Source organism: Sceloporus occidentalis, unplaced genomic scaffold (genome assembly GCF_023333645.1).
Source record: "Sceloporus occidentalis isolate IW3139 unplaced genomic scaffold, rSceOcc1.0.p SCAF_45, whole genome shotgun sequence".
Lineage (NCBI taxonomy): Eukaryota > Metazoa > Chordata > Lepidosauria > Squamata > Phrynosomatidae > Sceloporus > Sceloporus occidentalis.
Genome location: NW_028317025.1, coordinates 2,595,539 through 2,667,627, shown reverse-complemented (window position 1 = coordinate 2,667,627; position 72,089 = coordinate 2,595,539). Strand labels below are relative to the sequence as shown.

Genomic DNA, 72,089 nt, shown 5'->3' with positions numbered 1-72,089 from the left:
ATGTCTGAGTGTTAATGTCTGTGTGTTAGCATGAGGGTCTGTCTCCTTTCAGTTTACTCTAATCTGTTTTTCTCTATTCTCATCTTTTTTTTTTCTTTTGTCCTACCCTTGCCATTTTTCTCTTTTCTTCCCTTTCCTTTTTTTGTTGTCTCTCTACCATCTACTCACATTTTTCCTTTATCTTATCTCTTGCTTTTCTCATCACTCACTTCTTCTTTCTCTTCTATCCTTTCCTGTCTCTTCTGTATTTTTTTCTTTTTTTTTTAATTCACCTTTATTAAAAGATATAAAAGTACACAAATATATGTAGGAAGGATAGTATAAACAATACAAACATAATTTAAGCACAGCGAGTGAGTAACTTTTTAAGTACAATGCTTCAAATAGTACATTGTTTAGTGGAGCTTGCATGTCAGTTTATGAGGTAGCCCTTACGAAAAATTACTGCAGTTTTTCTGAAGTAATACTGCTGTTTTTTGGACATGAAAAAACTGCAATACTGTGCAGTATTACTGCACATTTACTGCAGTTGTACTGCATTTGTACTTCACTGTACTGCAGTTTTACTGCACATTTACTGCACTTTTTTTTTTATATTGAAAACCTACAGTTGTACTTCAATGTACTGCAGCTTTATTGCATTTGTACTTCCGTACAAAAAGAACTGCAGTACAACTGCAGTACAGTGAAGTACAAATGCAGTACAACTGCAGTAAATGTGCAGTAATACTGCAGTAAAAGTGCAGTATTGCAGTTTTTTCATGTCCAAAAAACTGCAGTATTACTTCAGAAAAACTGTAGTAATTTTTTCGTAAGGGAAGTATGTGAGGTAGGTATCTCACAGGGAAGATATGCTCGAGTAGTTAACCCAAGATGACAAAATTTCTTTATATCGAGCAATTTCTCTTGGAAGATCTTTATACTGTATAAGCTTTCTTCAGCATTGAGTTGAAAACCAATATGATATTTGATTCCTGTCCAAGATGGAATATCATTGCTCTTCCAGTATCTAGCTATACTTTTTTTAAAGGCAAGGATAATATTTATAGCAAAATTTAAATTGTGTTAGATTTCTTGGAGAATGGAAGATTAATATGATAAATAATATAAAGCTAAATATTTCTCTTATCATATTAAGCAAAGGTTCGATGTTCTTGCATGTCCACTAAATAAGTGATTGTCATCTGGATTTCTACAACCATGTTAACTTTGCTCAGTCTAGCTGGGACCATCTGTAAATTACTTTGTAGAAGAGTGCGGGGAGATTTATACAGTGCACTACTTTTCTTGTATAATCCGAGGAAGTAAGCCTTTCCTGCTTTTTCATCTCTTCTTTTCTCTTGTCTCCCTCCCTCTTATCACACCCTTCAAAATTGTCCAGGAAATGGCTTGGCACAACTCTAGTAACATTTAGTATCTATACATCAGTAAATTCAGAGTAACATAGTCCTATGTGTAGCGTGTGTGGGTGGGTAATTTATACTCATATGGGCCATGTGAATTGGAACTAATAACATCTACTTCCAATGATTTATGAAATTATTTGTTACCAATTGTTACCTTTGCGTGTCAAGAGTTAAGCAGTAAAAGTAACTAAAAGTCTACATAAATTGTTTTTTTTTCTTCAAAACTCTCACAAAACCTTAGCAAATATCTAGTGGTACATACACATAGACTGTATATGAAGCCCATGTAGGTTATGATATATAATATACCGATCAGCCATAACATTATGACCACCTGCCTAATATTGTGTAGAAACGTAGAAAGTGACAGCAGATAAGAACCATTCGGCGCATCCAGTCTGCCCAACCTCTGAATTTCCTTAGTCCCTGGCCCTATCCTATATCTGATTTAGGCTTATGTTTATCACGTGCTTGCTTAAATGTCTTAAAGGTATTAACATCTACCACTTCTGCTGGAAGGCTATTCCATGCATCCACTACCCTTTCAGTAAAGTAATATTTCCTTTAATCCTTTGCCCCTCTATCTTAAGACTATGCCCTCTTGTTGTGGTAGTATTTCTCCTTTTAACCCCTTCAGGACCGGGATGTACCTGGTACTTCCTGGTTACTGGTCACTGGTAGACAGGGACGTACCAGGTACGTCTCCTCCAAAAAACGCCCCCCACATCACCACAATCGCGGTGATCGTGGGGCCGCTGCTGCTGCTGTCTGCCCAGGAGTCTGGGCAGACCAGCACAGCCTCTCTAAACCCAGGCAGACCAGCAACAGCAAAAACGAGCCCCCAGAAGTCCTCTGATCAGTCCTGTAGGACTGATCAGAGACACTCCTCCCCTACAATCTCCAGTCTGTTGGAGATTGTGCCCCAGCTGCCAGAGGGTTAACCCCTACCCCCCTCTTCCTCAATTAACCCCTTCAATGCTGCGATTGTGTATGACCCCCATCGCAGCATTGCAGGGGTTAATATTAGTCCCCACAAGATTGTGGGGACTAAATATCAGTCAATGTTGTGCTTCAATGGAGCATCAGCATTGAAAGAGTTAAAAAAAAAATGTTAAAAATAATAATAATTAAAAAAAAAAAAAATTAATAAAATAATAATAATAAAAAAAAATAACAGCACTGACCTGAAAGTCCAGGGTGCTTCCAGGTCAAATGCTGGGCTGGGCTGATCAGATCGCTCCTGGCCAATAGGAGTGATCGGATCATTATGGCAGCCCACGGATGACCCTGCTCTACAAAGAGAGAGGGGTCATCCAGGGTAATTATGAAAAAACACAAATTATTAATAAATGAAAAAATCATAATTATTACCTGATCACTTGGTGACATTTTAAGTCACTGATTATTGATCGGTCTCCCTGATTGATGTCAGCGGCCTAAACCTGTCACTTACAAGCAATCTGATGAAAAAAAATATTTAAAAAAATTTAAATGCGCATGTTCCAGTTTTGCCCTCATAGCTTCCTCAAAAAATGCATAAACCATGCATGTGAGGCCTTGTTGGAATCATGGGATGTTGGTGAACAAAATGTGGTGTTTTCTTCCACTGTTGCACTTATGGTGTGCAAGAAATTCAGTGCAACATTGAAATGTATGCGTTAAAAACGCAATAAAATTATTTCCCTGTGAAGTTTGGCAGACATCAGTGAAGAAATGGCTGGCTGAAAACTGTCAAAACTACCCTAGTTGAACACCTTGACTTGTCTACTGTTCATAAATATATACTTTTATGGGGTAATTTACAGTGGGGGGCTTCCAAAATGTCCCAAATGGGATATGGGCCCAGGAAACCAATTTCTGAAAATTCCAAATGTGAAAACGAAAATGCGCATGTTCCAGTTTTGCCCTCATAGCTTCCTCAAAAAATGCATGAACCATGCATGTGAGGCCTTGTTGGAACCGAGGGATGTTGGTGAACACAATTTGGTGTTTTTTTATATCTATACAAAATATAATATAAAATCTAAAGCAACATTGCAACATATGCAAAAAAAAATATAAAAATACCTCAAAATTTGGCAGCAATTGGCGATAAAATCCCTGCTTGAAAAGTGTCAAAATGACCCTAGTTGTACACCTTGACTTATCTACTGTTCATAAACATATAATTTTGGGGGGATAATCAGTATCTGTGACAACTATTGCAGTTATTAGACTACCATGCCAAATTTGAAAAAAATTACATTTCAAAAACGTGGTGCATGCCTTGCAATATTTGCCCTATACTGGTCAAAATAGATAAAAATCCTGGCCATGTTGGGTGGTTTCCAAATCAGGACAAGTTAATGAATATATCTGGGATAATTTTTTCCCATTGGTTCAATGTGTGTACAATTTGTATGTATACAAAACTGTAAAAAAATTCGTTTTTTTCATTTTTTCCCCACTTTTTCCAGTTTATTTCAAATAAAACAATGTACTACCCAGCTTAATATGGTTTCAAATGAAAGCCCTACTTGTGCTGAAAAAAACAATATATGATTTGTGTGGGTGCACCAATTGATAAGAGAGAAATTACAGTTGAAGAAAGACATGGCAAAAACACAAAAACAGCTCCGGTCCTTTAGCGACACCCTAGCTTAAAAATGCCGGTCCTGAAGGGGTTAAATAAACTCCCTTCCTTTATCGTGTTGATTCCCTTTAAGTATTTAAATGTTTCTATCATATCCCCCCTGTCACGTCTTTCTTCCAGGCTATATATATGTTAAGATCCTTTAACCTTTTGTGGTAAGTTTTATCCTGTAATCCATGAACCATTTTATTAGCCCTTCTCTGAATGTTCTCCAACATATCTATATCCTTCTGGAGATACGGTCTCCAGTACTGTACACAATACTCCAAGTGAGATCTCACCAGTGCTCTGTACAGTGGAATGAGCACTTCCCTCGTTCTACTGCTGATACTTCTGCCTGTACAACCAAGCATTCTGCTAGCATTTCCTGCTGCTCTATTGCAGGGCAGGATTAAGAGCATCATGGGCCTGGTGCTGAGAATTTCGGTGCCTTTTTATGGAAATAAATAAATTAGACACCTCAGCATCCATGTGTACTGGATAAAGATATCAGTGCTAAGCAGATAATATAGAATAGAATGTTATGTGATGGGATTGGGAGGACTTCCGTACACTAGTCATCATACACTGAAGACGCCTGTAAAATATACAAATTGAAATAGAATAAGTAACACAAAACCTTTACTTTTCCTCTCACTGATTTCTGGGCCAAGAAAGTTTTGCCCTCTGATGTGACTACAAATTCAGGGGGATGTTTTATCTCTGGATAAGTAAAAATTAAATAGTTAAATGTATTCCAACAGTAAGTGACACTACAGACACCCAAACACACACACCAGGACAGGCTCTGCCACATTGACACCCAAACACACACACACCAGGACAGGCTCTGCCACACCGACACCCAAACACACCAGGACAGGCTCTGCCACACCAACACCCAAATACACGTACCAGGCCAGGCTCTGCCACACCGATACCCAAACACCAGCCCCTACGTATATTTGTGCCTTCCATCAAGCCCCACAATGTGTAGCCACCCAGCCACCACCCCCTAGTCTTGATTTATATGATGCCCCAGCCTGCCCCTCTTGTGTATGGTTGCCCCTACCACCTTATGCCACCCAGCCCCCCACCCCTTTAGTATCATGTCATGTCATCATCATCATTTTTTTTTTTGGTTACTTTATTTTTTCCGGACTTTCCTGTCGTGCTCTCCTCCACGGGACCGACTGCTACACGAGGAACTCTGTTGAACTCCGCCCCCTTGATCATCACCTCGCGTCTCTAAGGGGCGGGACAAAGAGCCTCACTGATGCATTATGCGCCATGGCGTCTACAAGCTTTAGGTGGCCGTCCGAGGTGGTTGTGAGGCCGAATCGGCAGTATTGAATCACGAAGTCTCTTGGTTTCCCACTGGGCCTATTTTCGGTTAGGGGCCTGGAGCTGCAGCTCCATCAGCCCCTTTGTTAATCTGGTCCTGCTCTATTACATTACCTTTAAATCCTCTGAAATAATTACCCCTAGATCCCTTTCCTCACACGTTGAGGTTAGGACATATTCTATACTCTACCCTTAGGTTTGTATGCCCTAGATGCATTACTTTGCATTTATCCACATTAAATGCCAGTAGCCACAGCTTATCTAAATAATTTCCCATTTGGCGTATCCCTCCAGGAACATCAACCCTGTTGCAATTTTTTGTGTTGTCAGCAAAAAGACAAACCTTTCCATCAAGACCTTCTGCAATATCACTAATAAAAATATTTAAGAGAATGGGTCCAAGTACAGATCCCTAAAGTACCCAACTGGTAACAAGACCTTGCTCCTGAATATACGCCATTGACTACAACCCTCTGTTTTCTGTCACTCAGCCATTGCCTAATCCATTCAACAATATTGGGATTTAAACTCAGAGATTGCAGTTTATTGATAAATCTTCTATGTGGGACAGTGTCAAAAACCTTACTGAAATCTAGATACGCAATGTCTACTGTACCACCTTGATCAGATGTTCAACAATCCTTTAACATTGTTTCCATTAATTTCCCCACTACCGATGTAAGACTTACTGGCCTATAGTTGCCAGACTCCTCCCTACTGCCTTTTTTGTGAATGGGCACAACATTTGATAATTTCCAATCCCTTGGGACAACTCCTGTTAACAATTCGTTAAATAAATCTGTTAATGGTTTTGCTAGTACACCACCAAGCTCTTTTAATAACTTGGGGTCTATCCCATCAGGCCCCATCGACTTATTTGTCTTTACCTAAGACAACTGAAGTAGAACCTCCGACTCTATAAGCTCACATGTATCAAACGACTCATTCTTTTTTCCTAACTGAGGTCCCTTTCTTTTATTTCCATTTGTAAAAACGGAACAGAAACATTTATTGAGGCAGTCAGCTAGACCTTTATCCTCATCTACATACCTTCCTTCCTTTGTTTTTAATCTTACCACTCCTTGTTTTACTTTCCTTTTCTCATTTATATAAGTAAAATTTGGCAGCTCTTATAACTTACTTTGCTTCTTTCTGCCTAATTTTATAGATTTGTCTATCCTCTACACTGGCCACTTCTGCTGAGTACTATAGCGGTTTCTTTAGTTTTTTACTCTTACTGACCAGCCTAATAAAATTTCCTATTATCTTCAATAATTCAACTTTTAAATAATCCCATTTCTCCTGGACACCATTTAAATGGCCCCAGTCTGATAGTGACCCCTCTACACATATTCTCATTTTAGAAAACTTTTGCTTTTGTGTGGTATCACTGTTCGTATATTAAACCGATACAGACTGATGATCACTAGATCCCAAATTTTCACCTACAGAAATATCCGTTAACAAATCTCCATTTGTGAACACTAAATCCAATATGGCCTCCTTACGAGTTGGCTCCTCAACTACTTGTTTTAAAGATAATCCCAGTAGAAGATCTGCACTCCTGGCACAACCAGCTACCTTGGTTTTCCAATTCACATCAGGAAGTTAAAGTCACCCATGATTATAACTTCCCCCTTTACTGTCATTTAGGTATTTCCCCAACTAGTAGATTATATACAGTAGTTCTTCTACTTGACCTGGGGGTCTATAAATGACTCCTACATGAGTTACTTTACTTTTACCAAATTGTAATGTAACCCAAACTGACTCTGTGTTCTCCTCACCAACTTGCGTTAGGTTAGATTTTATGTTATTTTTCAAATATAGGACCACCCCTCCCCCTTTCTTGCCTTTTCTGTCTTTTCTATATAAAGAGTACCCTGGTATTGCTATCAGGGCCGGCCTTAGGGGTGTGCGACCTGTGCGACCGCACAGGGCGCCATGGTAGCGGCGCCTGCCCGGGACTTAACTTAAAAAAAAAGCATCATTCATGTTAAATAAAGTTTAAAAAAACACACGATTCTTTAATCTGTCCCGGGCAGGGGCGCCGAGCGGTTGCTCGTGAAGTTCTCAGCAACCGCTCGGCACCTCTTACTCTCCGTGACTCCGTCGCGGTGCTGGCATCTCAACATGAAATGCCGGCACCGCGGCAGAGCGAGAAGACGGATGCCTCCCGCTCTCACTGCAGGACTCCGGCAACAAGGTAAGTGGGGGGGGGTGTAGTTTGAAGGGGCAGAGGGGGGGTGTAGTTTGAAGGGGCAGAGGGGGGGTAGTTTGAAGGGGCAGAGGGGGGTAGTTTGAAAGGGCAGAGGGGAGGGGTAGTTTGAAGGGGCAGAGGGGAGGGGTAGTTTGAAGGGGCAGAGGGGGGGTATAGTTTGAAGGGGCAGAGGGGAGGGGTAGTTTGAAGGGGCAGAGGGGGGGTAGTTTGAAGGGGGAGGGGTAGTTTGAAAGGGCAGAGGGGAGGGGTAGTTTGAAGGGGCAGAGGGGAGGGGTAGTTTGAAGGGGCAGAGGGGGGATAGTTTGAAGGGGCAGGGGGGGGCGTCAGAGGAGTAGTCCGCACAGGGCGCCACAACGCCTAAGGCCGGCTCTGATTGCTATGTCCCAGTCATTTTTCTCACTATACCATGTCTCAGTAACAACATTCTCAGTTGCCACTACTTTTACAAGTTCATGGATCTTATTCCCTAAACTGCGAACATTTGTAGACATGACCTTTAGCATGTCATTTAACACACGTGCTGCAATCGCTTTCTGTCCGTGTTTTGGGGGGCAAGATATATGCTTCTCCCTATTATCTGTACAGACCAAGCCCCCAGATCCACCCACCTGGTTCCTAACTAAAGCACCTTCCTTTTCTATACTGTGAAGCTCAGTATTTATCCCCCCCATTCCTAGTTTCAAATCTTCTTCAACCGTCTAGCCATTCTCTCCCCAAGCACATTGGACCCTCTTGCATTCAGGTGCAATCCATCACCACTATAGAGATCGTACCCCAAAGCAAAATCAGCCCAGTGCTCTAAAACCCAAAGCCCTCCTTCTTACACCAAGACTTCAGCCATGCATTTAGCTGCCTAATCTCCTGCTGTCTTTCTGGTGAAGTGCGTAGCACAGGTAGTATCTCTGAGAATACTACCTTGGAGGCCTTTTCTTAATCTTACTCCCCAAATCCCTAAAATTACCTTTTACCTTCCTATGTCATTGGTGCCAATGTGCACCAATACAGCTGGATCCTCAGTAGCCCCTCCCAATAATCTATCCACTCAGTCTGCAACATGCCGAACCCGGCTTCAAAGCCACAGATTACCCTGTCTGTTCTCTTAATTATAGAATCCCCTATCACCACAACTTGCCTGGGCTTCCCTTCCTTCCGCATCCCCTGCACACTGGATGAGCTGCTTTCCCGGCTGTTAGGGAGAACAGCTTTCTCCCCAACATACTCACTTAAATGGGGAAATTCAGGACTAGCTTTCCTCCCCCACTGCAACCACGTCTGTCACCCAGCTATGTGCCTGGCTCCCTTTGGGGTGATCTCCTCCCTCATTGCTAGGGGCCCCATCTAGACTCTACTCAGTGAGCAAGAGACTCCTCTCAAGATTGTCAAGTGTTTCAATGTGCCTCTTCAGAGCTCCAACCTCAGTTTCCAGAGAGGCCAATTGTTCACACTTGCCACAGCGATATGGACCCAGGAACTGCTGTTCGAAGCATGCATACATATGGCATAATGTGCACTGAGTCAGATCTCCAAGCTTGCTCATACTTTATAGTATACTTATAGATGGACATGAGTGTTTACAGAATTGAAACAATATCTAGCTTACCTTGGTTTCTCTTACAACTCCTTTGTGGCACAAACTGCTGTGGTGCACAAACTGGCCACTAACAGAAAGTAAGTCACTTAAACAATGCAAGCCCCTACTATGAGTAGGTCCCTCTTTTGCCACCAAAACAGCCACGACCAGTCGAGACATGGACTCCACTGGACCACTGAAGGTGTGCTGTGGTATCTGGCACCAAAATGTTAGCAGCATATCCTTTCAGTCCTGTAAAGGGCCTCTATGTATGCATCCTGGTGCAGCCCCACACACAACAAACTGCAATCAGAACTAGCATTAACTTTTTCAGCAATTGAGCTAGTTGGATTTGATCACACGGGCCAGGCCTTCACCTCCTACGTGCATCAATCAGCCTTGGCCACCCATGACCCTGTTGCCGGTTTTCCTTCTGTGGACCACTTTTGATAGGTACTGACCACTGCAGACCAGGAACACACCACAGGAGCTGTAGTTTTCGAGATGCTCTGACCCAGTTGTCTAGCCATCACAATTGGCCCTTCTTAAAGTCGTTCAGATCCTCACACATTTCTCCTGTTTCTGACACATCAACTTTGAGGACGAAATGTTCACTTGCTGCCTATTATATCACACCCACTGACAGGTGCCATGATAACACGATTATCAGTGTTATTCACTTTACCTGTCAGGAGTCATAATGTTATGGCTGATTTGGTGTATATTCCAGGCAAAACATATCCAATGCCATAATTTGCTAAAGGAAGAAAATATGGGTAGAAACTAGACTTGGGCACCAGGGGGCTCTTCGTGTTCGTCTTCGTGCTCGTCTTCGGGGGAAAAAAAATCTTCGTATTCCGCGAATATTCGCCCGTTCCTGTCTTCTCTTCGGGCGAATATTCGCGGACATTCTTCGTGCTCGTTTAATCTTCGTTTTCCTCCTGGTTGCCTAGCAGGGGTTAATACGGGGTTAATAACACATCACAGCAGCAGCAGCTGCCGTGAAGGTACGTGTGTGCAGCTCTATTGGTCGTTTCGGCAGGGGGCTGGTCTGGCATCAACGAGTGAATTGCAGAACTGCAGAATGCACTTCATTCGTTGATGGCAGGCGAGCCCCCTGCCGAAACGACCAATAGAGTTGCACACACATACCGAGGTGTACTGTCCATAGATGTTTAATAAAAGAATAGGGAATATTTTACATTTTTAAATTGATTTTGGACCACTTTACATGCCTAACATTTGCTACCTATTTACAATGGCATACTTTGCAACAACCCAACTTACTTATTGGACAGGACTGGAAAATAGCAGGACTGTCCACCAAAATCTTGGGTGTGTTGGCAGGTATGCTGATGGAAAAATGTTGGACAAGAACTAAAAAATAGCTTAGGGTTAATGTACGGTTATGTTTAAGATTAGTAGCAGTGCACTGGTTTGGTTAAAGATGGATTATGTCTAAATAATAATAATTTAATTTTAATGTTTTTTTTTAAAAAAAAATAGGGGTTTATTTAAATGTATTTTAAAGTTAGATTTATTATTTAGTACTTGATTATATTTATTAAATGTTTATAGTAGCGTTACCTACCGAGCTATAACTACCTATGTGTATTTGCATTTTGCATACCTAGTTTAGCTAAATTAGATGGGACAGGACTGGAAAAAAGCAGGACTGTCCCTGAAAAAGTTGGGTCTGTTGGCAGGTATGTGGATGGAAAAATGTTATAGGGTGAAGTGTGAGTTATAGTGTTAATGTAATGCTATTAGTGAGTGAAGGCCAGGGCAAATAACAAGGAAAAGGTCCTTGTGTTTTGTGCATTGTAAGTGTGTGTGTATGTGTGTTATGTGTGATGTCACTGTGTGTTATATGTGTTATATGTGTTATTGTGTGTGTTATGTTTGGTTGGTTGTGTATCAGAAGGAAAATAATGAAATGGAAAAGGAAATGGGAAAGGCAAATGAGTGGGCAATTGGCGACCCGCTCACCTGTTTCACCCCAGGGCAAAGCACCCAAACACTGTCAGTCTTAGACGTTTGGCAGCAGACTTCCAGAGCTCAGACACAAGGCCCTAGCGTAAGCTGGCCACTCCGGCGGAGGTAGCAGGCGTTGCCACACCGCAAACAGAGGCAGCCAGGGGGGAGAAACTGCCCTTACCATTAGGGACATTTTGGGCATGACTCTAGCCAGGAAGCGAACTGGCAGAGAAGAGATGCTGGCACCACCACCAGCAGCAGCATTGAAAAGGCGAATGAGTGGGCAATTGGCGACCCACTCACCTGTTTCACCCCAGGGCAAAGCACCCAAACACTGTCAGTCTTAGACGTTTGGCAGCAGACTTCCAGAGCTCAGACACAAGGCCCTAGCGTAAGCTGGCCACTCCGGCGGAGGTAGCAGGCGTTGCCACACCGCAGACAGAGGCAGCCAGGGGGGAGAAACTGCCCTTACAATTAGGGACATTTTGGGCATGACTCTAGCCAGGAAGCGAACTGGCAGAGAAGAGATGCTGGCACCACCACCACCACCACCACCACCAGCAGCATTGAAAAATTGGAAAGGCGAATGAGAGGGCAATTGGCGACCCGCTCACCTGTTTCACCCCAGGGCAAAGCACCCAAACACTGTCAGTCTTAGACGTTTGGCAGCAGACTTCCAGAGCTCAGACACAAGGCCCTAGCGTAAGCTGGCCACTCCGGCGGAGGTAGCAGGCGTTGCCACACCGCAGACAGAGGCAGCCAGGGGGGAGAAACTGCCCTTACAATTAGGGACATTTGAGGCATGACACTAGCCAGGAAGCGAACTGGCAGAGAAGAGATGCTGGCACCACCACCAGCAGCAGCATTGAAAAGGCGAATGAGTGGGCAATTGGCGACCCACTCACCTGTTTCACCCCAGGGCAAAGCACCCAAACACTGTCAGTCTTAGACGTTTGGCAGCAGACTTCCAGAGCTCAGACACAAGGCCCTAGCGTAAGCTGGCCACTCCGGCGGAGGTAGCAGGCGTTGCCACACCGCAAACAGAGGCAGCCAGGGGGGAGAAACTGCCCTTACCATTAGGGACATTTTGGGCATGACTCTAGCCAGGAAGCGAACTGGCAGAGAAGAGATGCTGGCACCACCACCAGCAGCAGCATTGAAAAGGCGAATGAGTGGGCAATTGGCGACCCACTCACCTGTTTCACCCCAGGGCAAAGCACCCAAACACTGTCAGTCTTAGACGTTTGGCAGCAGACTTCCAGAGCTCAGACACAAGGCCCTAGCGTAAGCTGGCCACTCCGGCGGAGGTAGCAGGCGTTGCCACACCGCAGACAGAGGCAGCCAGGGGGGAGAAACTGCCCTTACAATTAGGGACATTTTGGGCATGACTCTAGCCAGGAAGCGAACTGGCAGAGAAGAGATGCTGGCACCACCACCACCACCACCACCACCAGCAGCATTGAAAAATTGGAAAGGCGAATGAGAGGGCAATTGGCGACCCGCTCACCTGTTTCACCCCAGGGCAAAGCACCCAAACACTGTCAGTCTTAGACGTTTGGCAGCAGACTTCCAGAGCTCAGACACAAGGCCCTAGCGTAAGCTGGCCACTCCGGCGGAGGTAGCAGGCGTTGCCACACCGCAGACAGAGGCAGCCAGGGGGGAGAAACTGCCCTTACAATTAGGGACATTTGAGGCATGACACTAGCCAGGAAGCGAACTGGCAGAGAAGAGATGCTGGCACCACCACCAGCAGCAGCATTGAAAAGGCGAATGAGTGGGCAATTGGCGACCCACTCACCTGTTTCACCCCAGGGCAAAGCACCCAAACACTGTCAGTCTTAGACGTTTGGCAGCAGACTTCCAGAGCTCAGACACAAGGCCCTAGCGTAAGCTGGCCACTCCGGCGGAGGTAGCAGGCGTTGCCACACCGCAAACAGAGGCAGCCAGGGGGGAGAAACTGCCCTTACCATTAGGGACATTTTGGGCATGACTCTAGCCAGGAAGCGAACTGGCAGAGAAGAGATGCTGGCACCACCACCAGCAGCAGCATTGAAAAGGCGAATGAGTGGGCAATTGGCGACCCACTCACCTGTTTCACCCCAGGGCAAAGCACCCAAACACTGTCAGTCTTAGACGTTTGGCAGCAGACTTCCAGAGCTCAGACACAAGGCCCTAGCGTAAGCTGGCCACTCCGGCGGAGGTAGCAGGCGTTGCCACACCGCAGACAGAGGCAGCCAGGGGGGAGAAACTGCCCTTACAATTAGGGACATTTTGGGCATGACTCTAGCCAGGAAGCGAACTGGCAGAGAAGAGATGCTGGCACCACCACCACCACCACCACCACCACCAGCAGCATTGAAAAATTGGAAAGGCGAATGAGAGGGCAATTGGCGACCCGCTCACCTGTTTCACCCCAGGGCAAAGCACCCAAACACTGTCAGTCTTAGACGTTTGGCAGCAGACTTCCAGAGCTCAGACACAAGGCCCTAGCGTAAGCTGGCCACTCCGGCGGAGGTAGCAGGCGTTGCCACACCGCAGACAGAGGCAGCCAGGGAGGAGAAACTGCCCTTACAATTAGGGACATTTTGGGCATGACTCTAGCCAGGAAGCGAACTGGCAGAGAAGAGATGCTGGCACCACCACCACCACCACCACCACCACCACCAGCAGCATTGAAAAATTGGAAAGGCGAATGAGAGGGCAATTGGCGACCCGCTCACCTGTTTCACCCCAGGGCAAAGCACCCAAACACTGTCAGTCTTAGACGTTTGGCAGCAGACTTCCAGAGCTCAGACACAAGGCCCTAGCGTAAGCTGGCCACTCCGGCGGAGGTAGCAGGCGTTGCCACACCGCAAACAGACGCAGCCAGAGGGGAGAAACTGCCCTTACCACTAGGGACATTTTGGGCATGACTCTAGCCAGGAAGCGAACTGGCAGAGAAGAGATGCTGGCACCACCACCACCACCAGCAGCAGCATTGAAAAATGGGAAAGGCGAATGAGTGGGCAATTGGCGACCCACTCACCTGTTTCACCCCAGGGCAAAGCACCCAAACACTGTCAGTCTTAAACGTTTGGCAGCAGACTTCCAGAGCTCAGACACAAGGCCCTAGCGTAAGCTGGCCACTCCGGCGGAGGTAGCAGGCGTTGCCACACCGCAGACAGAGGCAGCCAGGGGGGAGAAACTGCCCTTACCATTAGGGACATTTGATTCATGACACTAGCCAGGAAGCGAACTGGCATCGAAGAGACACTGGCACCACCACCAGCAGCAGCAGCAGCAGAATTGGGAAAGGCGAATGAGTGGGCAATTGGCGACCCACTCACCTGTTTCACCCCAGAGCAAAGCATCCAAACACTGTCAGTCCTTGGCGTTTGGGAGCGGACTTCCAGAGCTCAGACACAAGGCCCTAGCGTAAGCTGGCTACATTGGCGGAGGTAGCAGGCGTTGCCACACCGCAGCAAGTGCAACCAGGGGGGAGAAACTGCCCTTACCATAAGGGACATTTGAGGCATGACACTAGCCAGGAAGCGAACTGGCAGAGAAGAGACACTGGCACCACCACCAGCAGCAGCAGCAGCATTATTGGAAAAGGCGAATGAGTGGGCAATTGACGACCCGCTCACCTGTTTCACCCCAGGGCAAAGCATCCAAAAACTGTCAGTCCTTGGCGTTTGGGAGCGGACTTCCAGAACTCAGACACAAGGCCCTAGCGTAAGCTGGCTACACCGGCGGAGGTAGCAGGCGTTGCCACACCGCAACAAGTGCAACCAGGGGGGAGAAACTACCCTTACCATCAGGGACATTCGAGGCATGACACTAGCCAGGAAGCGAACTGGCATTGAAGAGAGACACTGGCACCACCACCAGCAGCAGCAGAATTGGGAAAGGCGAATGAGTGGGCAATTGACGACCCGCTCACCTGTTTCACCCCAGGGCAAAGCATCCAAGCACTGTCAGTCCTTGGCGTTTGGGAGCAGACCTACAGAACTCAGACACAAGGCCCTAGCATAAGCTAGCTACACCGGCGGAGGTAGCAGGCGTTGCCACACCGCAGCAAGTGCAACCAGGGGGGAGAAACTACCCTTTCCATTAGGGACATCTGAGGCATGATTTCAGCCAGGAAGCGAACTGGCAAAAGATACTGGCACCACCACCAGCAGCAGCGTTGGAAACGGAAAAAGGTGAATGAGTGGGCAATTGACGACCCACTCACCTGTTTCACCCCAGGGCAAAGCATCCAAAGACTGTCAGTCCTAGGCGTTTGGGAGCGGACTTACAGAGCTCAGACACTAGGCCCTAGCGTAAATTGGCTACACCAGCGGAGGTAGCAGGCATTGCCACACCGCAGCAAGTGCAACCAGGGGGAGAAACTACCTTAAACATTAGAGAGAAAAAATTTAACTTTCCAAGCTAAGAGCTGGGTAACCCAATTTGGGCAGATTGAATTTAAGAAAGGCAATCTGCTCCATCAGATGAGGTGCCATGCGTGAGCGCTGTGGACTCAGTATGTTTCCAGTCATAGAAAACACGCGCTCACTTTGAACAGTGGTTGGCGGACATGATAGAAGCTGCTGCGCAACCCATGAGAGTGCAGGCCACACACTCTTCTTTTCATCCCAGTAGCTAAGAGGATCAACATTAGGAGCAGAAGGAACTTCACAGAGGTAAAGTTTGACCATTTCAGCAGCACTACTCTCCTTTCTGCTGCTAGCTCTGTCAGATGGTCCAACTATACTGCCAAGTGCCTCTTCCCAAAACGCAGCTGCTCCACTCAGCTGTGTTGTGCTGCTTGTGGCACTGCTGCTGATGCTGCTGCTAGGGGTAGCAGACCACATCATCTCTTCCTCCTCCTGCACCTCACCCTCCTCGGACAGCATTCCCATTTTACGCTGCCAGTCACGCACCTTGTTGACCAATTGCTCCCGGTAGCTACTGAGAACATTGAATTTCAAAGCTAGCTTTCCCTTAATTCTTGGATCACAAAGGCACGCTAGCATCATTTCGGGACTCTCTTCCATTCGCTTGCGAAGGTGTACTTTTAGCAGATCCTTCAGCTTCCTGACTATGGCTGCTACGTCAGGATGTAGAGTGCCACCTTGAACAGCCTCACGGTTTCCAAGGAACACATCCATCTTGCTGCCTAGATGGGAGAACACTGGGATTACCTGGGCCAGACTGGCAGTGTTTGAGCTTAAATTTTCTGTGGCATCCCTGAATGGTTTAAGGACTGCCACTAGCTGGGCGATCACTGTCCAATCCTCCCTATTCAATGGAGAGGTAATCCCAATATTGTGCTCTGAGGCAAGATTATGGATTGCCCTCTGCTGCTCCAAAATCCTCTCTAGCATGTCTAACGTGGAGTTCCACCGTGTACTGACATCCTGACGTAGGCAGTGTACGGGAAGACCTGACCTCTCTTGCTCTTCCCTCAAAAGTTGGCTAGCCTTAACACTATGGTGAAAGTGCCCAGCGATCTTTCTGCAGCGGGACAGAACTACTGCTGCCACATTAGTTCCTTCTGACATTGCTGCCTTCACTACAAGATGGATGATGTGGGCTGCACAGCGCACACCAACAATATGACCATCTCGCAGCGCTTTCACCATATTGGCACCTCCGTCAGTTACCACAAAACCAACTTCAACATTGGTGCCCGCCTCTGCTCCCACCCAAAGGCTAAACATTTTCCTAATCGCATGCAGAATATTTTGGGAAGTGTGCTTTTCATCCATCACTTCTGCATGGAGAAGGAATGATCGGTAGCCTGCTGCAGCAACTTCCTTAGACACACCGGGCTGCCACCAGTGTGCTGTCAAAGAAAGAAAGGCATGCTGGGCGCTAGGTGCACTCCACAAATCTGTAGTGAAATGAACACACTGACCAGCAGCCTTGGAAAGCTCCTCTTTCACTGCTGCAACACAGGACCGATACAGCGAGGGGACAATGTTCCTGCTGAAAGTGGAACGTGACGGAACTGTGTATTGTGGAGCCACAGCCGCCATCAATTGTTTGAAAGGCTCCCCTTCAATCATGGAGAAGGATGCCCCTCCAACAGCAATGAACTGACCAATAAGTCGCGTTACTTTATTGGCCTGCTGTTTGGGCATCGTTCTCTTGGAGTGGAATGCCCCAAATTCTTCCAGGGTGGGCTGGGCATGCAGTGCTCCAACCTGCCTTGGTCTCTGGCTGCCAGCACTAGTTGCTGCTGCTGCTGCTGCTGCTATTGGCTCAGAAGAAGAAGCTGTTGGGGTTTTTCCACGGCCACCAGCTATGCTGCCTGCACTAAGTTTTACCTCTGCATCTTTCCCCAATAGCACAGCGTTGTGTTGAGTGCTGAGGTGATGCTTCATGCTAGCACTGGTAAAATGGCCAGACACTTTCCCTCTGCTTATTAGCTTCCCACAATGTTTGCACTTTCCATAGCGCCCTTCTTCAACATTTTCAAAGTGCTCCCAAATTGGGGCGCGCATAGCCTTGGAGTGTGCCTTGGGTGCTGCTCTTACTGCTCGGGGTGGATGAACAGAGGCAGAACTAGTGGTGGTGGGACTGGTGGTAACAGTACTGGCCATAGTGGGACTGCTAATTGCTTTAGATTTGCTAGGTTTTGCTGCTGCTGCTGGTGGTGGTGATGGTGATGATCGTAGCGGAGAAGGTGGAGGCTCAGGGGAAAATTGTGCACTAGTCATTTGGACACTGCTCCCTGAGGAATCTGATTCCTGACCACTCATCTCCTCTACTTCCTCTGGCTCATAGTCTAGCTCTTCATTAGCCAGATCGAATGGAATTCCTGCTAGGCTGGAGCTAAGACTGATATCGTCGTGAGACTCGTGACTAGTAGTAGTGCGAGCAGGAAGAATAGACTCTGCACTTGGCCTCTCAGTCTCAGGCTCCTCTGCTACCTCGCTAGGTGGAGTTCCACTATGTGTAGCCCTCTCTCTAACTGTCTTTACAAAAATTTTGTAAGGACTTGGTGGCTTGCTAGAGGTACTAGGAGGACATGGCGTGGCGGTACCAGTGGGAACAGTAGGCGCAGCACTAGTGGTGGTAGAGGCGGGGATGGTGGTGGTGGTGGTTTTCCCTACAAAGGAATGAGATCGCTTTGGTTTGGGACCCCTCTGAGTCTTGCTGCTAATTTGGCTCTGCTTGGTACCTTGCATGCTGCTGGTGGATGGGGAAGATGCTGCTTGGGGCAAAAGGCACTTCTTTTTAGTCACTGGGCTGGTACTACTTGTGCTACCCTTTAACTTTGAACGTGCTTCTGGTGCTTTAGGCTTTCCGTAAAAAACCATAGAGCTTGTGGGCCTAGCCGCACTACTACTGCCTGCTTTTGGTGCCTTTCCTTTACTTGATGATCCTTCAAGCAATGCTTCCCCAAATGATAAGCGAGAGCTTGGCCTACTTGGCCGACTAGACTGACGCAAAGGCTGCATCTTAGAGCTGGTGGTGGTGCTGGTGGTGGTGCTGGTGGTGGTGGTGGTGGTGGTAGATGGAGCTTGTCCCTCCTTAGTCCCAAAAGGAGGATCCATTTCAAATTTTGTGTTGTGTGTGTAGTGTAGTGTAGTGTAGTGTAGTGTAGTGTTTAAAAAACTATAAAAAAAAAAATAAAAAAATAAAAATAAAAAAAAGGAAAAACGAATTAAAGACAAAAAAATTAGAGGAAGTTCTCTTCAGTGCTACTGCTTAAAAAGTAAAACTATGCACTACTGCACTGTGCTGTGTGCAATCTGCCAAAATCCTAAAGTTATTGAAATTATTAACTCAAGATTAACTATTTAATAACTAGCAGTATTTTATTTTTAATTTGAATTTACACGGGCCTAAGAGCTTAGCCTACCACTATGCTAGCCTAAAGCTATATTTCCTTACTATAAGTCTACCTCTAGGCAGACGCTCTCAAACCCACTAAGCTAAAGTGAGGTTAAATCAGATTCAGTATATGATTTATTAATTAATATTAAGTTATATAATATTAATAGATTAGAACTAATTTACTTATATATTATGTATTATAGATAGAAGAATATAGATTATGAATTAGAATTTAGAATTAGAATTACTTATATTATAGATTATGAATTAGAATATTATTATTTATAATATATTATAGATTAAGATTAAAGAAGATTAGAATTATTTTAGTACTACAGCTAGTAGCTTGAAGCTTTGCTTAGTACAGCTCGTCACAGTCAATTTTTCTTGAAAAGAATTAGAAATAAAATAAAATGTCACAGCAAAACAGTTATCTTCACTGCTTGCTGCACTCACTAGCCCAACAAGTTCACTTCACTGATGGACTGAGGTGAGCAAAACACTAAGGGTACTTTTAATAAAATTGAAATAAAATGTAAAATAAATGAGAAAATCTTTGCAAAACAGTTAACGTCACTGCTTGCTGATCAAAAAAAAACACAGCACTTATGCGGCTGCACTCACTAGCCCAACAAGTTCACTTCACTGATGGACTGAGGTGAGCAAAACAAATGAAATAAAATGAAAGATTAATTAAGAAAAATTGACTTGGTCTCTTACTGTTGCTAAAACAAAGCACAAACTATAGAGCTGCAGCACCAGTACTAATAAGATTAGCTGAACTATACGCTAGTAGTAATTAATTAATATTATTACTTTTATTTATAGCTAATTTAATTAACTATTAAGATAAGAAAGAATTAGAGAATTATTGATATTACTGATTTTAGATTAGACACTAGTAGATGTTCTGAATGTCTACAGTACACTCTACACTAGTATACTATTACTAACTATAACTGACAAATATATATATAATTTTATAATGAATTCAATTATTAATTATATTAATTAATATTACGGATTTTAAATTAGACACTAGTAGATGAATGTCTACAGTACACTCTACACTAGTATACTATAGTATATATATATATATATGACTGACAAATATATATATATATATAATATTATAATGAACTATTAAATTATAGATTCTATTAAATTGTAATTTATAAATTCTATTTAATTTATTTAAGCAGGACAGGCAATAGGCACTAGTGCCAGCCCAGGGCAAGGGCACCCCAGTGCCACTGAGGCACTGGGTGCACTGTCAACTCAACAGCACTTACACTAAAGTTGATGACAAATTAATTTTAAAAAAATTAAATTAATCAAATTATTATTATTAAATATATTAATTAAGTAGCACTGAAGTGAGGATGAAGTACACAGTGAGAAATGGCAGGCTAAGGCTTACCAGTCTCACACAGAACAGAACAATCTCTCTCTGTAACGCTCGGATGCAGCACAGCAGTGTTGCCAAAGCAGTCACAGCGAAAAATGAATGGATCTCTCAGGCAAGCTCTGGTCTTATAAAGGCGCCTTCAGAATTAAAAAAACAGCAGCACAGGCATTGGACGAGACCCTTAGCGTTACGTCACAAGAGTGAGCTGATTGGACAGACGAGGATCAGCTCACTCCTGTTTGAAATTTTGGCGGTTGCGCGGCAAAAACGAAGACGATCACGAAGAATCTTCGAATCTTCGTGATTGTGAGTCTTCGTCTTCGCCTACGGTTTGCCGGCACTGTATTCTGTTCTACGTTCCTTCGGAACGAACAAAAAAAACGGCCTCTTCGTGCTCGTTTTCATGTTCGCCCGAAGACGAATGCACAAGTCTAGTAGAAACTAAATATATTTCCACACATACGCCAACTGACACTGCTTTTGAGGGCTACAACTCTCCTCACCATCATCAATCAGGATGAGGGTAATGGAAACTGTAGGCCACAAAATCTTATCTGTCAATTTTCTATTAAAAATAAATTATGTAAATTTAAATGAACATATGGGTTTGCCTGAGGGTTTTTATTTTATTTGAAAAGCCAAAAGCTGACAGCTAAGCTCCCGTGAGACAGACTACTAACACTTTTTGACACAACAGACTACCATTGTTGTAAGATGCCCTGTTAGGACTGTCCCCTGAAAACAGACAATGATGTCATAATGATGTCATATAACGTGAGTACCAAATTCATACATTGGAAAACATGTTCTGCATGTGAGCCATTTTACACACCTCAACCAGGGCTGTGAGGTGTGTATGGCACTACAAAAACACATAACTTTTCATTTGTGTGTGTATTTCTACATGTGTTTGCAGCCACAAACAGCTATCACATCCCTGTAACCAGTAGCTGAAATCTCATACCTGCCCATTTTAGTAAAAGAGTTGCCAGGAAAAACCTTCCACAACCCAAGCAAGATGACATAACATTAAATTTGAAGACAGAATGTGTGGATGAAAATGTACTGACACTTGTAGACAGCCAGCCAAGGACATGTATCAGGGGTCCATATTACTTAAAATAAATAAGCAATTATTTATTCAGTACATTATAGCTATACCATCACCTAAGATGCTTTAGTAATCATAAGCACTTCTATTATGTACTAGATTTTTCATCTCATCACAACTGGGAAATAGTAATAATAACACAATGCAGTGTGAAAAGGAGCTAAAGCTGTAATTACATTGCTTAGCTAAGAAGGGCCCAATAGCACATTAACAATGTTGTTCGTTTAAGTTACTTATATGTGGGGCTGAACTTCCTACAGCAATCATTAGTCACCTACATTGAGCAACGCTTCCCAATTATAGTCATAAAGTCCCCCAGAGGTTCAGAGTTTTTTTCTACCACGTCACACAGTCATTCAATCAGACAGATTGAACCAGTAGTAACATAAGGCGCTCATAAAAATCTCTCCGGTAGGCAGGAGCAGGCAAGTTATTTGTACAAGGACATCGCCGCCCATGGCGTGATAGAGTCTTTGTGCCAATGGGGTATTTAATGAAATGTCCATTAAGAAAGCCTGTTTCTATCTGGTCCTGCTGTTGAAAGGCATGAAATACGTGGCCGAACCTGGACAGACCTTTTCCCTTTATAGGCACCTGTGAATTCTATTATCTCAGTTTAACGTAAATTCACTCATTTGTATTACCCTATAGGGTGAACTATCAATGCTGGCTGTAGAATTGTGGTTCATGTTACTTTTTATAAGTTTTTAACCTAGTAAAGCTTTTTTTACGTGGATAAAAAAAAATCCTAATTTTCTTCACATTTTTGTAACTTACAAGCAGCACTTTAAAGATAAAAAGCAACCTGCATGCTTTCTCAAAAAAAATGATCTTGCCAGCCAGTAGAACCAAATGAGTATTCACATGCCAGCATGTACAAGTACACAGTTCAGCCAATGCACTTATTTGCTATGTTCAACAATAGACCCTGCAGCACCCCAAATATGCCGGCTTGGAAAATGGCGCACAATAGCTGCTGATCAGGCGCCGCAACCACATAGCCCCCTGATCAGCAGCTGTGCAGAGATCACAGATTTCCCTAACCAGCCCAACATTAAGGTAGCACGCGTAACAGCACTGACAGCGAGCGGCAAACCAGACCTTGTGTTCTTGTTCATCAAGACAAGAGGAAAGAAGGAAGGAGGAGGAGAAAGCAGAAAGGAAGAAGAGAAAGGTAAGACTTGGGAAGAAAGGGGGGTAGTGGATAATTAGGAAAGAGGTGTCTGATGGGGAGAAAGAAGGGGCTATCTGATTAGGAGGAAGAAGGGGCTATCTGATTAGGAGGAAGAAGGGGGTATCTGATGGGGAGAAAGCAGAGGGTATCTGTTGTAGAAAAACAAGGGGGTATCTGATGGGGAGAAACGGGGTAGATAATGAGGAGGAAAGGGGTGCTTTAAGCCTACATGTAAGCCAGTATGTGTGTGTATATACATATGGTGAGGCATGTATATGGGCAATGTCTATATGTGTGTATGGGAAGGCATATGTGTGTATAGAGCAGGTGTGTATAAAAGCAGTGTGTATATGTGCGTGTATAGGCATGCGTGTATAAGGGCAGTGTATGTGTATATGTCTTATAGTGTATATGTCTGTGTAGGCATGTGCAAGGGCAGTGTATATGTATATTTATGGGGAAGCATGTGTGTGTGGGCAGTTTATGCATGTGTGGGCAGGCATGTATAAGGGTAGTGCATATGTGTGTGTACTGGCAAGCGTGTATGTGCAGGCAAGTGCAGTGTATATGTGTGTGTTCGTGGCAGGCATGCATGCATAAGAGCAGTGTATGTGTGTATGGGCAGGTGTGTCATACTTAAAGGGAAGAGAATGATTCCCTGTAACAGACGTTTAACCCAGGGGCAGTATTATTATTGTTTTAAAGATGATAATGTCCTTAGCTAAGAGTGGAAGATGTTTTAGCTACAAATGGGAGGATCAGCTACATATTAATGTCTATGAATTTAGAATGCAATGTCATAAAAGCTCATCTTGGTGTAATGGTCAGGTGTCCATATAATGTACCTTCTTATAAAAGGGATAACCCTCTGTGAACACTTGTTGCTCACTTATAATGTGAGTGAAAGTTAGTATTTTTCTTTTTTCCTTAGTATTCAAACATGGTTACATCCCTGGGGGATGAATTACTATAAAAAAAAACACTTTAATTATTTAATTTAAAGATTGTATACAATCTTAATAAAGAACGCTTAAATTTTGTGTAAAATTTTATTTTTTTCAATACCTTATTTATTATTATTATTATTATCCTTTATTTATATAGCACCAACAGTTTACGCAGCGCTTAATACAATACATAAATTCAAGGGATATGACAAGACAAGAATTGACAGACTAAGACAAACCGATACATTTGGTGGAGAGAGCCCTGCTCGCAAGCTTACATCTAGCTTATTTACCTTACTTTATTTTGTATGCAAGTTGTATGATGATTGTAATTTGTCATAAGTTGCTCATGCTAAGTAACATTTGTTTATAAATCTGTTTTGATATTATTAATGTCTTTATTTTTTATATACTTTCCTCAAAATAACCTTTGTAAAAATAAGGGGGGGGGCAAAAAAGGAGCTAGCTACAGCTCTGGGAGGACAGCTGAAGCCTCTCTGTCTAAAGGCCTTCCCCTACACTGCTCTATATCTCTTGAAACCCCTACAATCAAAAATTCAAAACCAACATAAAAAAACAACTTTAAATGTAGCACTACAGTAACATGAAAATCATGGCTTCATTTTCACATCAGAACCCCTGTAAACTGCACTTCCCTGTATATAATTGTTTCTGTATGCATGCACCACTGCCTATGGGGCAGGGACCTCCTCTCATAATGTATGCATGTCTATTGCAAAATATCAAAATATCTGTAGACCATGGTGCTTCTATAGATCTACTTATAGTACCTCCTATCTTTATACTGTAAACTGGAAAACACTAAAAAAAACGAATACATAAAAATATACAAACATACAAAAAAGACATTTTACTCTCTCCCATCGTTGGTGTTAATATCTTAATGGTAGGTCATCACTATAGAAACAATCAACCTCCCTAAGTGTTGCATAAGTCTCTAGAACTGAAAAGCAAAAAAGTACCTGCAGAGCTATTGAATGCATGGAATTTGATGGCAGATAAGAACCATTCAGCCCATCTAATCTGCCCATTTTTCCTGATGTACGGACTCAGACCTAATCAGTCCTTGGTCTTGACTTAGATGCATGATAAACAGATGTTTATCTCATTCATGTTTAAATTCCATCAATATATTAGCCTCTATTTGCAGAATTACACTATGTGTGTTTTCCCAAATGTTAACAAAAGAAGTACTAGCCATAAGGTAACTATTACTATAGGTGACTATTTCAGAGACTTACATTGGATTACTATTCTGATTTTCCATTAATACTAAAGTTCTAATTTTCCTTTACTATTTGTTTTTCCCTACTTTTGCATGTTATCAGAAACAATGTACTGATGCCTACAGAAATATTTACAGTTAGGCAGCCTGTCACAAACATTGCAGCTGATTCACCAAGATGGTAATTTACTAACTACAGTTGTCACCTTGTGTAACTTTACCACGACACATACACATTTGAAATGCAGCTGACGTAAAGTGAGACCTGGTTGTGTGTAGGATGTATATATGCCCACGGGAGGGATGGGTTAATTAATCTTTATGGTCCATTATTGTAGGTCAAGAATATTAGGGAAGATATCCTAATATAATTTACTATATTATGTACTGTCATATACTAGTACAACTTAATCAATGTTGGCATTATGTGATCATAAGAAATTGTTAATTTAGCCTGATAACACCAGGACACACAGGGTCAATCAAAATCTTAAAGTATGCATGCAAAGATTTAGCAGGGTTTCCTGGAGAAGTAGTTAGCACTCGTTTTGTTACCTACCACAGATACTCTGGTCTCCCCATAAACCAGATAAACAGGGCAGACTAGGGGTCAAAGTCAATGCCCCTCCCCCATGCCTCGTGTGAGATTTTGCTATGAGGAAGTCATTAACGTTTACAGTAGTGAGGTTTTACTGTAGTGCTCTGTATTTCAGTATTCCCTCAAATTGCTATTGATGCCATACTGAAAACATTAAAATGTGACTAACGGTATTACACTGACCTATGTGTTTACCAGTGCATACATTTGTCAACTTTTAGTGCAGACATAAGAGGGATACAGGGAACATTGTTATAAGAACAGATTGTCAGTCTCAGAGGCCAAGACAGAATACTATTTGGTAAAGGGGCTCTTCACTATGTAACAGGCTCCTGATTAATGTTGCATATTATCTTGTAAACACTCTCGGCTTGGAAGAGATGAGTTTATTTTTCACCAACTGCATTTTATAAAAAGCAAGGCTACATACAGTACAACTGTTGTATGAATCAGTAAATCAACTTTTCACTTATAGATTCCACACTGTTGAGTGGATCTGTAATGTATTAACAACACTGTAATTTTAAAAACAAGAATGTACTGGCCACACATTTGCAAATCTACCATCAGATGCCATTTTTAGAATTATGCGTCCATACATCAGAAATATACGTTAAAGGAACGCGTCTTTAAATCTGTGCTGTATTCGTTACCAGAGATGCAGCTATTGTACCAAAATATTCATTATCTGGTGCCAGTGTTGAATGATCTCACTTCCTGTTATCACTATGCATTATAAAGACCACCCTCAGTGACATTGTCATGCAAGAGCTAGCCTTGACTAATGCACAATGATATCAGATTTAAAATGCTAAAACGTCTACCAAACTGCCCTAAGTGAATGCAGGAAATAAAAAAAAGATCCTCCATTACACAAAGTACAACTTTTAACCGGTTTTGAATTGACATTTGCAAGCAAAAAAAAAAAACCCCACATGAGATATCCACCTTGGTTTCATGTTTAGTAACTTTCTAATTAAACTTTTTTTCTTAATTATGTGGCTTGTGTAAACCCAGTGACTGCAAAGTAAAGTCAGAAATCTAACTGGTGTGGACAAACCAGTCAGAAATCAGATCTGAAAATAAAAATTTGTATTATTATCTTGTACAGTTTCAATTGAAACAAATCTAGCAAAGCCATCACTACACTTGCTAATTTCTTAATTTAATACACAATCTATTATATAATTGCTGGTTTTATAAAAGTACATACATTTCACATTTAGGCCTTTTTTTCGAAATACAAATGTTATTTTATGTATACCTCAGTAAGTCTTATCTACCATAAGCCATTCTGTACATAAAAATATGAGATCATTGGGTGGTATTTGACCAGAATTTATGACCTAATTTGATGCCAGATTTAACACTTACACAGATGTTTCTTTGGTATCTTTTGTTTCTTTGCACAAGATGTTATTTATATACATATATATATAATGATATAATGATTCATTATAAAGTTTGCTTCCTATAACGGGTTATATTAATAGTATTTATTGTTTCATGTAGTGCTATCATATTCTGTAGCGCTGTACAATTTGTGTTATATTGTTGCGTATAATGTATTTTTGGCACGTGATGTTGCATTAACTGGAGTTCTGTTTCCTTTTTAAATATTAAATTAAATATCTGTTATTGTTCATACTAAGAGCCGACATCACTTAGACAGATATATTTGCAAAGGCAGGCAGACAAAAATGATATGTCCATTTTAGCTTTCTTTAGCGACTGCTTCTAAACACAGGGCTCAAACTTGTATTTACTTACATATTATGAATTTTAATATTGAAAACGATTCGTTTAGAAAGTCAATAAATTTTCCTCCTAAAAACAAACCAGCCCACATTACTTTCCCGGGTTTCCCAGCCCTAAAATGGCGCCGCACAGTTCGACAACGTTCTTTGTTTTCTCATCAACACCCATCACCCCCTCCCAGGGCCTGCCCACACAAATGCACGGACTATTGGGCGCCAGTTCCTAATTGCAACTGAAAACAATAAATATGCTGAAAAGGTTGTTTTGCATAAACGCATTTTTAACTGAAACTGTTAGAATACAGTTATAAAAAATTCAGTGTGACGTTCGCAGTATATAATTATTTGGCGATCCCTTCAAAAGTTTTAAATTACTTGGTACCGTCAGTATTTAGATGGTACGGTCCTGACGTAAAGTGGGCGGGCGATATATCTAAGTATATAAGCTACCACATTGCGGCTGTTGTTCACTTTGCATTCCTGTGACTTTGTTGCTATTTGTGCTTTCAAAGGTAAGGACTGCGCTTTCCGACTGTTTTGTGCAGGTTTTGAAAGCGGGGTTGATGCGCGACATGTCGCTAGATGGCTGTTTGTGTTTAATCTTGTACGTGATTATATGCGTATGGAGTATGTTGCAGTTCTCGCTCTTAATTCGGAGCTGTTCATGCTCCAATTTGTTTTTGGGGACTTTAATGGATTTTTACCACATTTATTGTAGCGTTAATACGCTCTAGCTACGTAACTGCTTGTAATCTGCAGTCGCTAGTCCCTTTTCCCCAGGTAACACGCGAAGCTGATTCTGCTCGTAGTGGCGTCATGTATCATGGGCTTTGGCGCCACGTGTCGGCGGCCATTTTGTAGGAACCCTTGGAAGTAAATGGCTGCATGTTTTGTATAATCTGCAGATCTCATAATGTCTTCAGACGAAGGAAAACTCTTTATTGGTGGCCTCAGCTTTGACACCAATGAACAGAACCTGGAAGAAGTGTTCTGCAAGTACGGCCAGATTGCAGAAGGTGAGTTTAAATGGGGGTGTTTGACGATGTAAGCTTCCCTTAAAGGCGTCTGGCATGTGTGTAATATAATTTTTGGGGGTTTTGGTTTTTTAGGTTTATTTCATATGCTCAACAATGGAAACCATTTACATTGTTCTAACATGTTATGTACAGCCTCTGCATTATTTGATAGATGGAGAATTGAAAGCTTGTGCCTATATTAGAGCTGCATTTTCTTATTTTTTAACCTTTAGTTGTGGTCGTGAAGGATCGTGAGACCAAGAGATCCAGAGGCTTTGGATTTGTGACATTTGAGAATCCAGATGATGCTAAAGATGCAATGATGGCTATGAATGGAAAGGTATGTCTGCATTGCTTTTGGTGGGGTGAACTCTACGAATGGTCTTATGTAAATATAATATATATAACATATATATTTTGCAGTCTGTAGATGGGCGCCAGATTCGTGTTGACCAGGCGGGCAAATCATCAGGAGACAGGAGAGGAGGCTACAGAGGCGGTTCCGGTGGCAGGGGATTTTTCCGTGGCGGACGAGGCCGTGGTATGTATCAATGTAAAACACTTACCCTGGGTTTATTGGCTGTCTGTCTTGCAATTGTTAATGTGTTATTTACTGCTATTGACAGGTGGTGGAGACAGGGGATATGGAAGCAGTCGTTTTGATAACAGAAGTGGAGGATATGGTGGTGGCAGTGGTGGATCCCGAGACTACTATGGCAGGTGAGATGGTTGGCCAAGTACTTGTCTTGCTTGGTAGACAAAAAAATGTATGCACTGTAGTAACTTTTGTTTGTTTTTTTTTGTTTTTTTCCCTCTAGTGGCAGGAGTACAGGGTCTTACAGCGATCGCTCTGGGGGATCCTACAGGGATAACTATGACAGTTATGGTAAGCTGGGTTGAAATACTCTCTGGATGGGCTTTTGGGAGAAATTAGAATGGGAACACTGGATTTGAAATGAGCACAAACTGCATTGTGTAATGCATGTTGAGGCTCTTACCTAATCTCACTCATTCACAGCAGTGAGCTTTGACCTAGAATGGGCTAGATGGTTGTTGTTGGAGGTGAAACTGGGAGCTGTCCATATGCTTTGAATGTCTTTACAACTGTGCCTGCTTCTTGTCCTCAGCTACACACAACGAGTAAAATTCCTTCCTGACTCAAGATCGTCCTTCCAATGGCTGTATTTATAAAGATTTTTGGAGCTTCGCAGAATCATTTATGTAGTTCATCTAATTGTGTTCACTTTTTTAGTTTGATTATCCTGACAGCTTTAAAAGTGTAGTGGAACAGCTGTGTCTCAAACAACTGTGCATTGTACTTTAATTTATTAAACCTAGTTATGGGGACATGGCCATGTCCTGTCTTAATTCTGCTGTTCCATTCATGCTGATCAGGCTTGGAGCTCCACTGGAGCGACATATAGTACCTTGGCGTAAATCCGTGGTACAAGTGGCCTGTCCTGCTGCTAGTTCTTTCACCTCTGCAGTGTCTTCAGTGACCTACTGCTGTATATATAGTCTGTGGGTCAGAGACCCTGAAACCTGATTTGTGAGCATGTTCTCTTATTTTTGGTTTTTCGCTATAATTTTAAGATTCCTTTAGTGTAGCAAAGGAAGGCAGAGCCTGGGTGCGCTGTAAATAGTGGCTAAACTTCCTTGATATACTTAAAGTGAACCTCTTGCCCAACCTCTACTGTAACAATGTCACAAGAAGTTCTTGAAAAATGTTTGTTTATATTGTCCTTTTTTTACTGGAGGAAATTAGAAATTGTATAAAGTGGTCACAGAATTCTTGTACTCTCGTTTGGCTTCACGAAGCCTATTAAAAGACCGTCTGAAAAGAATTGCGCTCCTGACAATTAACTTACGCACAACACTGTGTCTGATGGCACATAAGGGACTCAACGGTAGAATGTGGAATGCTTCTGTGGGTTCTGGTTAGGCACATTACAGGGGAATGTTAAGGATATATAGTAAGTGGGAGAACACAAGTGTGAAAAGCAGGCTGGAAGCTTTTATCAGTAACAAGTGTACAATATGATTGTGTTTCCTGTATTGTAGTAAAGTGGCAAGAAAAGCTGCATAGACATCTTATTGGGTGCTTCCCCCTACCCACCTGTATTTCCAGATCAAGTCATTCACTTGACGCAGTATAATTGTGATCAGAATACAAAGCGTTGGCTTTAAGCATTACCTGGTATCTGTTCAGTTGTAAAGCATCTGTTTCAGAAGTTTTTCTTAACAAGGGCTCTAAAGTAACTGTTTAACCTTGTACCCTATCTGGGAGTGAATGCATAACTTGCTGCAGCAGCTGCCTGTTGGGCTACCAGAAACTGAACAGTAAAGTACAGCACAATTAAGGAAACAATCTAGCATTGGCTGTTAGTCTATATAATGCCTGCACTTGTTAACCATTTAGTACAGTATGTGGGTTAGTGCACACTCGGTACAATATTGTTACCTTCTGAGAATCCTCTGCTAGAGTACAGAAGCTGCAGTCTCCTTGGAGAAGTGAAGTGTTTGCCTCCTGTGGAGCCTGAATGGAAAGCTGCTCATGGCTAGTTCATATGGGAAATTAGTCCTGTAATTTGAGGTAACTCTTTTGTCCTATAATTTGAGGTATATCTTGCTCATTATGCCTGTGAAACTTGAATGGGTTTCCTCACATCCACCCCAAACTTGCTGTCCCTGTGGAAAGTAGGTTAACTGGACATTTGTTGTAAACTATCCAAATGCATTCAGCGTTAAATGTCCTTTATAACCATTCCTTTTTGTAAAAGTATAAGTCAGCCTTTTTGCTGTGTAAGTTATCGTCCCATATTTAACTTGTGCCCACTTGACTTAATGCTTATGTTTTCTGTATATATAATTCTAAAGTGTCAATTCCTGTATCTGCAGGTTAACTACCTACGGAACTAAGACAAATCCATGGGAAGCAAGTATCTAATAATCCTTAAAGGAGATGATTATTAACCTCTGTGAGGTAAGTATTTTAAAGGAGAAAATGTTGAATTCCTTGGTATACAACTAAAGCTTCACTTTTTTGGTACTCTTGTTATAAAATTTCACCTGAAGACTGGCGACCTAGAATCTCATAAAAAGCCAGTCTCCCTTCTCATCCTGCAAAGGCTGCTTTCGTACAACCAAGCAGTATAAAGCAGAGCACTTAAAGGGGGGCTTTTAATCTGCACTGTGGTGACAAGGCAGTGTGTTGTGGACAAGCGGTTCGGAAGTGGTAGCCTAAGAGGTTTTCCTGTCTAGTGTACCCACTCAAATAAAACACAATAGGACACACTGCTTTGGAGTCTTGAAATGTATGATTTTACTCAGAAATTGTTCATGACTGTTTTGATATTCATCTTTCCTAGGTGCGGATGCCTGGTCAGATTGATGGCTTTATAATTTTCAATAAATAAAAGCATTAACTTGAACTTGTCTGTAATGTCTTGTATTCGGAATGTATTGATGAGGGAGCTTAGGCTCTCTCCTGCAAGAAGTCATTTGATATGTTGCTCTCTGAAGAAGCTGCCTCTGGTTGTACCACATCCGAAGAACTATGGATACCTTCTGAAACTACATTGTGAACGGTCCACAATATCTTGTTGAGCAGAGTAACTAACCCAACTCCCATAAGACCTGTTTGTAGTTGGTTTGAGCCAGCTCAGTCGACGGCATGCAAGCTAGGCAGGACTTCCCATGGTCTATCATAGGAAATGTCTGGCCAGTGTGCTTTGTCAGGTCCCATTTACTTTTAACACAAATTGTAATGTAAGGTTCTTGTATGTTGTGATAAATTAGAAATGGCTAGGCTAAACTTCCCTGGATGGGTATACCGATTAAGTGTAAATCTTGCATAGATGTCTCTCTGTGGTTAGCAATTTGCTTTGTCTAGTTAGCAAGGCTCTGGCCTTAAAGGTGCCCTTCACCTATCATATACACTGTTGATAGGTGTTTGTTTTCATGAGGTCAATGTTGTGAGGCAGATTCTACAAATGCCATGTAGGTGCTACCTGTGCATGATATTTTTTCCCCTACTCTGATCCAGCAATGGTTCTGGTAACTGCTGTAGGTGTAAAATATTACCTTTTCAATAGGAACACTATTCCTGGAACTGACTAACAAGCAGCCATTTAGTGACCAGGAGTCTCATTTTATTGTAATTACTGCCACTGATGCTTAAGCAACCACTTGGGTTAATAAATTTAACATCATGGATGAAAGCTTTGTAGCATGGCTGCAAATTCTTTCAGCTAAGGGGTTTTATTTGTTTTCTCCCCCCCCCTCTATTTTATAGAACCCTATTCTGGGTTCACCCTAATCTGTCTTTAATTTCTGCTTGTTAAATTCAGTGCAGCCAGCTGACAATCCCATGAATCTTTTCATTAGGTGACCCTTTTATTCAGTAACGCATAACATCTCTAGATCTAGCATATGACCTTCATTTAACATTGTCCTCTAGCTAGGACTAGGCTAACTGATCTGTTCTAAACATGGCGGATTCTGAAATGAGTTAAATGTACCCAAAATTTTGCACTATGCTTTTTGGTTTATTGTGGACTATTTAAATGTACAGGACTAGCTAGGTTAGGCCAGTAAAGTGTTACAGGTATTTCAAGTTAATTCTGATGCCCCTTTACTTGTGTAAAGTGACAAGGAGTTTAAACTGCAACTCGCCAAATAGATAACATTTAGAATTTGCCTTTCAGCAGCATTCTCATCTTGGGTAATGCTAGTGTTGAGGATGCCATGGTATTTCTGTTTTTGTGAGAAATGGGGTTGTGTATGCTGATTCACTGTAGATCTCTGGAGGTGTTTGTAAAATGTACACACTAAAGGGAACTCCACTTGTGGTTGTAGCCCATGCTTTGGTGTCAACAAAATTGTGTAACACTCATGTTGTGATTTTTGTTTACGCAATGACTTTCATGCTGTTAAACATGCTAAAAACCTATCACGGTCGTATGGAATGTCATGAGATGTGTGCACTGATGGTTCCCTGTTGATTGTCCTGTATTGGCGCCTTGCCATGTGAATATTGTTGAATATACAGAATAATAAGCAACGCCCGGAGTAAATTTCCTGCTATTGATGACTGCTACCGTGCCACCAAAACTAGATGAATGAAAAGGTAAAGATATTCCCTTAAGTGGATGTCCAGCTGATTTTTGTTCTGTGCCGTTACACACAACCTAGTCAATTAAAGTTTTTGCGGGAAAAATGGCTGACTTGATGCCTGCATGAGCAAATTGTTGCTTTGTACATTATTTTCTTTTGTTTATTACTGTTACGGAGCACTAAACTGACTAAAACCAGTGTAAGGCTTTTAAGGTCAATTAACATGGAAATCTTATGCGTACGAGGTGTTTCCAAACTGTCTTACCAGCCTTACTGCGGGTTACAATAGGAAAAATGCATACAAAATATTTTAAAACATGTTACGTTTAAACATTGTAAGTCACTTATCAAAATAAAGTCTCGTGTATTTGGGAAAATATTTGTGGAGTAAAAATGAAACGGTAGTGCTTGAACAAACGTCTTTAAAAGAAACATGACGCAAAAAGCGCTAGTTATGGGTACAAAGTATCGGTAATAAGGGGTTAAATACCGAACACGAGCCCTTGTCTTACTCTTTTATTCGGCACCGTACCCTGTACACGAAATGGCGGACAAGCCTTTGTACACGCTGCACAGTGGATAAAGACGGCGTGAAATGGCGGATCAGGCCATGTGTCTGCTGCCACCTGCGGGGCGCGCGTCAGGTCCATGACAGTATCATTCTTGCGACAACGTAAAAAAAGTTGCTTTATTTGCAGCGAGTTTTGTGTTTCTTTAAAGCTTTATATTTAAAACACGTGCTTCGCTCGAAAGTATTCGTCCTTTAATTTATCTATTTGAGGCTAGCTGTTAGATTAGAGGTCTGGATTTCCAATTTATGAATTACAGTAGGCTGGTGCCCGGGGAAAAATACCCCCCCCCCTTTTTTTTTTTTCTTCCCGCCACAGACTCGTTTGTCCCGTATTTAAACGAAACCCTAACATCAAACGGGAAATATAGCGGGATCATTGCTTAAAAACTTTTGAGATGTAATTCTGCATCGACATGAAACGGTTATGACAATTTGATAATATAAGCATACTACAACCATCATCGCGGAAACTACAATCGACATGCCCCACAAAACTGCTCGTTACTAGGCCGGGGTTATGTGACAAAACATAGCAAATGTTTCACGGTTTCCGAAATCGTTTATTTTTCATATTAAAACGTATCGTGTGGGTATTCACGGTTTCAATCTTTTCCCACTCCCTAAAATGGCGCCTTGGCGCCACAGATTATTTTTCTTTGTTAACAACCGCATTGCGGCAACCTTTACAAATCCCGCCCAGCAACACCGAGCAGCCAATAATAAGGTTGGCCGGCGAAGCCTTCTGGTCATTATTCATTTTATTGCGTCACTGACAGTTAAGGACAATCTATTTGAAAAATAGGGGTGCGATGTATTTTTAATAGCGTACGGGGAAGATATGGAGAAAGATAGTTTCGAATTCCTTTCTTTACCCATTTTATAACGGCACATCTTTCCAGCAATACAATATTTAGCCGCCCGAGCAATTATTCGCTAGATACATTTGTTAATCAAGTGGTACATCCCTCATGTTAAGAATTGCAAATTAGGTGGGAGGAGACCTAGCGTATATAGGAAGGCGCCTGGTCTTTGTTGCGCACTTTCTTTCGTTGATTTCAGGTTGCTCTGCTGCTGTGCTTGCACGAATAAGGTAACCGGTTTTTTGTTTTTTTGTGTGCTGGAAATGTAATTTTATTTAAATGCAAATTATTTTGCTATGTAGTGGCTGGATGTTTGTGATGTTCAGAAATATGTCTGCATTTGGCTTAGAGGTCGGTTTTCATGGCTGGATGATATGCGGCTAACTAAATAATGGAGTAGTTATCTCTGACGGTACCGGTGCGATTTGGTAGCGCTTTTTCCGAGCGAGAAATTGGGTAGCCCCGCCCACGTATCGGCTGATGGGCGCCATTTTAAGGCTTGCCTGCTACATGTGTTTTTATCGCTTGCCATAGATCTCACCATGTCTTGTGACGAAGGAAAACTCTTCATTGGAGGCCTTAGCTTTGACACCAATGAGCAGAATCTGGAAGAAGTTTTCTCTAAGTATGGACAAATCTCAGAAGGTGAGTAACACTTAAGCACGATGGGATCAAATGTTGCTTCAATATGGCTGCTGTACGTGGTAGTGAGTGTGATTGCAGGAAGTAATATTTGCTTTTAACGTCTATGATTGTAGATGCGCTTTTAGCCGGGGAGGGGGACAGATGTTACCTGGTAGCATAACCTATTGTGGGCTGCGTTCTGGTAACTTAACTGACCACATCAGGTTTGCCCTGAGTGCTGTAGAAGTAAAATTTCGTTGGCAATGTAGTCTGTTCTGTTAATGCTACTTGAAGCTGTAGCAAGCTATCTGTGCTTTTAGAAAACCTGTACCACAGAAGTGGAAAAGGGAGGTATTATTGATTTGTAATAGAACCCTTTGATTAACCACACCCTTTACAAAATGCACATCAATGCTATTCTGTAGCACACCTTATGTTTGCTCATTAGTCAAGGTGCATGTTCTTCTACTGCCATTTTAGCGGTTTAAATAAAAAAACCAAAAAAAACAAAACCCACATTGTTCCTGAGGACTATATATGCGCATGGGGGCTCATACTAATACTTTATAATTTTTTTGCCAGTCGTCGTTGTGAAAGATCGTGAGACCAAGAGATCCAGGGGCTTTGGGTTTGTCACATATGAGAATCCAGATGATGCTAAAGATGCCATGATGGCTATGAATGGAAAGGTATGTTTTATACCAAGTATGAGTACTTTTTGTGTTTTTTTTTTTTTTTTTTTTTTTCCTGACCTTGTTCTCCGATTAGTCTGTAGATGGGCGCCAAATACGTGTTGACCAGGCAGGCAAATCATCAGGAGACAGGAGAGGGGGCTACAGAGGCGGTTCCGGCGGCAGAGGATTTTTCCGTGGTGGACGTGGACGTGGTATGTATTTGCGCAAATTGGCAAGACTTGTTTTGTTCTTGACTTGGCATATACTAACGTGACTCTTATACTGCAATCAGGTGGTGGAGACAGGGGATATGGAAGCAGCCGATTTGATAACAGAAGTGGGGGATATGGGAGCAGTGGTGGATCCCGCGACTACTATGGCAGGTAAGAACGATTCTTTGGCTTTTTATAAAGACTTTAGTAGTGTAGACACACTTGTAGTTGTCATAGCTAAAGCTTTGTTTTTCTACAGCAGTGGCAGGAGTCAAGGTGGTTATGGCGATCGCTCAGGAGGTTCTTACAGAGACGGCTATGACAGTTATGGTAAGTTAAAAGTCCTGGGGATGTTTGGTGGGCTTTCAGGGGCATGTATATCTGTTTGCTCTTACTAGTATAAGTGAGCGCTAAATAATGCATGTGACGGCTCTGCCCTACACTCAGGTATTCACAGTAGTGAGCTTTGAACTAGAATGGTCTCAGTGGGAATGGGCTAGATGTTTGTAGTTGAGTGGAGATAAACTGGGAGCTGTCCATATGCTTTGAATGTCTTTACAACTGTGCCTGCTTCTTGTCCTCAGCTACACACAACGAGTAAAATTCCTTCCTGACTCAAGATCGTCCTTCCAATGGCTGTATTTATAAAGATTTTTGGAGCTTCGCAGAATCATTTATGTAGTTCATCTAATTGTGTTCACTTTTTATATAAAAAGATTGGGTTAATACCCAAACAGCTTCATAAATTAATACTTGGAGCATCAGTACTGCAATGCATTTTGCGTTGTATATATTAAAGAAATATTTTAAGGGGGATGAGTTTTTAAACCTTATGTTCCATTGAAGCTGGTCAGACTGGGAGCTCCCATGTCTATGGGGAGTATATTGGAAGGGGGGTACTCTGCAAAAGTCTTGCTCAGTGAGGTGTGTGAAGCTTTAACCTCGCACCTTTGCGGTGTCTTTAATGACCTGCTACTGTATATGTATAGTATGTTGGTCAGAGACCCTGAAACCTGACTTGAGCATGTTCTCATTTAAGGCATTCCTTTAGTGTAACAAGGGAAGGCAGAGCCTGGGTGCGCTGTAAATAGTGGCTAAACTTCCTTGATATACTTAAAGTGAACCTCTTACCAATCTTTCCAGTAACAATGTCACAAGAAGTTCTAGAAAAATGTTTGTTTATATTGTCCTTTTTTTACTGAAACAAATGCAGAAACTGTATTGAAATGGTCACAGAATTCTTGTACTCTCGTTTGGCTTCACGAAGCCTATTAAAAGACCGTCTGAAAAGAATTGCGCTCCTGACAATTGACTTACGCACAACACTGTGTCTGATGGCACATAGGGATTGGACAGACAGTGGAGTTGGAAATATGTTTGTGGGATCCTACAGAATTACATTTTATGGGGAAGGACTGCTACATACATAGTCTTAAATTCTAATATCACTGAAGAACTGTGAACCCTCAGCAGCTTGCATTTAATCTTGAATATACTTTGCTCAACACAATCTGGCCCAAATCTGCTGTTGAGATTAAAAATAAGAATAAAATGCATTACCCTAGAATGTCTTTATTGACGCTTGACTCTGCTATAGCATGTTAAACTGGGTAATCTGGCAAACTGCACAGTGCAGCTGAAGTTTAGGGTTTGTGCTGCTATCTTAGATTAAAGTTAGGTCTCTATTTTCCTTTGGATCACAAATCCAGTCAATGTGTTGATTTGTGGCATAACGTGTTTCCTAGTTGAATAGAGACTGGTCAAAATGCTAAGATGAAGCCGATTCTAGTAAACATTTTTAATGCTGAACATTTGGACCTTCCTGGAGTAAAGCATAACTGGGTTATAGTGCACACTATTAGACGGTACATTATTATTGCCTTCTGAGAATCCTCTGCTAGAGTACAGAAGCTGCAGTCTCCTTGGAGAAGTGAAGTGTTTGCCTCCTGTGGAGCCTGAATGGAAAGCTGCTCTTGGCTAGTTCATATGCGAAATTAGTCCGGTATGTTGAGGTAACTCTTTTGCTCATGTCCACATACTCCCTCCTTGAGCTCATTGTGCTTGTGAAACTTGCCTATCCACCTACGAGAAAAGAACACTTGTCCAGTTAACATGCCTGTTGGATGCATTAGCGTCAACGCCTGTAAATGCTCCAGATATTCCTGAAAAACTTGCACTCTAGTGCTATTTTAATATTTTAGAGAACCCCTGATGCACTGAACTAGTGCTTTTGATATTTTGACACAATATTCATTTTGTAGTCAGTTTTAAATGTTTGAGACCTGTTTCTTTTTTTTTTTTTCTTTTATTATAGGTTAATCCTGGGTAGCTGATAGGATTGATCTAGGTATCGACTTGGCTGTGATCCAAAGTCTACAGTTAATGGCATGTGGATCTGACCTGGTGCTTCAAGGTGAGTGGGCAATGGCTTGCTTAAAACGTGATTTACACCATTGTGTAGTATACAGTAACATAGATTTGATTTTATGAAGTGTAGTTCTGTCTTCTAAACAAATTGCAGTATCTTCGTAGAGATTTATAACATGCAGTTCATATGTACTGCATTGTAGCCTTGTTCAGTGGGATACGACGATAATTTTTAACTGGATTTAATACTTTGCAACCAATGTAAAGAATATGTTAATGTCTGTAGGGAAGTGAAAGTGATGAAAAGGTGGTCAATGCCTTTTTCAATGTGATTGCAGTATTATGTATGTCATGTTAGATTGTCATGTATTAAAGGGATGGTTTATAGTCAGGCCTACAGAAATATGCATGAAAGGAAAAACTCCTGACATTTAAGGAGCAGCTACATTCCTTCTCTTGCCACTGATTGGCTGCTTCAAATCAATGGGAGGGCAGTCTGAGCAGACTTGGCTGGGCTAACTAGCTGTAGATAGGCATTTAGTGAGATTTCAGTCTAACATACCTATCTGTACAGGAAATGGCTGGGGGGTGACGGATGCATAAAGAGGGTTTTGCAGAAACTCGTACCGCCCAATGCATTTGTGAGGGCATATTATGAAAATGAGAAATTACTATGGTGCAGGGGTCTTTTAACAGATTAAATTCATGTATGTATGCAATGAAGTATTGAAAAGTTTCTTATTCTAAAACCTCTTCACGCAGATGCATCTAAGGAGCTATACGTGGCGGTTCAAGTAGAAGATTTGCAGTAATCGGATGCTGAAAATCTATTTAATATTTGTAAATATCAATAAAGTGTATTGACATCCACTTTTGTTACTGCTTTACTGTGTCTTTGGCAGTTGGTTACATTGATTATTCTTAAACTTGTTGGCGTACAGTAAATATATAGAGGAAGGTGAGGTTGTGCAAAAGGCATGGTTGCTGTACCAGAAAGTCTTAACTGATGGTGTTTAATTATATACATAACTGGGTAATCCTGGAAAAAATATAGCCTCTTTTCTCAATGTCTGCTGGACATGATTGTGGTCCCTGTAGCAGCCCTATCAGCTAGTGCAGGGGTGTCCCAAGTTTTTTCTGCAGTGGGCCACTTAATCAGAATTGTATACGTTTGAGGGCCGCACTCATTTTTCACTGAGAGAAAATATGGCATTAAATAAAATATGCAGATTAAAATAAAGTAAATGACACAAAACCTTTACTTTTCCTCTCACTGATTTCTGGGCCTACAAATTCAGGATTCTGGATAAGTAAAAATAAAATAGTTCTATTTTAGCGATGCACTAAAATGACCAAAACCGAAAATTCAGGGTTCACTTAGCCGAAACTGAAAGTGACCCCCCACACTTTTAATAAAAGTTACACAACAAAATTGTACAAAAAAATTATGATTAACAGCAATCTCAGGCATACCCAGATTCCAGCATGTACTGGTTGGCTGGGCATTGTATTTTTTGTCCAATTTTAGTGTGTAACCACACTTACTAAAAGTAACACCTTAATTGGACAAAAAAATCTATGACTTGGCATGAGAGTGTGATTGCTAACGGCAAACACTTTTTTTTTTTTTTTTTTTTTTTTATACCCAGGCAACCTGTGAATGCTGGAACCTAGGCATGGTGGGACTGTGATTGCTGTTAGCAATCACACTCCTATCATCCCAAGTCAGCCAATACATGCTGGTACAGGGTGGCTGTAAGTGCAGACCCCATACTGCTGGCAGCATCAATACACAAGGGGCAGCTAGCCAGCTTTCAGCATCTACTGGCTGACTTGGCATGGTAGGAGTGTGATTGCTAACAGCAATCACAGTCCACACCCACACACCAGCTCCTGACGCCGCTCACAGACTTCAGCAGGTGGCGCGGCCTCCCTCGTTCTCCCCACAGAGGAGGCAGGACTGGAGCAGAGAATAGACCCTCCCACAAGTAAGCAGCAGGGCTCTTGCGATCCTGGCTGCCGATCTCACGCGGGCCGCACCTCGTACGCCCCTGAGCTAGTGGATCGTTTTAATGTGTTTACGCCTTCTCCCTATAGACCTAAGCCCACTAAGGTAGGTGTGTGTGTATATATAAGTAGGGATGCTCCAGTATATAGGTGGCTGAAAAACCCCACTGTAGAAAATAATCATCCCCAGGGCCCAGTGGTGCTCCGCAGCATCTCTTGCTCAGTCGAGGAGATGCAGGACCCCAGCGGAGTTGTGTGTTCTCCTCGGCAGGTCAAGAAAAGTTCAAACTGACTGGGAGCAACGCAGAGGTTGACGGCGGCCCCTGCTTAAATCTGTGAGGTGCACCAGAAGTGTCCAGAATCTGCAGTAGGAAGGGTATATGAATGTGTGATGAATGACTATGCATGTGTATGGAGGGGGGCAGGGCACAAGGAGGGTGTAGGTTATGTGCATGAATTGTCATGTATACCCAATTTCCAGCATGTACTTGCTGACTTGGCATGATAGGAGTGTGATTGCTGTTAGTAATTGTATTTAATATAGCAATGACACGCCTATCATGCACAAGCAGCCACAGTAGTAAAAGCTAGCAGAAGTTAGTTACATCATGCCCAGGTTCTAGGATGAGTGTGATTGAATTTATCTATCATGCCCAGGCAGCCAGTACATGCTGGACTCGGCACGATAGGAGTGATGTGTTCGTGAACATGAAGCTCTAGATTGCTTCTGGGAGAGGATCACACTCCAGTCATGTCCAGGGTCCAGCATGTATTGGACTGGCTTCTATGGGAAAAGAAAAAATGTTGGTGCGCTAAGCTAGTCTCAGGCTCAAATAATACAAATGTATAATATGAGGCCTACCAAACAGTGTGAGCATGCTGCAAATACAGTGTGTTGGCTGTACAATGTATACAAAAAACAAAATACTGTCTGCGCTTCTCACCCTAATAAAGTTGGCAACAAATATATAAACATAATACAAATGAGAGGTTTTGGTTATATGAATTGGCCAAAGCATAATTAAGCTCACCCGCCACGTCATAACACACTGTATTTGCAGCATGCTCACACTGTTTGGTAGGCCTCATGTTATACATTTGTATTATTTGAGCCTGAGACTAGCTTAGCGCACCGACATTTTTTCTTTTCCCTGTTTGCACATATTTGAGGTTGTTGGCTCCTCATCAGTCTGGTTGCAGCTTGCTGTCCAGGGGTTAAATGGGAGGAGGTTTAATTGCACCTCCCCCAATACATTAATCTGGTTTTGGTAGCAGTATAAACTGCTTTGTGTGCCCACTATGTAGGAGGTGAGAGTAGGTTCTCACCCCATTGAGAGTGTGCCTTGACGTGGCGGGTGAGCTTAATTATGCTTTGGCCAATTCATATAACCAAAACCTCTCATTTGTATTATGTTTATATATTTGTTGCCAACTTTATTAGGGTGAGAAGCGCAGACAGTATTTTGTTTTTTGTGGACTGGCTTCTATTCCCGCAAGCCTATCCCCACATTTCATATACATGGTGTCATTCAATCACACTGACTATCATACCCACGTAGCCATCACATGCTGGAATCAATCAGATTCCAGTATAAACAGACTGCCTAGGCATTATAGGAGTTTCACTGCAGTTATTAATCATATATATATATATATATATATATATATATAGTTATATACCGTATTGGCTCGAATAAAGCCTGCACCCTAATAGTTTGGTGCTATTTTAAACCTAAACTTTAGTTTTGGACCGTTGGTGTAGATGCGGCAGACGTGACCTCCATTACTTGCACCAGTCTGCCTCATCTGCATCAACGTTGAGACTCAATCGGGGCGGAACTAAAGTTTTTGCTCAAGTTGCCGGGGGACTGCATTTTCGCCAGACCGCACTACGGGAAGCGCTCTGCAATCTTCCAGACACCTTGGAGAAGGTAAAAATGCTAAACCCTGATTATTGGCCACACTCCCACTTAAAAATTCAATTATGGGGGGAAAAAAGTGCAGCCTGTGTTTTAATTCTTTAAAGTGGGCGTGCAGCCTATAATCGGTGTTTAGCATTTTTACCTTCTCCGGGGTGTCTGGAAGACTGGATCAGAAGATGGCAGAGTGCTTTTTATATATATCAAACAACTGTTTGGGTTTATATTTTGTTACTTATATATAATATATTCTTTTCTAAAGGGGGGGGGGTTCTGTTTCGGTCTAGAATTTTCATTTTGGTGAATCCCTATATATAATGTTTTTGCTCAAAGTTCGCAATGTTTTTGTGCATGCTGGTTTTGAGAGGGTTAATCAGCATCTTCCCCTAGTAGATGTGACTAGTGCCCCAGGGCTGCACTTATCTTACCCAGGTTATTTTGAATGACGCAAGGTTTTGCTTCAGTTTTCTGAGCACTTGCGATTCTGTCTTTGTGGTGATCCAAGCAGCACATGGCCACCTCTTTGTAATAGTGCTGCTGCTACTACCTTGATGTTGATGCAAATGTGGAGGAGGTCGTCCTGGATTGAGAAAAATCTGGACCTCACCAGAAGCACGATTGGCCATCCATATCATAGGGTAGGAACTCCCACACCCCAGTTTCCTGGGATACAAAATTCTACCTGCTATTTCAGAGAGTAATTGGGAACGTAGATTTGCTGAGTAGTTACTGCCAGCAGTAACCAAATGTAATCGCATAATTAGTCATTCCTGCCGTTAGGTGTCAATCTCATACCCACCAGAAGGTCTTGGGAGAAAAGATCCAGGAGGTCTCAGTGCGCATGACTGGTACCTCAAGGACAAGTTCCTACTTTCTTTCCACTTGGACAGGGACAATGTAGCACGGCAGAAATTTCATGAAATGTTTAAGGTTCAGTACAACCCGTTCTACCGATATTTATGGAGATCACTGCCCCTGTGATTGATTTTATACACATAACCGACAAGTAAGAGTAGTGTCATATACCGGTCACAAATAGTGTTGATACTTGCAGCCTGACAGGTATTTCAACCATTTCGCATGGCAATAGCCATACAACCCAAAAAACAAAATGTAGTTACCAGTCCACAACAGCAGAGGTTGCAAAGTAGTATTAAAAATACATTCACTAGTTTAAAAATCTTTAAAATATACAAAATTAAAGATATCATTTGAAAAATACTAAATTTAAACAAATCCCAGGCATTGATGGGTTGTCTAACCATAAAATGAAGTGGGATCTCCCTGGGTATGATGAATCTACAGATTAATTAGCGTGAATATGGGATGGTTGGCTATAATATAATGATTAGCCTTAAAAGTACCAATTCAATTTATCCCATCAAACCTTATATTTTTTAAAACAAATGTTGGTATTTAACCCTTTCCATGCATAAATTCTACCACCAGCCTTTGTCAGTTTGTGGTAGTCTATTTTTATTTTTATTTTCTACACACATTGTATTTTAGGTATCCATTTACAGCTCCTGGTATATGTCCCTGTCAAACAATGCCCCAATATGTGTTCAGCAACATCTCTTAAGTACAGTGATACCACCCATGCATGGGTTTGTTGGGTTATTTGTGGGGCTAAAAGACCACATCTGGGACGTGAGCTATTCAGGTCTTCAACGTGAACTTTTATCTTGTCTTAATTGGGGCATTTTTGAAGCCAGCCAATTCAATTCACCTCAATCAAACCATATCATTTTCAAAACTAGATACCCCAGGGTATTTTAAATGCTTATATTTTAACCCTTTCCATGCACAAATTCTACCACAAGCCCTTGCCAAAATTTGCGGTAGTAATTTTTTTTTCACACAAATTGTATTTCAAATTCTATTATTAATTTATAGTTTATGGTATACATCACTGTCAACACTTTGATACGTGTTCAGCAACATCTCCCGAGTATAGCGATTCCACTCCTTCATGGGTTTGTCTGGTTGTTTGGAAGGTAAACTGCCACATTTGGAAAGTGCATTTTTCAGCATAGAACAGGGGTGTCCAAGTTTTTTCTGCAGTGGGCCACTTCATCAGAATTGTATACATGCGAGGGCCACGCTCATTTTTCACTGTGAGAAAATATGGCCTTTAATAAAATATGCAGATTAAAATAAAGTAAATGACACTAAACCTTTACTTTTCTCACTGATTTCTGGGCCTAAAAAGTTTTGTGACTACAAATTCAGGATTCTGGATAAGTAAAAATGAAATAGTTCTATTTATCCTAGGTATACACTGAAATGAACATTCTGGACCAAAACCAAAAATTCAGGGTTCACTTAGCCGAAAACGACCCCCCCCCCTTTAAAAATAATTTAAAAAATCCCACACTTTTAATAAAAGTAAGTTACACACCAAAATTGTAAAAAAAAAATTTATGTTTATATATATATATATATATATATATATATATATATATATATATATATATATATATATATATATATATATATATATATATTTACTCACAGAGTCCATTGCACACCATTCCAAATATTCCAAGCCCGGTGCTAGTAACCAGCAGTTTCCATTATACTACCAAGATCTTGACAGCAGCTATGGAAAAAGCCACACAGTCGCATACGAAAGTTGATAAATCTTTGAATACACAAATGGTATGTACAACCACATACAATGCTGGATCTCAACATTTAACTAGAAGCATTAGGAAGAATTGGAATATGCTCACCTGCGACGCTTCCTTGCCTCAGGCATTACATCAGGCCCCGCTAATGAGTTACAAGAGACAAAAGAATCTAAGGGACCTCCTGGTACAGACTGACCAGGTAGAGAGCTACTCAGAAGGTCGAAGTAAATTTAAGAATTATGGGAGTGTTAGATGTTTGGGATGCGTCACATGTGGACATATGACTCCAGGTAAAACATTTGCACACCCACATACGGGCAGAGTCTACAACATCAGACATCGGATCACATGCAAGACAGAGTATGTGATCTACAAGATACAGTGTCCCTGTGGCCTTGCATTTATAGGCAAAACAGAAACTACTCTAGGTGAGCGCATTAGGGGTCATAGATCCAGTATTCGGGTAGCTTACAGGGATGGGGAGTCTGATAAACCTGTGGCAAAACATTTTTTGGATCTTAAACATCCTCTGACATCCCTCAGGTTTATAGCAATTGACCACATCCCGGAGTCATTAAGAGGGGGCGACCGTGGAAGGCACCTATTACAGAGAGAAACATACTGGATCTTTCATCTAAAGACAATGTCCCCCTTTGGATTGAATGAAAAGCTCACATATACATCGTTTTTATGAGTTATCTCGCAAACTGTATATAGTTAGTGTCCAATGCCTGTATCCTGCATTTTGGAGTAGGTACTTGGGGAGTAGAACACTGTATGTGACTGATATGTAACCCTTTTATTAAGCTTAGAACGTATTAGTGGATACTGTGCAAAATCATATAGTGTAATGTTTTGTGGTATATGGATGGAGTTATACCAGTAGAGATCTTCTTGCTTTAATTGTGGTATTTGGTACTACATTAGACAATAGATATCCATGAGTTAAATTGTCTATTATAGTGTCTTTATGTTGAATCTAGATGTATACATGAATAAGGAACTGTGTTCAATAATAATGGACACACCAAAATATTAAACATGCCCTATATCTATACATATTTGAATTAGGGATTTTGGTAGATTCAAATTCCACTGATTTGTCCATTTAATAATAATGGTGATTTAAAGTGAGTTGGCATTGCATGTTGCATTTGCAGGCATTTTTTTAGTGCTGCAACTACCGACATGCATGGTTTTTAATGTGATGTATCTTTGTATTTTAATAATAAAAGTATATAATGCTTATGTCAGGGGTTAACATTTAGGAACATACTTGCACTGTCACTTTAAATTTTGGATTAGTTTCAATTTTGCACATTTGTTATTTGCACCTTTTGTGCTATTTGCAGTTTGCACAATTCATTGCACATTATTGATACTCTTTGTCAGTATGTCTAGTAAATACCTATATTCACTATATGACATATTGTAGATATATTTAACATTTAAAGTTAATCCCCAATCATGTTTGCACATTATAAGCACTTTAAATTTAACATAATGAGCTCTTAGGGGCCTCAGAACATATTTCACATCATTTTAAAACATTTTTGATTGTGCACAAACGGAATAAACTGTTTTACTATAGTAACAGGAACACAATAATGTTACACTGCACTTCCGGGTATGAGCAGTGTTATTACACACATGTTTACTAATGGCATTGACACGCCGATTTCAGCACACACCCACTCACTTCAGATTGGTGAGTTCTCAAGCTATTTTATTATAAATATGAGTTTGTTTTAGTTCAAATGTATGTCCTGATGAAAGTCAGTAATGACTGAAACGTCGACTTGACTTTGAATAAAATGAAATTGTCTATTTAAAGACCTGGAGTGCTGACCATCTTTTTGAAAGTGTTTTATATATATATATATATATATATATATATATATATATATATATATATATATATATATATATATATATATATTATGATTGTTAACAGCAATCTCAGGCATACCCAGATTCCAGCATGTACTGGTTGGCTATGCATGATAGGAGTGTGATTGCTGTCAACAATCATATAAAAATGACTTACTTTTAATTAAAGTGTGGTTAACACACCACAATTGGACAAAAAAATTCAACAATATGACTTGGCATGATAGGAGTGCGATTGCTAACAGCAATCCCACTCCTTTTATACCCAGGCAACCAGTCAATGCTGGAACCTAGGCATGATGGGACTGTGATTGCTGTTAGCAATCACACTCCTATCATGCCAAGTCAGCCAGTACATGCTGGTACAGGGTGGCTGTAAGTGATGTGCAGACCCCATACTGCTGGCAGCATCAATACACAAGGGGGGCAGCTAGCCAGGTTTCAGCATGTACTGGCTGACTTGGCATGATAGGTTCCAGCACTTACACATCCATGCTATCACACACACACACTCATTAATTCATTCATTCACACAGTGGCGACTCTAGAAACAATATATAGGGGGGCACACAAGATACCACAGTCAAACTGGGGGGGCATTAATTTCCACCATTAAATAATACCACTGAAAAAACATATATATATTTATTGCCAAAAGTAATGTGCTATGGAATGATACTTTTGTTACTGGACAATACAATACTTGATCATTCAACATGGGAAGCCTGAAGCCACAATTTAGTACGACTAATCCTTGAAATCCTTTAAACAACACAATACCTTAACTTTTGCACTAAATGATTTCAGGGCCTAATATTAGACCGCGCTGCCGATATATATATAAATAAATATTAGATCCTGCTTCTGATATATATATATATATATTAGCCCCTGCTGCCCATATATATTAATATTAGCTCCAGTTGCCGATATATATATTAATATTAGTCCCTGCTGCCGATAGCAGGTATAGATCAACACATTAACACACAAACCCAGCTTTGCATGTATAGATCAATTGAAATTCACTTGTGATCTCAGCACTGAAGGTATATATCAAATAAACAGAATCAGACATACAAATCCTGTATTTGCAGGTATACAATAATAATATATGAAACGTAGCATTGCAGGTATAGATCAACTGAACAAGACATACAAACCCTGTATTTGCAGGTATACATAAATAATGTATGGAAACATAGCATAGCATATATGGATCTACAGAATAACACAGAAACCCAGCTTTGTAGGTGCAGATCAATTGGAATTAACATAAAAACATGGCATTAAAGGTATATTTAAAACCCCCTAATTTACAGGGATAGATCACAGGTTGCACACCCCAAAGCCAGCCCTGGCGTCCACACTGCCCACATAGAACCTGGCCAGCACCCAGATAACACACATAAGATTTGGCATCTTTGTCCCATATACACCCGGCCTGTGCCATCTCGGTCCCCAAGGCTCAAACATCCTGCTAGTGCCATCTTTTCCCTTCCACAATTATACATCTATGATACACACAAACACAATAACTCATGCTCTCCCTCATTCAGACAATTCATCCACACATTAACTCATGCTCTCCCTCATTCAGACAATTCATCCACACATTAACTCATGCTCCCCCTCATTCAGACAATTCATCCACACATTAACTCATGCTCTCCCTCATTCAGACAATTCATCCACATATTAACTCATGCTCTCCCTCATTCGGACAATTCATCCATTTTGAGAAACTACGCCCATTGGAGCTTCAAATGAGGGGCTACATGTATTTCTAGGACAAAAGTTAAGTGCACAAATAATGATGGAATATGTCGCTTTGGCTAGAAAATATGTTTTTTCTAACCATAGCGACATGTTCATTTGTGTCTTGCGCACACTAGGTTTGTACTAGAAACACATACAGCCCCTCATTTGATGCGCCAAGGGGTGTAGTTCTTGCAAATGTGTACTTTTTGTGCCATAATTTAACTTCCTACGTGAGCAGTAATGCCACGTCAAGGCTTCAACCCTAATTACTGATCATTCACACGCCTTTCATATCTCCATTCACTTGCAGAAGCACATACCATACTTTACATACATTCACTCACAGAAGCACACACCATTCTTTCCCCTTACAATCCCAAAGAAACGATGGTAAAGGGAGAAAAAAAAATCACTTTTACAGCAAAAATAAGTTTTGCAGTAAAAATGCAAGGCACTCCAGGGATGAATTGGTTACTCACGTACCGCACAGGCTAACTGGCTGATTTTAATAATATTTGCAGTTCATCAGGATTTCAAAAATTGCCTCCCTCTACCGTTGACTAAATTTAACCCCATGATCAAAGGGATCATGGGATTAAAAATGAGTATCGGCCATTTTTAAAAAGGGAATGTGACTTTTTATAGATATATGATCACTGTGGTAACATTGGCTACCACAGTGATCATTTAGCTAGAATACTTAAACTTTATTTATTTTTTTTAAATTAAACTACTTTATGCTTAAATAATTTCATTTGGGGGTCTCTAGGCAATTTTGATCTTTTTTATCTGCCTTTAGAGACCCCCAAATCATTTTTTTTACTTTTTTTTACATTTTTATTTTTTTATTCTTTTACAAGCTATATACCATTGGAAAGGTGAGGTAATTACCTTTCCAACGGTATACGTTGGGGGTCTGTAGCTGCTTAGATGCCTGAGATACAGGCATCTAAGCAGCATGCCCCCATACCGCTTTAAATGACAATTGTCCGTTATTAATAAAGTTGCGCGGTGACGTCATCGCGTCATTGCGCGTGCCGTCACCGGCCGGATCGGGTGGCCCCGGTGATGCCCTTCAGTGTGAGGGGCAGATCGCCGGGGCAGGTGGTGATGGGGTTCCACAGACCTCCATCAAGGTAAGATACTGCTAGCGACGGCACCATGCCGTCGTTAGCAGTCAAGGGGACTGTCCTGGGTGGCTCCAAAATCGGCAGGGGGGCAACAGGGGGGGCAAGGAATATCCTAGGGGGGGCAATTGCCCCCCCTTGCCCCCCTGTAGCGACGCCACTGCATTCACAGATTCATTCACTCAATCACGTATACTCACGGATGTTTTTTAACAGAAGTTTTTGATGATGGTGGTAAACTAAATCTGATGTCTAAACGTGTAAACCTTATGAATTATGAGAATTTAGTTCCAATGTCATGGAGACGATGGGAAAAAGACTTAGGCAAAGAAATTGACTTGGAGATATGGTATAAATTAAAAATCTTTGGAAACAAGTCCTAGAAGAAATAAAAAGAATTAAAAAAAAAAACCAAACAAACTTATTTTCAGCAGAAACGGTACTATTTTATTGCAACTTTTCAAAAGTTCCCCACTCACACATATATGTAATAACCCACATTTTAATGGCAACAAAGATTGCTAGAAATTGGTTTATAACCCCTAGCTGGATCCAGGTTACTCAGCAAATTGATTATCAGTATATGATGGAAAAGGGTATATCCATTCAAAAAGATGGATGGGATTCCTTCTCCAAATTGTAAAAAAAAATTGGTACCAGAATTAATTATATTGGGCTTCTATTGATTTGGATAAACTCCATGTTTCCCTCTTCGATTCGACCAGACAATGTTATGTTTGTAAAATCATGATTATGCTTTACTGTAAAAAATGAATAAAGTAACCTATTTGACTTAAATATAAGTACATAATAATGATGACTTGCTCTATATGTCATTATCTTATGTTCAAATAAAAAGTGATTTTGTTTCAATTTTTCCACCATATATTTGTTTTTTGTGGGTAAATCATTGTTTCTTTTTTTGCACTTTAGGGAGAGGGATACAAATCAGAGCAATTCGTAAAAATACAATTCTGGGCGTTAATAGACTCATAGCAGGCATAGAATAGTGAGTTGCAAAAGGGGAGCCCGGGATTCTTACTCAATCTTCCACTGACTACTGCTATTTAAAAAGCAGCCTCCAGTGGCACGTCTGATACTTTTTATCTTAATAAAGGACGAACAAGAGGCCCAGAAACAAATTCCAACCAGTGGAACCAAGTACTCCGATATCTATTTGCCGCCCCATCAGCTGTTAGAGCCAACTCCTCAAACACTCGCTTCTGCTCCACTCGGAGGACCCAATCCTTAGGTATCAGGGCTTTTGCGTCTGTCAAAAAGAGGCGGACTGTTGATTTCTTGTACCAGTCAATTGGGTAAGTCATATGTTGAAAAAGGTAAAATTCCGGTGTGAATAGCCTTCCAGCAGAAGCGGTTAATACATGTGAAGACATTTAAGCAATCATAGGATAGGATAACGGGAGATACTAAGGAAAACTATTCCTGGAATGGATGGGCCAAATGGTTCTTATCTGCCATCACTTTCTATGTTTCTATGAATGGGATGGCCTTGTCTGTAAGATTCTGTATGTGTGAATGGAACTATTCGTGGACATTGCCACCATAAGTGTAGAAGGGAGCCTGGGGTAGCTCCACAACTCCAGCACCTATCAGGCACATCCGACCAATAGATCATCATCTTATAGGACATTTCCTGGTCTTTATTACTTATTGAACAGCAGTGTGCAAGAATGCAGACCTTCTCCCATTGTTCTGCCGTGAGGACGACCTGCAGCGCAGACTCCCACCTCCTCATAAATTTCAGGGGTTCAGGATGCAAGGCAGCCAGTATTAAGCCGTAGGGATGTGCCATGAGCAGGAAGGTCTTCAAACTCAGTAAGGTCCCTTAGTACATTATGCCTCTGCACCAAGGAGCGGAAAAAGTTGCACGTATTTTAACTCGCCGAGAGGGGTGGCCCCTGTGATAGCAAATGTTCCAGTGGTTTGGGACCACTTGTCGCCAGGTATCCATGGATCCCAGAGCGCTCCACCAGAGAAGCTGCTGGGAAAAGATCAACACCCATGCCTGGAGGGAAATCAGGGTTGTCTCTAACCAGAGTAAGGGGAGACAGGATGGAGGACAACTGTGTCTTCTGAACGAGGGAGTGTCAGACCCAGGGCCGGCCTTAAGGCCGCGCCGAGGCTGCAGGGAGAGGAGGAGAGAGAGGGGCGCCGAGTGGTCGCTCATGGGAGGAGATAGGGTAGAGAGTGAGAAGGGTGAAGAGATTGTGAGAAAGGGGGGGTAGTAAGACTCTTGAAAGAAAGTGAGAATGAGTAAGATAATGAATGAAGTAATGTGTGGATGAATTGTGTGAATAAGTGAGAATGAATTGGTGTGTGGAAGAATTGTGTGAATGCACAAGAGAATAACTGAGTTAATATGAATTGTGTGAATGAGAGAGATAATGAACAAATTAATGTGTGGAAAAATTGTGTGAATGAGAGAGAATTACTGAATTAATGTATGGATGAATTGTGTGAATGAATTAGAGAATGAAATAATGTGTGGATGAATGGTGAGAATGAATTGTGAGAATGCATTAATGAATATGTGTAAATGATTTGTGTGAATGAGTGAGAGAATTAATAATTATGTGAAGGAATTGTGGTAGAGTGAATGAGTGAGTGACTGTATAAGTGTTTTGTGTGTATCACAGATGTATAAGTGATTTGGGGAAATGCAAAGATGGGACAAGCAGGATGTCTGAGATAAGCGAAACGCGTAGTGCGTGTTGACGACATTGGGAGGAGTAGCATTACGGAAGTGGATCAGGAGACTAAGAGGGCTTCTCTTTGTGGTAGTGCTGCTACGAAGTTTGAAGCCTGCACATATAATTTACTCACTTATTATTTGGGTGCGCAGACACTTGTGTGGTTTTGATTGTATTAATTTGGAACATTTTGGGGAGTTTGTTCCTGTGTTTTTGCAGCACCACTTCACCAGAAGGTCTAATACTTATATTTAATTAGAATATTGCGCTTCACTTTTTTGTATTTTGAGTATTAACCTGTGATCTATGCCCATGATTTAGTTTTTTTTAAATCTATACCTGCGGATGCTATACAAGTTGATCTATACCTGCAAAGCCAGATTTGTGTGTTATTCTGTTGATCTGCTATGCTATGTTTCCATTATTTATGTATATCTAGGTTTGTATATCTTATTTAGTCGATCTATACCTGCAGCAGTGTTCCCTCTAAGCTGTGCACTTGTGCACGCGCACATAGCTTTCAGAGGGAGCGCACACGAACAAAAATTGTCCAGAGATGGACAGTAATGTCCGCCGCTAGAGGAGCAAGCTCGGTTGGGGAGATCAAGGATCTCCCTCCAACCGGCTTAAAATCAATTAATACAGACCTCCGATCCTGCTCCCTTGCGATGCGGGCGGCAACTGATGCTGTGCGTCGGGATTTGATGTCAGATCCCGGCGCACAGCACTGAAGCCACGCCCACCATCTTTACTGCACCGGAAGGAGAGGACACGGAAGAGGAAGAACGAAGAGGAGGAAAAGTGACACAGAAAAGGTAGGAAAACACTCTGTGAGAGTGAATTAGTAAGTGTGTGAGAGTGATGGGTGTTATGTTGTAGTTTAAACTGAATGTTTGTGAATGAGTGTGTGTGTGTGTGTGATAGCATGGATGTGTAAGTGTGTGGGGGGGATAGCATGGCATAGGGAGGCTGTAATCATATTCCTATCATGCTCAGGTTCCAGCATGTACTATATATATTTTTTGTTCAATTTTGGTGTGTTAACCACACCTTTATTACAAGTAAGTAACACACCAAAATTGGACAGAAAAATTCGATAATATTAATTTATATATATATGATTGCTAACAGCAATCCCACTCCTATCATGTCCAAGCAACCAGTACATGCTAGAACCTGGGCATGATGGGAGTGTGAGTGTTAATCATATATATATATATATACACTGCTCAAAATAATAAAGGGAACACTTAAACAACACAATGTAACTCGAAGTCAATCACACTTCTGTGAAATCACACTGTCCACTCAGGAAGCCACACTGATGGACAATCAATTTCACATGCTGCTGGAACCCGACAACAGGTAGAAATTATAGGCAATTAGCAAGACACCCCCAATAAAGGAGTGGTTCTGCAGGTGGTGACCACAGACCACTTCTCAGTTCCTATGCTTCCTGGCTGATGTTTTGCTCACTTTTGAATGCTGGCGGTGCTTTCACTCTAGTGGTAGCATGATACGGAGTCTACAACCCACACAAGTGGCTCAGGTAGTGCAGCTCATCCAGGATGGCACATCAATGCAAGCTGTGGCAAGAAGGTTTGCTGTGTCTGTCAGCGTAGTGTCCAGAGCTTTGAGGCACTACCAGGAGACAGGCCAGTACAGGCCAGTACATCAGGAGACGTGGAGGAGGCCATAGGAGGGCAACAACCCAGCAGCAGGACCGCTACCTCCGCCTTTGTGCAAGGAGGAGCAGGAGGATCACTGCCAGAGCCCTGCAAAATGACCTCCAGCAGGCCACAAATGTGCATGTGTCCACTCAAACGGTCAGAAACAGACTCCATGGAGGTGGTATGAGGGCCCTACGTCCACAGGTGGGGGTTGTGCTTACAGCCCAACACCATGCAGGACGTTTCGCATTTGCCAGAGAACACCAGGATTGGCATATTCGCCACTGGCGCCCTGTGCTCTTCACAGATGAAAGCAGGTTCACACTGAGCACATGTGACAGACGTGACAGAGTCTGGAGACGCCGTGGAGAACGTTCTGCTGCCTGCAACATCCTCCAGCATGACCGGTTTGGCAGTGGGTCAGTAATGGTGTGGGGTGGCATTTCTTTGGGGGGCCCCACAGCCCTCCATGTGCTTGCCAGAGGTAGCCTGACTTCCATTAGGTACCGAGATAAGATCCTCAGACCCCTTGTGAGACCATATGCTGGTGCGGTTGGCTCTGGGTTCCTCCTAATGCAAGACAATGCTAGACCTCATGTGGCTGGAGTGTGTCAGCAGTTCCTGCAAGAGGAAGGCATTGATGCTATGGACTGGCCCGCCCGTTCCCCAGACCTGAATCCGATTGAGCACATCTGGGACAATATGTGTCGCTCCATCCACCAACGCCACGTTGCACCACAGACTGTCCAGGAGTTGGCGGATGCTTTAGTCCAGGTCTGGGAGGACATTCCTCAGGAGACCATCCACAACCTCATCAGGAGCATGCCCAGGTGTTGTAGGGAGGTCATATGGGCACGTGGAGGCCACACACACTACTGAGCCTCATTGTGACTTGTTTTAAGGACATTACATCAAAGTTGGATCAGCCTATAGTGGTTTTCCATTTTGATTTTGAGTGTGACTCCATATTCAGACCTCCATGGGTTGATAAATTTGATTTCCATTGAGAATTTTTGTGTGATTTTGTTGTCAGCACATTCAACTATGTAAAGACGAAAGTATGTCATACGATTAGTTCATTCATTCAGATCTAGGATGTGTAATCTTAGTGTTCCCTTTATTATTTTGAGCAGTGTATATATATATATATATGTTATTGATTTTTTTGTCTAATTTTGGTTTTACTTTTAATAAAAGTGTTTTTTTAATTTTTGTTTTTAAAGGTGTGTGTGTGGGGGCGTCATTTTCAGTTTCAGTCAAATGAATGCTAAATTTTCAGGTCCAGAATTTTCATTTCGGTGCATCCCTATATAGATATATATAGTATATAATATATAGTATATATATATATATATATGATACTAGGCCAGACACTAAATTGGTAGGCCTACACCACATCAGTGTTTGGCTTAGTATATAGTGATTGGGGTTATGCTGCATTATTGTCAATGTCTGGCTCAATGTATAGTGATAGGTATTATGTTGTACCATGGTCAATGTGTGCCTCTCTATATAGTGATAGGTGTTATGCTGTACCACCGTCAGTGCGTGCCTCAGTATATAGTGATAGATGTTCTGCTGTACCACTGTCAATGTTTGCCTCAGTATATAATGATAGCAGTTATGCTGTACCACCGTCAATGTTTGCCTCAGTATATAGTGATAGGTGTTATGTTGTACCACCTTCAACGTCTGCCTTAGTAAATAATGATAACAGTTATGCTGTACCCCTGTCAATGTTTGCCTAACGATAGAAGCTATGCAGTTTTAAAGTGTGTGTGGGGGTCCCACGTACAGGATCCGCCCCAGGTGCCAAATACCCTAGGTACGCCCCTGCGCACAACAGTTTTTCCCAAATTTTTTTTATCCTTTATGCGGCCTGGAGCCTCCGCTCGTGATTCGCTCATAATTTACTTATGCAGTGAGAATTTTACCTTTAAAAAAACATTACAGTAAGTAATACTGTTGTGTAACTAATACTACATTATTACACTATAATGTAGTGTTATTAACCATGAGCGAGCTGTTCCAAAAATATAATAACAATTTAAATTTAACGTTTGCAGGAGCATATTATGCGCACAAAATTTTGGCTCTCGGAAAATTTTTGCACAAGAGAAATTTTCTGCGCACACCACCTAAGAAAAATTAGAGGGAACATTGACCTGCAGTGCTGTTTCCATGTGTTTATTTGTTTATTTGATCTATTCCTGCAAAGCTGGGTTTGTGTGTTATCTGTGCGACTGTACCTGCAATGCTATACACGCAAGTGTTGTTTACATGTGTTGTTTATTTGATCTGTACCTGAACTACAGGGTAGGACGGAAAAGAGAGTGATGGCTTAGTGAATCAATGGACAAAGGGACTCTAGGGATGATTACGGGGGGGAGAGGACCTTTCAAAATCATGGTAGAGGCAGAAGGAGGGAAGACTGCACTGACTCTCACAGTTTTCCCCTTATCTGCAGTCAATTTGGCAAATATTTTTTTTTTTTGGGTGTGGGAGCGGAGGGAGTTATTGCATGCTAGGGAGTGTGGAGGGGGTGCAAAGGAAATACCGTATTTGCTCAATTATAAGATGACCCTGATTATAAGACGACCCCCTGAAATTTGAATATTATTTAGGAAAAAAAGAAAAAGCCTGAATATAAGACTACCCTATAAGAAAAAAGTTTTAATCGTAAATATTAATTCACATGTAATTTTTTTTCATATTTAATAAAAACTATGATTGACAAAAAAGATTTTTTTGTTTTAATTTCCCCAGTTATGCACATCTGCCCCCCAGATGTTGCCGCTGCTGGCCGGTACCTCCGCTGGGGCTTCTATGCCTGAGTGCTGGCAGCAGAGAGGTTGTCTGTGCGCAAGACTACAAGACTAAGATTTACATCCCCCGCAGCGCTGCAGGGGACCTGGATCCTGACAGCCCCAGCAGAAGTTCTGGCAGCAGCAGCGGAGGTTGTCTGTGCGCATCCCGCAGCCGGTGAACGTTTGTGGGATGCGCACAGACTCTGCTGCTGCTGCCGGAACTTCTGCTGGGGCTTCTATGGTGGAGCACCAGAAGGTCATGTGATGCCGGCGCTCCGTCATAGAAGCCTCCAGAGGAAGTGCTGGCAGCAGCAGAGGCTGTCAGAGAGGAGGATTCAGGTCCCCTGCAGCGCTGCGGGGGATGTGAATCTTAGTCTTGTAGTCTTGCGAATTTGAAGACCACCTCTGAAAAAACCTTGTCTTATAATCGGGCAAATACGGTAGTTGCCTAGGGTCCATTTTTTTCAATATTTAAAGGAAAAATGTTTTTGTTACAAAGATTGCACTGTTAGCTGTTTTTTTCCTATATTTAATGTATTTAAGGTACATTATTGTTACCAGTGTTCACAGTTATATATTATTGTACTTGTTTGCACTTCCACATAAATAATCTCTAAATAACACTAGTTGTTTGTTACAAGATTTTTTTTCCCTTTCTTTATCGTCGAGGGGGGCTCCAGGGAAGCTAAGGCCAGCCCTCATCAGACACTGAGGGTGGCCCGAATGAAGGGGTGAGGCTTTATCTTTTATGGCTTTATTTTTGTTGAATAAATCATGACACACTGTAATTTGTCATGTGTTGTTGTTCATCTGAGGTTGTATTTACCTAATTTTGTTTATATGTGTTGTTTACATGAATATCATGTTCATCAATATGTTTACTTGATAAAAAGTTAGGATGAGCAGCAGCCCTTTTTTATGCCTTTTTACACATTAGCAAAGGTTATCACCGTCTTCATTGTTCTCCTATAGCACTAGCTGCTTTTAAATATAATGCGTCAATTCTTCTATAGTGAAAACAACATTTAAATCAGTAAAATTTCTTAAAACTAACTTCACTGGCTGAACTATGCTGTCACAACCCTAGGTTGCAGAAATCAGTTAATTTTTTTGTTATGTGGTTCCTGTTCTTCTCTTACCCCACCAACATAATCACATCTCTATAACACTGGAGCCCGGTTTGCACATATCCTTTTTCCTGACCGTAATCCTCTGGAACTGTTTCTCGGCTAGGACCCAAGCACTTGCCTGCCGACTTTAACTAATTTAATAACGCAGACACGATTGACCCCACCAGAGCGCTCTTTTGTAGAGTTAACCCACAGGTGGTGGGGTACAGGCAAGGGGTGCCTCCCATGGAACTCCAGTTCTACCACTCCCATGAGAGCGGGGTTCAGTCGACACGGTCATGGAACTCACATCCGGCTGTATTGTGGTCTGTCCCGGGGAACCTTTCAACTGCTACCGCTCGGGGTCCCAACCGTGGACCGTGTCGCTTTTTGGACAGAATACTCTATGGACTCCGAGCTATCCATCGGTACCCTGGGATCGCCGCCGCTCTCTCGGGATCACCCCGAAAACAGCGGGCTTGGTGGCCTGAGTATGGCGCCAGGCTGTCTGGGCAGGATATAGCTGTGCTAATGTGATTATGTTCTTTCATTGTTAGAGTAGTGTATAAAAGGTTGTGTGTTCCCCAATAAAGCGTTGTTGTTGTTCACCTTGACATTAGTCTCGTCTAATCATAGAGGGACCGGCTATATCACTCATTGTCCTTTTCAGGACATTACAACACCATGTTGGCTACGTCTCAGCGGGCTACGGTGTTACTACACCGAGGGTACAGAGTCGGTTCCTGATCCTTTCATTGCAGTATCGTCGAGCGCTGGAAGCAGTTAACCCTTGCGGTTCTGGGAGGAAGCAAGGAACTGCTGATGGGTGTACCCATTCTGGGTACAGGGCGTCCCGTCACATATGCCTTATGGATATAATAATAGAGGATCACTGCCACCTTCTGATTCAAGGGGCCAGTAAAGCCAAGTGTCCCCATCCTCCTTGTCGCCCCCAGTAACTAGCATACTCACTTCCACACATATTTACACACAGACACACATCGTTAAACCCACAATTAAGAATTTGTTCATTTTCAGAAAGCTGGAAAGGGTTAAAAAATTAATCTCAAAGCATTTACATATTGTTTATAAATAGAGACAATTTGGTACTGTAGCTACTCTCTCTAGAAGTGGCGCCCAGTCAAGGTGACACCAACCCTAGAGTAACAGCTAAAGGCTTGAAGGAATCACTGGAATTGGTTAACATCTCTGTTCATGAGACTACTATATGCAAAACATTGAACAGGCATGGAGACCATGGCAGGACACCACGGAGGAAGTTGCTGCCCTCCAAAAAAACATTAGTGTGCACATGAAGTTTGCCAAAGTGCACCTTGACATTCCACAATGCCAATGGGAAAATGTTTTGTGGACTGATAAAACTAAGGTTGAATTCTTTGGGAACAACAGGCAGCACTATGGCACTGCATACTAACATGGAAACATCATCCCAACAGTGAAGTATGGTAAAGGGAGCATGATGATTTGGGTCTGCTCTGCCTTGAGGACTGGACAGCTTGCCATCATAGTAGAGACAATGAATTACAAAGTTTATCAAGGTATCATACTAGATAATGTCAGGATGGCTGTCCTCCAGCTGAAGCCCAGTAGAAGTTAGGTGATGCAGTTTAAAAACAAAAAGAAAATCTGCCTTTTGGAGGGACCAAGTCAGAGCTTAGGCAGTTCTGTAAGAAAGAATGGTCTAAAATTTTTCATGAATGTTGTGCAGGTCTGATCTGAAGCTCCCGGAAGCACTTTTGAGGTTAATGCTGCCGGGAGTTTCAACCAGCTATTAAATCCAAGGGTTCACTAATTTTTTCCATCAGCACTGTGAATGTTTAATGGGAGTGTTCAATAAAGACATGAAAGATTATAGTTGTTTGTGTTATAAGCTAAGCACATTGTGTTTGTCTATACTTGTGACTTAGATGTAGATCAGATCACATTTTCTAGACAATTAATGCAGAAAACCAGGTAATTCCAAATGGTTCACTTACTTTTTTCTTTCCACTGTATATAGGAGGGTTGAGAGAAAGAGAAAAGAATAAAAAAGAGGACGAAGGGTCATAAGAAGTGGAAGAGAGAGGTAGATAGGAGAAGTAAAAAGAAAAGAAAAATGTGCATATACGCTAGTGTAATATATACATATAAACAACAATATGTATGTCAATTGAAGGACAAACCCCCAAATTAACTTTTTTTTTTTAATGGCCCATTTCTTTGCATGAGTCAAGACACAATACTATAGAAGATGATTATTTATTGATTTATATAGGGCTATTATATTCTTTAGCGCTGTGCAATATATATACAGGGCATACAACTTATACGGTTAACCCCTCAAGAGCCAGCCATATATGGATACATTAAAAAAATAACACAAGTACACGGAGAGCCACATAGATTCATATAAACAGTTGTTATTCGTGAGCTTTTGTAGACTACATCTCCCATCGCTCTCGGACACAATGATGATGGTGATGAGAGTTATAACATTCAAAAGCAGTTACGCCATACCTATGGACATTTGTTATTTCTACCTATATACAATGTAGCATTTTCTTATGTGTGCCGGCAAGTTAATTTTCTCCAATTAATTGCAAAACAACAACTCTAAATGGAACTTGAAGTCTCACACAATGTTATACAATGTAATTATTACATCACAATATGGATACTCATGCAGGAAATCAACATGAAAATCTAATATGTTGGCCACTAGCTACATTACCTTGAACGCATATGTGATAAAGTAAAAATATTAACAGTGCTTTATTATCTAGTGTTGTTTAGTATTGTTTACCTGGAATGTGTTACATAAAAAGAAAGTTGCATTTTGCATTAAAAATATTTTTTTAAATAGGCAAAATAGTTTTGTTTTCTAAAATATATCTACATTATTGTACAAATACAAAAGCCAGTGCAAGTTGTAAAAATAACACACATATGTCATTGAGCACATACTGTTTGTTTTGAACATGCCTTGTTTGCAAAATTAGGCTATACTCTATGGCAGTTTTTTGCTGTTTAGGTTTGTAAACATTTTAGACAGAATGTAAAAGTATTTGACAGGAAATCATTTTACCAAATCTTTAATATCTTTTAGCTGTTGCCAGTTAAGATATGCCAGGGAGATGTATTAAAGAGAGAAATAGAACAACTTTATCTATAGTGAAAAAATTCTCTCTCCAGTTTTTATGTTGTGCTATATAGTTTACACATTCAAATGAGAATAAGATATTAATTGGCGTGTTTACAACATTTTGTAACAAAAACTTGGTAGTAGCCTATTTTGGAAGTGATACCTCTAGTGCATCTACACCAAGGCTGCATTTGACATCAGCACTTTTAAAGTAAAATTACTTAGCCAAAAGGGCAACTTTAAAATTGTTCTGAAAATAATATATATATAGCGCGTACATTGCATTGTATTTAGACGTGTGTTGAATAGATGAAAGTAAATACTAAAAAATGAAGACCATGCCCTAATCGTAAATGTACACCTATAACTCTGTCTTTTCGGTTTCAACCTCACCCTTTAACTGGAGTTGTTTTCCATTACACAAGGATTTGGGCTCCACGTCAGTAGGCATGGACCTGATTTGGAAGAAGCTGGCACCCACCATTGACGTGACTCATGACTTTCTGTTTAAGCTGTGCCACCTGTTCCCTTAGTAAACAAGCTGTGGAGGCCAAGTCTGTGTTTTGTATCTTAAGGCTCTTTACCTTCTCCTCCAGTCTTGAAATTCTCTCTAGTTTCCTCTTCCTGCACTTGGAGGCTGCTACCCTGTTCCTCAGCCTCTTTCTCTCAGCCTTAATCCTCTCTTGGTTGTCCATGTCTATTGGGGACATGGGTGGGCTGTCTCCAAAACTCACCATCTCTGGCACTGTCTGAGGCTCTTCCTTCATAGCATGCACCCTATGTTGGAGAAGGTGAGGGTGGTGTTTTCCCATATCATATGGCATTGGTGGGAAATGAACAGCTTCTGTATTGTAGTTAACTATGGTGCCCGTTTCTTCACCGTTATAACCATTGAAATTGACAAAATCTGGAGCACTAGAAGGCATGGATGATTGTACGGGGACAACAGTAGACAGTGAACTCATCTTCATGCCACTACCCAGCTGATTCTGACTGTGTAGATCCTCCAGTGCTTTAACAAATCCCTCGGCAAATTCCTGTTCATCATTAGCAGCTTTAGGGTACAAGAATTGGTTGCTAGTTGTGGCAGTGGTTACCATGCCATTTGATTGACGAATCAGCCTCTCTAGTTCTGGAGAGGAAAGTTTTAGTAGGCCTAAGTCAGGAGAGTTTAGTACATCCTCCTCGTCGTGGTGATGAGGTTTCATATGCGGTGTCACTTGTTCAGCTAAATTGAGATTCAGGTCTTTTTTCATCATCCTACTTACTGTTGAAAGAGCAGAACTTGGGTACAGCTGCAGATTTATCATATCATCATGGTAAAAGGGTATTTCCATAATTCCTTGACACAGAGAGATGAAATATAAGGAGATTCCCCCAACCGACACTGGAAAGCTTTACCAAGATTGTCGCAATGCTTCAAAGCACATTCAAACAAGAAGTCTTCAAATATATTTTGCGCAAATTATTAATTAAAACCACTTAGGGTGAATGTCTCTACCTGAAAGCTCAGCAGTAAATGTTCCTTTATCATGTTTCTTTGCTGGATCTTGTTATTATTCTTAGGTTGCACTTGTAGATATTTCGTTCTCTCCGCAGCTGTGGTCGCCACTTCTCTTTGTGGTTGTCAGTTTGTTGCTGCTGCATTACTTATTGCTCCACCCACTTCCTCTTCAGAACTCTCATGCTATATTGAGCCACACTGCTGTCCACTCCCCTTATATACCCTCCCTATGCTATGATGACACTTAGGAGCATAGGGATTGGTTAGATATGACGTCCTGGGATTTGTCCATTTGCATGGTTACCTAAGCAACTGTCTACAAACCAGAAAACAGTGCAAGGCACTCTGGGTTGATGTCACTAGTTAACCCGTCTAATACTTCGTGCCTTCAGCCAACGAGAAAGCAGGGATAGTCACGTTATGGTTTATTTCTGTATTAAAGAGCTCACCTCAGCATAGAGAATGCCAGGGGTATTTATAAGCATTGGCATCTATATTTTGTGAGGATTAGCTCTTCTGCTCTAATCTATACACACAAAATACAAAAAGCAGCACACCCTAAGAAGCATATAGATTTAAGTTTTGCAGAGAAACGACCAATATGACAACATAGCAAGGAATCAGCTCGCACCCAACAAATACAAAATAAATCACATTTACCTGAAGCATAAATATTGGGGCTTTGTCACAGTATATTGCCAGATAGTACTTAGCTCACCCCTAAATCAAAGTACCTCAATTTTGGCAAGTCCTATCTAATCCTTACATGGCTCTATTGCTCACCATGGAGCTGAATCAGTGGGACTGGACTCCTTTTTAATGAGACTCTACCATAAATTAAAACTCTCTCTGGTTATCATTTATGAGACACTATATTTGATTAAAAGTAAGGAATTATTTAAAGGTAAATCTTTGATCAATGAGACAAGGTGGAAAAACACGCATTATCTTCTTTGCTGTAATAAAGCTGTGCAATAAAAAACATGTTTTGAGAGACCGTAGTAACTTTATATAAATATATGCAACTTTAATAGAAAAAACTCACTGGACCTGTTCATCATCAGGACTTCATAAAGCAGGGGTGTCAAAACCTGCGGCCCTCCGGCTGCTGCAGGACTACATCTCCCATGATGCTCTTTCAGCTAAGGGGCTGGCTGAGGAGTATGGGAGATGTAGTCATGCAGCAGCTGGAGGGCCGCAGGTTGGACACCCCTGTCGTAAAGGATACAAGATTATCCCATGGGGAGAACTGGCAACATTTAGCCCAGTGTAGCCTAGTGGCCAGTAATAAAAATACACTCCCCTTTACAAAACAATTTACTGAAAAGGGAATACATAGAAAACCCATAAAAGAGCACAGAAAATGTTCAAGTTTCCCAGATGTCTGCTTTAAGCGCAATCTTGCCTCTGCAGACCTTCTGCATTGTCTATGGGCTTGTCCTTTTTGGTCCCAGGTACATCAAAATACCACTCAAACTTTGAAGCTCAAGTTTAATCTTGCACCTCTTTGGGCGTTCACAGCAAGAAGAACCTAGGTACACCACATCCAAAGAGCAAGCATTGCTACTTATCCTCTTGGCTATTGTTCAGAAGGCAATCTTGTACCAGTGGATACATAATACCCCCTTCATTGGAGATGGCTTTCACTAGATTTCATTATATATATTTAAAATGGACTGGGCAGAGGCTACTTTACATAGGGAAAATAAAACAACACGTTTTTTTCACTAGTTGGTAAACTTATTTAGCTACCCTGGATAACCAAATACAGAATTTGCTCCTTAATTTGCTCCAATCCACAGAATGGTTTTCCTTACAGTTGTTATTAGGCTTACACCCCTTACCAGGTGTATCGGGTTTACAAACGCCGCTCTCTGTGTGATATGTTCACAATTCTGGCCTCAATGTAGCTCAGCTGTTGCCTTTGATCTTTTGCTCTGATCTTTTGAGTGAGGCCCGGTGGGGGGTGTCGGTGTGGCAGAGCCTGTCCCAGTGTGTTTGTTTGGGCGTCGGTCTGGCAGAGCCTGTCCTGGTGTGTGTTTGGGTGTCGGCGTCGCAGAGGCTGTCCTGGTGTGTGTGTGTTTGGGTGTCAGTGTGGCAGAACCTGTCCTGGTGTGTGTGTGTTTGGGTGTCGGTTAGGGTGACCACATTTTATTTCTGCCATTCAGGAAGCGCATGAGATTACAGAAACAGGTATATATATATATATATATATATGCATTAGATATGCATTTTTAACTACATAATATGTACTTATTTCTTTGAAGTAAAGACTGTGATTGAAATAAGATTTCAAAATAACAGCTGAACTGGCAGTTAGGTTTCATTCTTTAATAAAAGACCAGGGGTGTCCAAGTTTTTTCTGCAGTGGGCCACTTCATCAGAATTGTATACGTGCGAGGGCCGCACTCATTTTTCACTGTGTGAAAATATGGACTTTAATAAAATATGCAGATTAAAATAAAGTAAATGACACAAAACCTTTACTTTTCCTCTCACTGATTTCTGGGCCTAGAAAGTTTTGTGACTACAAATTCAGAATTCTGGATAAGTTAAAATGAAATAGTTCTATTTATCCTAGGGATGCACCTAAATGAAAATTCTGGACCAAAACCGAAAATTCAGGGTTCACTTGAATCAGGGTTCAGTAAATGCTGGAACCTAGGCATAATGGGACTGTGATTGCTGTTAGCAGATTGCTGTTAGCAATCACACTCCTATCATGCCAAGTCAGCCAGTACATGCTGGTACAGGGTGGCTGTAAGTGCAGACCCCATACTGCTGGCAGCATCAATACACAAGGGGGGCAGCTAGCCAGGTTTCAGCATGTACTGGCTGACTTGGCATGATAGGAGTGTGATTGCTAACAGCAAACACACTCTTTTTATACCCAGGCAACCAGTAAATGCTGGAACCTGATGATGGGACTGTGATTGCTGTTAGCAATCACACTCCTATCATGCCAAGTCAGCCAGTACATGCTGGTACAGGGTGGCTGTAAGTGCAGACCCCATACTGCTGGCAGCATCAATACACAAGGGGGGCAGCTAGCCAGGTTTCAGCATGTACTGGCTGACTTGGCATGATAGGAGTGTGATTGCTAACAGCAAACACACTCTTTTTATACCCAAGCAACCAGTAAATGCTGGAACCTGATGATGGGACTGTGATTGCTGTTAGCAGATTGCTGTTAGCAATCACACTCCTATCATGCCAAGTCAGCCAGTACATGCTGGTACAGGGTGGCTGTAAGTGCAGACCCCATACTACAGGCAGCATCAATACACAAGGGGGGCAGCTAGCCAGGTTTCAGCATGTACTGGCTGACTTAGCATGATAGGAGTGTGATTGCTAACAGCAATCTGCTAACAGCAATCACAGTCCCATCATGCCTAGGTTCCAGCACTTACACATCCATGCTATCACACACACACACACTCATTCATTCATATACTCATTCATTCACACATTCATTCCCTCACAGGCATACTCATTCAAACAACCTCCCCCACCCCCTTACCTACTACAGCTCTCGATGCCGCTCACAGACTTCAGCAGGGGGCGCGGCCTCCCTCGTTCTCCCCACAGAGGAAGCAGGACTGGAGCAGAGAATAGACCCTCCCACAAGTAAGCAGCAGGGCTCTTGCGATCCTGGCTGCCGATCTCACGCGGGCCGCACCTCGAGGTCACACGGGCCGCATTTGGCCCGCGGCCGCATGTTGGACGCCCCTGTATTAGACCCTGCTGCCGATATACAGTATCTCCCAATAGTAAGCACACCACTCACATTTTTGTAAATATTTTATTATATCTTTTCATGTGACAACATTGAAGAAATGACACTCTGCTACAATGTAAAGTAGTGAGTGTACAGCCTGCATAACAGTGTAATAACTCAACACACAGCCATAAATGTCTAACCTTTGGAAACAAAAGTGAGTACACCCCTAAGTGGAAATGTCCAAATTGGACCCAATTAGCCATTTCCCCTACCCGGTGTCATGTGACTCGTTAGTGTGCCGGCACTGGAGAGCTACAGTTCATTGAGGGAACCATGAATGTAAACATGTACTGTGACATACTGAAGCAGAGGATGATCCCCTCCCTTCGGAGACTGGGACGCAGGGCAGTATTCCAACATGATAACGACCCCAAACACACATCCAAGACGACAAATGCCTTGCTAAAGAAGCTGAGGGTAAAGGTGATGGACTGGCCAAGCGTGTCTCCAGATCTAAACCCTATTGAGCATTTGTGGGGCATATTTCCACTTAGGGGTGTACTCACTTTTGTTGCCAAGGTTTAGACATTAACCCCTTCAATCCCCTATAGACGTACCGGGACGTCCAAAAAACGCCCACAAAGAAACCCCTATGGACGTCCCGGTACGTCCAGCCCTTCGTGCAGCGTCAGGGACACATCCCTGCCGCTGCACGGGAGACCAGGCTGTCGTTTGACAGCCTGGACTCCCCACTGACAGCAGAAGCCGGCTTTGCCGGCTTTCTGCTGTCCGATCTCCCGCAACAGCTTCCGGCATGAAAGCCGGTAAGCTGTTACCGGTAAACTGCCCGATCGCGCGATCGCGCAGTTGCAAACGCGCGATCGGGCATTCCCTTCCGGGTTACGTCACTGCTGACTTAACCCGGAAGGTCATCGGAGGACAGGATATCCCCTGCGGGGATATCCTGCCCTCCGATGAGGCACAGAGACGCTGCGATCTCTATGCAGGTCTGTGAGGACCTGCATAGAGATCACAGTGTGATCGGTGCAGGGGGATCGCGGGGAGGGGAGTGAGAAACCATCTCTCTCACTCCCCCTCCCGGCCTGTAACAGAAAAGCAGAAAAAAAAAAAGTTAGTCCATTTAAAAATAATATTAAAAAAATCATTAAAATAATAATATAAATAATACTAAAAAAAATTATAATATGAGCTGTGATGTCACTGTGACATCACTGGTATGTTCAGGAGGTCCCTAGGAGGACCTCTAACCATTACTGTTTAAAAAAAAATATATAAAAAATAAAAAAAATTTAAAAAAAATTAAAAAAAAAAAAAATAATAAAAAAATATATAAAAAAAGATAATAAAAAAAATTCTTAAAAAAACCTTACATCCCATTGCCCTAGCATAACATCTAGCCAGTATAACCCTCCTGCCCCCGTTCACAACCCCCAAACCCGTTAAGCCATAGGCAGCTGAATTGATAAACTTGGAGGGGATTTTCCATCACTTTACCTAATTTTGTGAGGATTCAGAGGGAAAATGTAAAAAAAAATTAGTTTATTTTTCTAATCTTCGCTAGTTTTTACTAAATTTCTCATTCTAAATTTTCAGCTAATCATCCAACTATGGTATCAAACGAAAGCTCTATCTCTCCTTGAAAAAACAATATATAGTTTACATGGGTACACTATTCACAGGAAAAGAGAATCATCGCTAAACCGACATACCCCAAAAATGGCAAAATTGCTCTGGGCTTTGAGGTACCAAAAACCCCTGGGATTGAAGGGGTTAATGGTTGTGTATTGAGTTATTTTGAAGGGACAGCAAATTTACACTGTTATACAGGCTGTACACTCACTACTTTACATTGTAGCAGAGGGTCATTTCTTCAGTGTTGTCACATGAAAAGATATAATAAAATATTTACAAAAATGTGAGGGGTGTACTCACTTTTGTGAGATACTGTATGTATACCTGCAAATACAGGATTTGTATGTCTAATTCAGTTGATTCAGGCCTGTAATGCTGTTTCCAGGTGTTTGCATATACAAGTATATAAGAACTAAGAGTTATGGAAAATGCATTTTAACTTGTATTATTCCATGAAATCTTTTTATAGTGGACAGAGGGATCATCATATATGCTTCTGATCACTGGCATAGCTGCTTTCTGCTGAAAACTCATTGAAGCCAATCTGAGGAAAGTTTTAAATTTCTTCATATGTCTCTCTTACTTTTAGTAATGTAAAGTTCTTGATCCTCGTCTAGAAGAGTTGGAAGACTATGCAGGACAAGTACTGTGAATTGTTAGGCTCCATTTATTTTTTTTATAGACTGATATAATGTCAGTGCAAAAGCTAATGTTATTTAATAAAATCCTTTTCACAAACATATTTTTCTTGTGTTTTTTCTGCCTGGGCAGATAGATGGGCCAAATAGTTATTATCTGCTTACACATTCTATGTTTCTATGCTTAAAAAACAAACAAAATTTGTATATAAATAATAATTTATATGGGCAAATTGGTGCACGCTGTTGTGTATAGTACGGTATTTGCTCAATTATAAGACGACCCCCCAAAAGCTGAATATTAATTTAGGGAAAAAAAAATAAAAAGCCCGAATATAAGACGACCCTATAGGAAAAAAAGTTTTACCAGTAAATGTTAATTTATGTAAACTATGTAAACACTTTTTTTTTTAAATAAAAGCTATGATTGAGAAAAATATTTTGCCCCCCCCCCCAGTTATGCACACCTGTCCCCAGGCTTGCCACTCAGAAATGCCTTATACCCCCTATATGCCACTCTGCCCCATGATATGCCTTTTAACCCTCTAAATACCACTGTGCTCCATGATATGCCTGTTAACCCTCTATATGCCACTGTGCCCCATGATATGCTTTTTGACCCCCTATGTGCCACTCTGCCTCCAGAAATGCCTTGTACCCCTATATGCCACTCTGGCATTTAGGGGTTAAAAGCCATATTATGGGCAGAGTGGCATATAGGGAGGTATAAGGCATTTCAGGAGGCAGAATGGCGTATAGAGAGTAAAAAGCATTTCTGGAGGCAGAGTGGCATTAAGGGGGTTAAAGGCATTTCATAGAGCACTCTGCCTACAGAAATGCCTTATGCCCCCCATCTAAGCCCCCCCAAACTTACCGGTGCTTCTGATTCTACGGTGTGTAGTCGGGGCAGCGTGTAGACAACTTCCGCTGCAGCCAGAAGGAGGTTCGGTTAGCAGCAGGGGTTGTCTGCGTCCATCGCGCAGACCTTCCCCGGCTGTCAGTTAGGAGAGTTCCCCGCACTGGTGCATTCGCCATCACTGATATAGGATAATGTCCACCAGCTGAAGCTTAGTAAAAGTTGTGTATTACAGCAGGACAATGACCCTAAACATCTAGGCAAATCTACTAAAGAATGGTCAGAGCCAGTCAGAGCCTACACCTTAACCTATTCGAAATGCTGTAGAGTGACCTCAAGAGAGCTGTTCACACCAGACATCCTTAGAATATGGCCGAGCTTAAGACATTCTGTAAGAGAGAATGGTCTAAGATGCCTCCTGAACATTGTGCATGTCGAATCTGCAGCTACCGGAATTGCTTTTTTGAGGTAATGGCTGTCAAAGGAGTTTAGCTTAGCCTAAAAAAGTGTTAAAAGAAAATAGCAAGTTTATAATAACCTGATTTTTCAGATGGTGATTCTCAAATATGTAAAAAAAAAAATGTATACTGTGTAAAAAAACTATGCATTGTGGTTGCACTCACTAATAAAGGGTCAGAAATGGCTTCCTTGTAATCTCATCCAACTGAACAAAATAAATAATCATAGTGTTCACTGTGTATTGAGTTATATTATTATTTATTGTTTTATATAGCGCCATCAAATTCCGTAGCGCTGTACAATGGGTAGACAGGACATAACAAGTAGTATGTAACATAACAAATTTACTTACAGAGACAACAGGTGAGGAGGGCCCTGCTCAAAGGAGCTTACAATCTATAGTTATATCTATGATAAAGGTGAAATAGGACTCACAATAAAACGTGTAAAAAGGAAGTTCATCTGAATGAAATCACAGGAAATTGGTAACGGCTTTACTGTCAGCACAGTCCTCTTACAGGTGGTCAGTCCGTATATGTCTGTTTTTACCAGATGAGGGGATGCGTTTTTGTTAAGTTGCCGCCAGTGCAAGTAAAGTAGGAATCCACTAATGCATTTCGCCCCAATGCAGCTTTCTCAGAGTCGTTGTTTTAACTCTGATGCTGTTCTTCCCTTATATTCAGGCCTAATCTCAATTGCGCAATAACTCTTATTACTTCCAGATTTGCGTACTTCCAGTTTTACTCTACAGTATTCTTCAATATCGATCAACGGAGAGAGTTTCTCGAGCAGTTGTTTGAATCATGATGGTCAGAGAGATAAGAAGAAAATCACATTGTATTCTTTAAACCAAATTCTTATGTATTCATAAAACATTCTTCTGAGTTTGATTATGTGTTTATTTATACAAATGTTTGTATTTTTACTAATCTCCTGGAAGTGGATGACATTGCTCCATCATACTTATTGTATTTTGGTCGCACTTAATAACTTAAGTTATCGATATCATTCTTTACTAAAAACAATTCAATCACATGTATTATTACTAGACTTGTGCATTCGTCTTCGGGCGAACATGAAAACGAGCACGAAGAGGCCGGTTTTTTGTTCGTTCCGAAGGAACGTAGAACAGAATACAGTGCCGGCAAACCGTAGGCGAAGACGAAGACTCACAATCACGAAGAATCGAAGATTCTTCGTGATCGTCTTCGTTTTTGCCGCGCAACCGCCAAAATTTCAAACAGGAGTGAGCTGATCCTCGTCTGTCCAATCAGCTCACTCTTGTGACGTAACGCTAAGGGTCTCGTCCAATGCCTGTGCTGCTGTTTTTTGAATTCTGAAGGCGCCTTTATAAGACCAGAGCTTGCCTGAGAGATCCATTCATTTTTCGCTGTGACTGCTTTGGCAACACTGCTGTGCTGCATCCGAGCGTTACAGAGAGAGATTGTTCTGTTCTGTGTGAGACTGGTAAGCCTTAGCCTGCCATTTCTCACTGTGTACTTCATCCTCACTTCAGTGCTACTTAATTAATATATTTAATAATAATAATTTGATTAATTTAATTTTTTTAAAATTAATTTGTCATCAACTTTAGTGTAAGTGCTGTTGAGTTGACAGTGCACCCAGTGCCTCAGTGGCACTGGGGTGCCCTTGCCCTGGGCTGGCACTAGTGCCTATTGCCTGTCCTGCTTAAATAAATTAAATAGAATTTATAAATTACAATTTAATAGAATCTATAATTTAATAGTTCATTATAATATTATATATATATATATATATTTGTCAGTCATATATATATATATACTATAGTATACTAGTGTAGAGTGTACTGTAGACATTCATCTACTAGTGTCTAATTTAA

The 72,089-nt window shown here is 41.7% G+C and overlaps 3 protein-coding genes across 3 annotated transcripts; 2 read left to right on the top strand and 1 right to left on the bottom strand.

Moving 5' to 3' along the window:
* Positions 1-28,095: 28,095 nt before the first annotated feature.
* On the top strand, positions 28,096-29,398 carry LOC149289458 (cold-inducible RNA-binding protein B-like). The gene is made up of 6 exons (XM_089490570.1): positions 28,096-28,198; positions 28,432-28,538; positions 28,622-28,739; positions 28,825-28,918; positions 29,017-29,084; positions 29,326-29,398. The coding sequence occupies exons 1-6, from the start codon at positions 28,096-28,098 to the stop codon at positions 29,340-29,342; spliced, it is 507 nt and encodes a 168-aa protein (XP_089346696.1). The 3' UTR covers positions 29,343-29,398.
* A 5,888-nt stretch (positions 29,399-35,286) lies between these two features.
* On the top strand, positions 35,287-36,855 carry LOC149289457 (cold-inducible RNA-binding protein B). Its single transcript, XM_089490527.1, has 6 exons — positions 35,287-35,389; positions 35,951-36,057; positions 36,137-36,254; positions 36,335-36,425; positions 36,517-36,584; positions 36,839-36,855. Exons 1-6 carry the CDS (start codon positions 35,287-35,289, stop codon positions 36,853-36,855), a joined length of 504 nt encoding a protein of 167 aa, XP_089346653.1.
* Positions 36,856-61,837: 24,982 nt separating this feature from the next.
* LOC149289456 (transcription factor JunD-like) lies at positions 61,838-62,734 on the bottom strand. The gene has a single exon (XM_089490611.1). It carries the CDS (start codon positions 62,732-62,734, stop codon positions 61,838-61,840), a length of 897 nt encoding a protein of 298 aa, XP_089346737.1.
* Between the last annotated feature and the right edge of the window lie 9,355 nt (positions 62,735-72,089).

Excerpts from the sequence above, each read along its gene's own strand:
- LOC149289457 (XM_089490527.1), top strand. The coding sequence starts at position 35,287 with ATGTCTTGTGACGAAGGAAAACTCTTCATTGGAGGCCTTAGCTTTGAC. Across the intron at positions 36,255-36,334 it reads CCGTGGTGGACGTGGACGTG|GTGGTGGAGACAGGGGATAT; the intron begins GTATGTATTTGC and ends TACTGCAATCAG. Across the intron at positions 36,426-36,516 it reads TCCCGCGACTACTATGGCAG|TGGCAGGAGTCAAGGTGGTT; the intron begins GTAAGAACGATT and ends TTTCTACAGCAG.
- LOC149289458 (XM_089490570.1), top strand. The coding sequence starts at position 28,096 with ATGTCTTCAGACGAAGGAAAACTCTTTATTGGTGGCCTCAGCTTTGAC. Across the intron at positions 28,199-28,431 it reads GTACGGCCAGATTGCAGAAG|TTGTGGTCGTGAAGGATCGT; the intron begins GTGAGTTTAAAT and ends TTTAACCTTTAG. Across the intron at positions 28,740-28,824 it reads CCGTGGCGGACGAGGCCGTG|GTGGTGGAGACAGGGGATAT; the intron begins GTATGTATCAAT and ends TGCTATTGACAG.
- LOC149289456 (XM_089490611.1), bottom strand. The coding sequence starts at position 62,734 with ATGGAAATACCCTTTTACCATGATGATATGATAAATCTGCAGCTGTAC.